Source organism: Rhinolophus hipposideros, assembly GCF_964194185.1.
Source record: "Rhinolophus hipposideros genome assembly, chromosome: 12".
NCBI lineage: Eukaryota > Metazoa > Chordata > Mammalia > Chiroptera > Rhinolophidae > Rhinolophus > Rhinolophus hipposideros.
The window spans coordinates 22,423,263-22,495,351 of NC_138058.1; the positions used below are offsets into that span (position 1 = coordinate 22,423,263).

General features: G+C 38.0%; 1 pseudogene across 1 annotated transcript; it reads right to left on the reverse strand.

Annotated features, from left to right (window-relative positions):
• Nucleotides 1–21,083: 21,083 nt before the first annotated feature.
• LOC308505988 (small ribosomal subunit protein eS1-like) lies at nt 21,084–48,055 on the reverse strand (annotated as a pseudogene). The gene is made up of 4 exons: nt 48,018–48,055; nt 40,023–40,254; nt 39,013–39,081; nt 21,084–21,712 (listed from the first exon to the last, which is right to left on the reverse strand). The product of its transcript is annotated as a small ribosomal subunit protein eS1-like (transcript).
• Between the last annotated feature and the right edge of the window lie 24,034 nt (nt 48,056–72,089).

The following is a 72,089-nucleotide window of genomic DNA, read 5'->3' on the forward strand; positions in this document are numbered from 1 at the left end:
ACATTCCTCCCTGTGGTCCTACCTTTGTGCGTATTTCCCAAAGGCAGGTAGATGTACTGTGGTCAGGAGAGTAAAATGATGTGGCCAATCCCTCGACATAAGTCTAAATAAAGTCTCAGGAAAATAGATGTGCTGTGGAACAAAGCTTTAAGAAACATTAAAAAGGTGTACTCTACAGTCTAAATAGAAATTCCATCTGAAATAATAGAGGAGAAGAGAGAAGAGTTTTGTGGAACCTTGGGGCAGCAAGGACTTGACTGTGCTTTCTGTCTGCCTTCTGGAAAGCTGGCAAGACTCCAAGAAAGAGCTGCCCACAGCAGTGAGGGAGACAAGAACCCCAGAGCCCACACAGTGCTTAGCTCCTTGGACGTGATCAATAGCTATTCACAGACATGTAAATGCAGAGAGTTATTTGTAGTTGGTGATGGATAAACTAGACACAGAACTGGACTCAGTCCTATAACAACTCATTTCTTAGGGAATCCTTTCTCTTAATTCTTGAATTAGAGATTTCACTCTTTATATCCATATCTTTCTCTCCAGTTCACAGACTTCATGGATATTAGAGCAATGAGGTAAACATTGCCACTCTGGAACAGGTGTTCCCATATTCTTAAATCACACTTACTTGGGATAAGATGAGTTACCAAAAAAAGATTGCTATTTTAATGACGCTCATCACAGTCATGACTGGCTCAGGGCTCTCAAATCTCCTCCCTCAACTGCAGCAAATTTAGAAAGCCTGCATTTTTTTCAACGCATTCTAAAAGATTCAACAGTTTTTTCCATGTAATCAGAGACACTAATTATCAAGCTTATTTGAGATAAAGTAGTAGTTAATGCCAATTTATCAAGATGGTAAATGAATCTGATTTTATTTCTATAGTGACTGCCCAAAGGCAGGTGGCTTAAGGCGAGTATATTTAGTTTAATGAGACTCTAGGGAATAAACAGTCTAAGTTTAAGCACCCTCATTATGCATCAGCAAATACAGTGACCCACCTGCTGCATGAATTCAATTTATATTTACACTAAACATGGCTGTAGCTAGCCCACGGATAAAAATGTAAGATATTAGAGCTTTCTCCTCCAGATGGAATTTGTGTATTTCTATCCCAATAATTGTATCTCAAGATTAATTTTGAAATAACTTCTCATCTAAATGCTTCTTCCTTCACCTCTTCAGGCATTTCACAAAGCTATTATTTTCTAATATTCAGATATCAAAAGGAGTCTAGACTGACTCGGTTTCTAATTATTTTATACTTTATTCATTAACATGTTCTTATCATAAAATTGTCAAGGATATACTATAGTGCATATTCATGGTTGCTCAAACCAGGGCCCAAAGTTTCATAGGAAGTACAGACGAATACAAAAACATATATATTAACCAACAATCCCGGGGCCCAGAGTAATCATTGGTAATATTTTGGTAGGTTGGTCATCTATAGTCATTGGATTTATACCACTAGCCTGAGGTTAATCAAGAAGAAAAGACCAGAATGAAATACATATGAAATGTTTGGATCACATTTTTTAAGGATTGTATATAAGAAGAAAGATATCACGGTTAATCCACTTGAGCTGAATTTGGGGGCCAAAGTCCTGCATGCTTGGTATTCCCTTTCTGCTATGATTTAGCAGGACACAGATGGGAAAGCAGTGCAATAAAATGTTCAATCAAATTATTATACATTAGTTAATGGTATACAGATTAAAGGCAGGAGTGCAGAGAGAGAAAAAGAAAAAGAGGCAGAGAAAGAAGGAGAGCGGATAAATTTGAGAATTCTAGTTCTATTCTCAGACATAATGGATTTATTTCAATTCATGACCTCCTTGAAATTAAATGCATTAATGTAATTTGCTTTGACCACTGGAATGATAGGTGGCTATTTTTCTTCGTGTTTGTCTGGGGTTAAGTTTAAGAGCCAGTGTAAATATGCCATGCTCTCTTTCTTCCCTCTTTCATGGCAATTAGAAACACTTCTGATGAGGTTGCCCAGCAACCTGGGTGAAGGAATAAGGACAACAAAGGAGAGCCCCTAGCTGACCTGTGGTGGACATGTGGTATAATCAAAAAATAAACCCTTTTCAGTTTAGACCACTGATGCTGTTTATTACCACAGCATAATCTAGTCTACCTTTCCTGGCATAAATGAGTAACAATAGTGGGGTACAGCTGTAACCAAAATCCCTTACCATTGTAGCATTGCATTAGGGCTCAGGGAACGGGAATTGAGGAAACCATATTGGAGACTGAGAAAATGGTGGCCCACATTATTCAGAGGCTGAACATTTGATAAACTGACACCTGTAGTTCTTGGAGCACTGAACCTATTCCTAACAAACTTGTGACTTTAGGAGGAAAAGACAGACAACAAAATGTTGATTGAATATGTGCTGGTTGCTGAAGGCTCTATTTGGAAAGTTAGCATAAGCAAAAATTAATTTCAGAAAATAATCAGTTTGTTAGCAGAAAATTTATGGGAACATAGAGTTCACAAACTCAGAGATTTACAGATTTCAAAGAGGCAAGTGCCTGTCAACCCAAAACTGGTGGTAATGGGGGGGTGAGGAACTGAGAATGTTCTAAGAGAGAAATCTTATTAAAAACCCCTGATTGAGTCAAGAGAATAGCTACTACACCCTGATTCAAATCTCTTAATCATTAAGTTCTCTCAATGTAAAAGTCTAACAAAGGATGAGTCACCAATAAGTCCTTTAATTTGACAAAGCAGTTGAGAAGCGACTAAAAGTAACTTTCTCTCTGAAGCTCAATGGACTTCAAGTACCCACAATGAAGTCACAAAAAAATATAGAGGGTTGAGAGTGAGAATATAAAGAAGCATCCCAAATTTATAAGTGTGGATTTCTACAAAAGAACTGTAACTATCAGTGGGGTCTCTGCATCCAAAGGAAGTAGCTCTAGACATGAGGAACTACTACGTATGATCTGAACATGTGCTACAAACATTCATGTGTTGAAGCCCTAATCTGCAATGGGATGGTAATTGGACGTGGGGCTTTGGGTAGGTAATGAGGTTTAAACGAGGTCATGAGATGGGGCTCTGATGATGGGATCAGTGTCCTTAAAAGAAGACATTAGGAAATGTGCCCTGCCTCTCCACTATGTGCTGATAGGGCAAAAGGCATCTGTCTGCAAACCAGGAGGAGGGCCCTCACCAGACCCCAAATCTGATGGTACATTAAGCTTGGTCTTCTCAGCCTCCAGACCTGGGTGAGAAGTAAATGTTTTGTGTGTGTGTTTTTTTTTATTTGTTTAAGCCCCCAGTCTATGGTTTTCTTGTTAGAGCAGCATGAACTGACTAAGACAGGCACACATTACCCAGACAAACTAAACTTTCAGCTCAACAATGTAAACAGATACTACTTTTGAGGGCTGCCCCTTAGGAGGGGATTAAGATATAGCAGAGCAGAGACCTCAGCCTATGTAAGATTGATAGGCAGTGATAGGATAAAATAAACCATTGTGATTTTAATACCCCAAGTTGTTATTTTTTGTGTTTTTTGTTGTTTTTTTTTGTTTGTTTTTAACCACAGAATAACCTAATTCATCCTAACCGATATAAAAATACACATAAATGTTTCTTAAAGTTGGAATACGAAAGATGCTTTTACCTCACATGCCTTATGTGCTTCTTTTAAAATGAACACATGTTATTTATGTAATAAAATAATACAAGATTTAAAAATCTGGTGAATTTTTCCTATTCTCATTCCTGTTTCATATGTAAGGAAACTGAGAGACAGAAAGGCTAAATAAATTACCAAACTTCACATACCTAAAAAGTGAAAGATGCAAAGTGGCTCTGGGATCTGTCACCTTAACCACTATGCTGTCTACAATGCCTCTCAAAATGATATTAGTTCATTATTCATTAGGATAATAGTAATTTGAAAAAGTTTTCTATGTTTAAAATTGTTGATAATTCCCTGTTGTAATATTTTGCTCTTATTTACTATTTTCATAAGCAAAATAGAAAAGTCAATATGCTGATAGTAGTGTAAAGAAGCATATGAATTTAATACAATTGAGGAAAACATGGAAACCATTAAGCAAATTGTTAAATCTGAATCCTCGACTGGAGGCTAATTGCGCCACTGAATTTAAGCCAACCATCTTGTGTGTTCAACAATGAACAAAAATGACAGAATGAAATAACATCTTGGAAATGCAAGAAATATTTTATTGTTGGTTGGATCTCAAAAGTTAGATGTAAAAACTTCTGAAAAGATGGCAGTGGCCAGATGAATTTGCATAACTCTTTTCCAAACATGCTAAAATTAATAAAAGGATTTAAAAAAGGGAAGGAGGAAACTGATAAAATTAAGGAATGATTACAACCTATTTTATAGCTTGAAAGAATCTGTGTGGGACGGGTCTTCATCTCTGTTATATTCAGCTTCTGAGTGGTGTCAGACCGGCTAGATGACCATCCTATGGCCAATTGTGTAACTGGCCCTTTTCTTGTTGTCTTTTATGTCTGTGAACACCAATTCCTCTATCCCTCTCTCCCACACACAGCTTTCTAGTTCTACCTGGTCTCCTCAGTGCTATATGCCCATTACAGAGGATATCTCATGTTTGAAAACTTCTTTCCAATTCAGCCACATTTGACCCCGGATTTATATAACTATCTTGCCCTGGCCCTGAGTCTTTCAGCACAATATCCACTCAATTCATCCTTCATCCTTTTCAGGTGTAGCTCTCTGCTGTGCTAGAAGAGATGCTTGTCAGTCTCAGTGCAGAGATTTCTCCAGAGACATCTGCCATCATTCCCCATGTCACCATTTTGTCTACTTGTCTACCATTGCACCCTGCAAACTAGTGTGTTCATATAATGCAAAATCTCTATTACACAATTCGCAGAGATCAAAGCCCTTTCTTGGGAGGTAAATTAATAATAACATTAAAAACAGAAACAACAGTGCTCATCAAGGTAACATTTGTCTTGGACTTCACTAATTAGTGAAAGATGCAGATTAGGACTCAGATCCTATGGTCTCTATTGATTGATTAGCGGGCTCCATTTGCACAGAGTCAGGCTGAAATTTCTGAGTGCTTTTTATTTATATAGCAGCCTCCTCAGATTCTAGAAATGATACAAACTCTTCCCTTTTCCAATGTTTCCTATATCAGAATTTGGGTAAGGAGATGGGTGGGGTATGAAAGACTGATACTCAGCTACTATCTTGTTTACTGGAAGATTTCATTGTACACTGCTGATTTTGATGCCAAAATATACCTTTCCCCCCCTCTGTCTGGATACAAATAAATCAAGAGCAACATAGATTCTAAATCTACAATTATTCAAATGGTATCTACTCTTCTCAGCCATCAGTCTTCTACTTGTAATGTTTCTAAAATTTGTCACTTTTGTAAAAAGGAATTGCTCCCCAGAGACCAAATAAAGAAGAAAAAGGATTTCTCAAAGCTGTTTTCCTTTCAAGATTAAATACGTCAAGTTTGAGGTCAATTGGAAGTGTTTATTTTTCAAATAATCTTACTGAAGTAAAACTATGCCCTTAGTGAGTTCATGTTCAGTATAGGAAACACAGGGTTGGAAACAATGCTGAGAGAAGGAACTGCGAAATACTCAAGGCCGTTTTCATACGGGGTCTCTGGTCCTGCTGCCCACATAAGAATGCAGGATATGGCGAGGCCAAAAAGAAACACCAACGGAGCCTTGGATGGGGGTTCATACCACTGTAGACTTGCTGGGGCTGGGTTGGAGACACAGGAAGCAGGAGCCATACGACACACAATCTACCGTCCGCTTCTCTGCCAACCAACCAACCTGCCGGCGTAGCCATGGCAGTTATATTAGTGGCTAATGGCTAACTGGTTACAGCTGATGGCCATCTACTACCTGAGCCAGCACCTTTCCATGTGAGGTCTAGAGCCTGGAAACTGCTCTCTGGGACTCTGTCCCCACAGCAGTGTTATAGTATGTGGATGTGACTGAATAATCTACAATACCTAAGGTTTTCAGGTCTCTCTGTAATTGGGACCATGTTAGGTAACAAACACAGCTCTTGGTTGGCTTTCCACAGTGATCAATTTTTCATTTTGTCCATGCCTTGTGAAGTAATTAACAAATTTTGATATGTCATGTTGAGATAATCATATTAAGAAAATGACAGTATGATTTTTCTTGTTAAATGTATATAGAATGTATACTGTACTTCCTATTTCTTCTTTGCTAGGTTTTTCTTTCTTCTAACGTTATGCTCAGCTGACTTACACCCCTCCCATTCACTATTGTTTAGCTACCATTCGGCACAGAGTTGTTAAAACATAAATACCTCCAAAAATCATATCTAAATGTGGTTCCTTAGTAAACGAATTGTCAAATATTTCTTCAGGATACCTGCCAAAAATAAACTGATAACCTGATAACTGGAAGCAAACGGGAGGGGGGGGGGGTCAGCTGTGGTTAGCACATGTGTAGGAAGGAGACTGGTTATTTCAGAGAATTCAATGGTGAAAAATGTTATGGCAGCCAATAAACAAATGGTCCCTCTTGTGACATTTACTATCAAGAATATCTATTCCAAATGTTTCCTTGGCATATTAAAATGCAGAAAGTTAGTGAGATGTAGGAGTTCTCTGTTTTGCTCACAGATTAGCAACTAATATTTTGTAGGGATATTGACATAGACCATCATGTTTTTCAGCCTTGTTCAAATATTAGGTTAGTGCAAAAGTAATTGTGGTTTAAAAGGTTAAAAATAATTGCAAAAACCGCAATTACTTTTGCACTAAGCTAATAATGTATTGGGAAGCGGTTTTGTTTTTATTTTTGTTTTTAATCCTCAACATATAAAGCAAAATATAAATTGAAGTTGTTATAATCAAAGGCATTCTTCTTTCATACCAGTTTGTCAAGGGACCATTGTTCTAATTTACATGTGGCCAAAAGCTGCATATCTATGAGGTGTTGTCTGGGGTGTTTAGTTTTACAGGTGAAGAATTTCCATGTTTGAATTTACCACTGAAAGTGAAAGGTTAATAGTATCGAGTGAATGAGATGAAAGTAATTTCATCTGATGGCATGGTAATATAAATGAGCTATTATTTCATCTAACACTTCAATTGTTAGAAATAAGGAACTTTCTTCTATAGTATTTTAAAAGAAGGAAGGAAGGAAGAAAAGAAGAAAGGAGAAAGATAAAAACTTGTCTGCAAGTTTCAGATATTTCCCTCTTTGTAGGATTACGATTTGCCTGCTAAACTTTATTAAAAAATAGAATGTTTATCCAAGGTGGCAGAGTAGATAAGCGCTGTGCTGTCTCATCCTGTGAACACATCAAAATTACAACTAAATTATAGAACAATCAACCTGGAGAACCATGTGAAGTCTGGCTGAATGCAAGTTTTATAACTAAGGATATAAAGGAGAAGCCAGGTGGAGCCTGGTAGGAGGGGCAGAGACAAGACACGGGCTGACTCCAAGCCTCTGTGTGGCTGATGAAAATCAGGAAGGATATCTCAGCTGTGGAGGTTCCCCATGGAGGAGCAAGAAACCCCAGCCCCACACCAAGCAACCTAGCCCAGAGTACTGATGCCGGGAACAAGCTGTGAAAAACAACGGGGATTCTGACCATCTGGGTGAGACGGAAGTCTGTGGGGAAACCCAGACTCCCTCTTAAATGGCCCATACACAGACTCACTCGCTGGCAAGCACTCACCTTGGACTCTGAAGGAGGGATGGTGACTCGGGGGCATCAGAGGCATATGGGGGGACAGACTGAGGAGTGTGTCCTCGAGGCGAGGGCTGAGGACAGTCAGCATTTTCCCTGTGTCAGGTCCTCATCCCATGCAGCCGGCAGGCGGACATGACCTTTCCTGTGTTGAGCCTGCCCCCTACGCTTACAGCCCAATATGAATCTGATTGGCCTGGTGAGCTCCGAAGCTCTGCCCTTGATTCACTGTGATCCAGCCCTACCAACTTGCTCATCTCCAGGGCTTTATTAGCAGCCGAATCTTACTGGAGCCGGAAACCAGCACCAGACAGCAGCAAGCCTTGGTGTGTCCTGGCTTTTTGTGGAACTACCCCAAGCTCGGTACTGGTGGCAGCCGTCCTCAGTTTGCAGCATGGCCTCTACCACACACCTCCAGGTCCAGCACAGGCAACAACCAGCTGTGGATTGCTTTGCAGCTCCTACCTGATAGCCCCTGGCCAATCACAGGCAGTGGCTGACCTGGGCCTGTACCAGAGCCCCTTCCAAGGGGCCCCAGAACCAACATACTTGGAGATTGGCTTCAGACCACAGCAGAGCACCATCCAATTAGCCCCACAAGTGGCACACCAGACGGCAGTCTCAAAAATCACCAGAGCCCACTGGGGTGAATCTGTATGTTAAGCCCCCTAGCAGAGCAGCCCGTAAGCTGTGGACATGGCCAAACCCCACAGCCAGTCAGCCTGAGGGTCAATTACACCTACTGACATGATAACAGCAATCAAGGCTCAAATATAACAGGAGGGCTCACGCAACCCATAGAAGGGATACTCCTGAAACACCCAGTGCGGTCGACCAGGGAGAATGTGTCATTGGGTCCTACAGGGCACCAAGTACATAAGGCCACCCAGCAAGAGACATAGCAGATCTACCTAATACATAGAAACAAACAGAGAGGCAGCCAAAATAAGGAAACAAAGAAATACATCCCAAATGAAAGAATAGGAGAAAACTCCAGAAAAAACTAAACAAAATGGAGGCAAGCAACCTACCAGAAACAGAGCTCAAAACAATAGTCATAAGGATGCTCAAGGAACTTAGTGAGAAATTCAACAGAGAGATGGCAAGCACAAAAAAAAGACATAATAACCATAAAAAAGAACCAGTCGGAAATGAAGAATACAATAACTGAAATAAAGAATGCCCTAGAAGGAATCACCAGCAGACCAAATGGAGCAGAGGATACGATCAGCAATTGGAAGACAAGGTAGCAGAAAACACCCATATGAACAGAAAAAAGAATTTTTAAAAAATGTGGATAGTTTGAGAGATCTCTAGGACAACACCAAGCCTAACAACATTCACATCATGGGGGTACCCGAAGGACAAGAGACAGAGCAAGAGATTGAGAACCTATTTGAAAAATAATTACTGAAAACTTTCCTAACCTGGCAGAGGAAATAGACATACAAGTCCAGGAAATGCAAAGAATCCCAAACAAGATGAACTCAAACAGGCCCACACCAAAACACATTACAACTAAAATGGAAAAGGTTAAAGACAAAGAAAGAATCCTAAAAGCAGCAAGAGAAAGATAACTTGTAACTTATAAGGCAGCTCCCATAAGATTGTCAGCTGATTTCTGAACAGAAACTTTGCAGGCCAGAAGGGATTGACAGAAAATATTCTAAGTGATGAAAAGCAAGGTTCTACCATCAAGATTACTCTGCTCAGCAAAGCTATTATTTAGAATCAAAGGATAAAGAGCTTCCCAGACTAGAAAAAGCTAAAGGAGTTCATCACTACCAAATTATTATTAAAAGGAATGTTGGAGAGACTTCTTTAAGGTTAAGTAAGTAAGTAAGTAAGTAAATAAATGAATGAATAAATAAATAAATAAATACTAAAGCAATAAATAAGAATAATAAAATGGCAATAATTACATATCTAACAGCAATTACTTTCAATGTAAATGAATCCTTTGATCAAAAACACAGGGTGGCTGAATGGATAAGAAAATAAAATTCTTATATATGCTGCCTACAAGAGACTCACTTTAGAATGACAGACACACAGACTAAAAGTAAAGGGGTGGGAAAAGATAATTCATGAAAATGGAAAACAAAAAAAGCTAGGGTAGCAATACTTATACCAGACAAAACAGACTTTAAAATGAAGGTTATAATGAGAGACAAAGAAGAACCCAGTATTCCCACTTCTGGGTATTTATCTGAAGAAACCCAAAAGAGAACTTTAAGGGGACATGTGCATCCATATGTTTATTGCAACATTATTTACAATAGCCAAGATGTGGAGGCAGCCTGGGTGTCTGTTGATGGAAAAATGGATAAAGAGGAGGTGGTACATATGCACAATGGAATATTGCTTGGCCATGGAAGGGAATGAGTTCTTGCCACTTGTGGAGGCATGGATGGACCTGGAGGGTACTGTGCTGTGTGGAGTATGTCAGACAGAGAGAGAGAGACAGATACAATGTGATTTCACTTATATGTGGATTCTAAAAAACAAAACAAACAAACAAAACACAAACACACTTGCAGATACAAAGAACGTTTTGATGGTTGCCAGATGGGAGAGAGGTTGAGGGGGTGGGTGAAATGGGGGAAGGGGTTAAGAAGTACAAATTGGTTGTAACAAACTAGTTATGGGGATGGAGGGTATGGCATAAGGAATATAGTCAATAATATTGTAGTGACTATGTGTGGTGTCAGATGGGTACTAGATTTATTGGGGTGATAGATGGGAGGAGGTTGTGGCACAGGGTGAAAAAGGTGAAAGGATTAAGAAGTATAAAATGGTAGTTACAAAATACTCATGGGGATGTAAAGCATAGAGAACAGAGTCGATAATATGGTAATAACTATGTATGGTGCCAGATGGGTACTAGATTAGACAGGGGGATCACTTCTTAAATTATACAAATGTTTAACTACTATTCTGTATAACTGAAATCGATATAAAATAATAATGGTAAAAAAAAAGAAGGATCACAAAATAAAATAAAATGTTTCAAAGTTTATCATAAAGGAATTATACCATATTAAAGCTATACTAAATAGTTCTATTTCAAAATTATAATAATTATTTCAATTGCTTCCAAAGATTTTATCTTACTAATTTATTAAGGGGACTGGTATGACCCTGACAGATTTAAGAACATTTTTAGAGAAGGTACAGAGAGGATTAAGAAATAAAATTTAATGTTTGTATTTTTATGCACTTGTTAGTGTTCTCTGAACTCATTCCTTCCAAATCTGTTTGCATGTAGTAAATATTCATATGAAGCCACTCTTCTGTGTAGACTTTTTCTCTCCTATGAGTGGTACATAAATTACTCCAGAAGGAACTGAAATAGGATGTGGAAATATAAAACAGATGCCTAACTGAGCAGAATAGAGCTACGAAAAGACAGAATGATTGGCAGACCCTCAAGGTGCTTCTGTAACCATATCCAATGAAAATATACAATCAGAATGTAGCGTAAACATGAACACATGGCTTACCCTTGGTATTCTGCTGTCTTCTGCTTTTTATATCTAGGTTTCCTTGTTCTTTATCTTTTCTCTGATTTTGTCTTTATTTTTTGCTCTAAATTTTGTTGTGCTTAAATACACAGACAAAAATTTGAAAAATTTAAAATAAAATAAATACCTCTTGTATAATGACAGATATGCACCAATTTATTCTATTAGGAGTAACCTATAATTTTTAAATATTAACAATTTTTATACCTTATTTATTTCTACTTCTAAATGCTGAAATGGTATATATATATGGCATACATATATATATGTATATGGTATATATATATATGGCATACATATATATATAAGTAAATGGTATATATATGGCATACATACACACACACACACACACACACACACACACACACATATATATATATATATATATATATAAGTTCTTCAGAGAGAAGAAAAATAACATAGGTCAAAAATGTGATCAACATAAAGAAAGACTTTTAGAAAAGGAATACATGAAGGTAAATTACAATCTTTTATTTTTCTTATTTTTAATTGATCTAATATAACAGTTTGTTAATAATAATAATAACAGCAACAAAACATTCAGCGATTATAGCTGAAATCAGTGACACAAATTTTTTAAGTGACAGGAGGGAGAATTGGGAATACTCTGTTATAAGGTACCTCACTACTCAAGAAAAGTCTAGTGCTATTTAAAAGTGGACTTAGGTGGTTTTAAGTGCAAACCCTAGGGCAACCACTAAAAAAAATTTTTTTAAGTATAATTGGTGTGCTAAGAGAGGAGAATAAATGGAATTGTATAAAATGCTCAAAACCAGAGAAGAAAATGAAAAAGTGGAAGACAAAATAAGAAACAAAACACAAGGACAATAAGTAGAGAAAAATTATAAATATATATATACATATATATATACATATATATATACACATACATACATACATACATATATATATATATATATATATATATATATGTATATATATATTCTGAGTCCAATTATTGGGAAAATCAGAAGAGCCTATCTGAGAGGCAGCCACATAGCAAAAAACTTACTATTATATGCGTGTATTCTCCCCCACACCAATTCTCTATAAGCACCTGGAATTCATCAGTGCAGTTTTTCCACATACTCGTATATTCTATTAAAATGACAGCTCCGAGTGAGTGTCACAGATGGCCACTTAGTGCAGGACAGGGAGGCAGATTTGGAAGTTGTTTCATCAATCAACTCACCTTGCCTCGCCGCACACTCACAATGAGGAGCTATAGCTCCTTCTTCTATTTAGAAATGAAAAATAAGTTCTTCAGCTTATCAAATATACAGTCAAATTTTCAAATTTCTCCATTTCTTTATAAGTGTGTTGCTTGTATTTAAAAAATTTAATATCAAATCTATGTAAGTTTAATATATCCCATTGCTTGCTATGGGATAAGTTTGTTTTAATCTATACCCTTCCTGTCATTTTTTTGTCCCCTTCCAATATATTTGCTGAGAAAACCAAATTCCTATATCCTATCAAGATTCCCATATGCTAGGTTTTTGTTACTCACATCTCCATGTTATTTTTAACATGTTCCTCTGTCTGCTTTATTTTCTGTAAAATTGTGGTTAGCCTGGAAACTGAATCAGACTCAGGTTCCATTTTTTAGCAAGTACCCTTCATAGGTTTCCATCAGAGGTATATCTTATACTGCATTACTGGCATAAAGCCACAAATCCACCTTCTTTTCCCCCTGTTCTCAAGTTGGGCACGGAGACGTTTTTACTCATTTATATTACCTTGGATTTGTATTGCCCTTTACCCTGAAGCTGACACTTTCTTCCTGGGCCTGAGAGAATCTGTTTAAAGCTAAGAGTGCTCATTCCCAGAAATGCCCATTCTCATTGCCTGTTTAGGACAGAGGATGACATTACATCATTACTCAAAACTGACGCAGTTAAGAGCGAAGGAGCTGTGTTCCCTCTGATATTAAGAGCCTGGAGTCCTAGGGGACAAGAGAGTCTGTAACATTGAGAACTAGACTTTGAGTGAGAATGATATTAAAATCTGGGTTAATTTGGGTTCCTCTCCATTATCACCTCTCTAGAGGCATCAGACGACACAGGTATGAAGCAGGAGCCCTCCTGGAAATTGAATGCGGCTATAATCTAACCAGGCCATGTTGAATCTCAATTCTTCTACTTTCTTACTGTCTGTATGACCTTGGAAAAGTCAATTAACCTTACTGAATCATATTTTCCTTACCTGTATAATGGGAGTGACATTGCATTCTCAGAGTTATTTTAATTGCATACTATGCTAATTAAAGCATAAAACATCCTTAAAACTGCAGCACAAAATACAAATATAATCTGTTGTTATTTTGTATCCCTGTAACTATATATCTGATACCAATAGTAGGTTATCAGAAAGGAGATTCAGCCTACATGAGCTATGAATATAGAAAATAAAAAGACATTCTTCACTATATATCAAGCATTTCAGATACAGGAAGAAAAAGAATATTTCGTGCAATGTGCATATTTGAGGTTTTTCACTAACTACTTCAACAAAAATCAGGTTTGACTAACTGTAAACACTTTTATAAGATACTCCAACATAGTATTTTATCTTGTTTAAGGCTCAGAAAAATCCTACAAGGAAAAAGGAAACTGAAGAAAAGGAAACTGAAATTCAGAGACTTGATGAAAGTTGTTTGATATCAGTTTATACTTCTCTCTTAGGACAGACTGCTGATTTGAGATTTTTTTTTTTTGGTCATAACTTTAAGAACAAAATTAAGTGGTACGCCAAGATTATATGAATAAACGGTGAAAGCAGGTGTCCCAATTATTAAAGAAAAAAAAAGCCATTTGAATAAGCTGGTCTCTAAAAATCACCAATTACCATATGTTGGAAAAAGATGTAGTGAGATTAGTCCGAGGTGATGGGGTGACATGGGAACAGTATTAAGTGCTTGGCTACCCACAGACAAGGTTAATAGAAAAGCAATTGCTAGATGTAAGCACTATGGGCAGTTGTCTACATGCAATTCAAATCAGTAAATAGTTATTAAACCTCTCTGAACTCCTTTAATACTTGCTGTCCCTGCTGCTTATATGGTACTTACCTTATGCTTCATCGCATTGTTAGTTAACTTCAAACATATGTCTCTCATTGCCCCAACAAGCAAGGACCTCCAAAATAGCCAGCCACTGTTCTCCCCACAGGACTATCTCCTCAGGTAAGACTTGGTATCTTTCTTCCCCATGTACATTGCCCATCAGAAACCCCAAAATCATCAATGAACTAGTTTCCTGAATCCAGTCTTGCCCTGGTCCTTTAAATTTATGTTAGCTTTATTGCAAAAGAAGGAGAAAGCTAAATATCAGATGCAGCCTACCATTAAGAGATCCTGATTCTCAACGTCAAAGAGCCTAAGAAGGACCCTAAAAGGCAGTTAGGAGTGGACTTCAATTGGGGACTGGACATTGTAAGCTCTCTTTAGAATTCTCTCTCTCTCTCTCTGTCTCTCTCTGTCTCTCTGTCTCTCTCTCTCTCTCTCTCTCTCTCTCTCTCTCTCTCTATATATATATATATATATATATATATGTATGTATGTGTATATATATATATATGTATGTGTATATGTGTATGTATGTGATACACAAAAAAGATATATATATATATATATATATATATATATATATATATATATATATATATATATATATATCTTTTCCTATCTCTCTCTCTGTAGTAAGCACAATATTCTCCCTAGCAAGCTTCCTGAGGAGTACTGAGCTCTTAAAAAACAGCAGCAGTACTGTGAGGCCCACCTGTGTCTGGAAGGGCCACCCAGTTCATCCAAACCACCTCTTCTGTATTAACATAGACCACAGATTGTTTACCACACTCCTGAGGATGAAGCTTTCCATAAAGTATACCATGGGGGTTTCACAACAATCTTTTGATGCTCCAGGACAAAAAGAAAACCAACCCTGAACAAATACTGACAAAAGCAAACCTGCGCCATAGATGTGATAAGAATGTTCTAGCCCCACTAGAAGAGCTTTTTATCCCAGTGTGGTTTATTAGTCTCCAGAGTACTGAGCCCTAAGAAATGATTGGGAATTAAATCTGGCTCCAGTATATGTAGCCCACATTGGACACAAAGTATTCAGTGATGCCTTAAGATATTGCCATCAGGTAATGTTTAGTGATATTCAGCAAAGCAAATAAACAGATACACATCTTTAGAAAGAAATCAACATAAAGTATTTAAAAATGTAGAAGTCATGTCTTAAAAGTGGTGACAGTTAACAATAAGTCTAGTAAACTTTACAGTTAATATCAGGCTATGAAAGTAAATTAAAATAAAAACCATAGAAATTTCAATATACCAGAAACAGTAAGGAGGAAATTTTTTAAAAATCATAATAAGTTCCTGCTGAAGGTTGGGCTTCTGATTCTGAGCTGGATAGTGTGTAGAGGAAGATCATGAAGGAAAGGGAAGGGAAAAAGTGAGATTAGGCGGAGAAAGAAGTGCAGCTCCAATGTCATCTTAATGAAGGCCCAAGATGACCCTATTTGATGTTTAAAAGCTCAGATGACCAATGAGATTTGTTGCTAGTTGGGGTGAGGGGGCTGGGCCCTTACACCCCCACACTGATCTGTATATGGTAGGATGCTTGCCTCCATTGCATTTAGATCATTTTCTCGAGTTTTCCCTTGTTCTTTCATTCCGGATGTATTTCTTAGTTTTCTTATTTGGGCTGCCTCTCTGCATTTGTTTCTGTCTCTATGTAATAGGTAGATCTGCTATGTCTCACAAACTTGGCTGGCTGGCCTTATGTAGGAGCTGCCCTTTGTGCCCAATGGCGGTCTCCCTAGTCATGTGTGCTGGGTGCTCCAGTTCCTCTTCTCTGGGTTGTGTGAGCCCTCCTGTTATATTTGAGCCTTGATAGCTCTTGGTAAGTCAGTGAGTGGGATTGACCCTTGGGCTGACTGACTGTTGGGTTTGACCACATCCACAGCTTATGAGCTGCTATGTGTGTGTGTGGGGGGGGAGGTGTCTTATACCACGGATCCCGATTTGCCCCAGCAGGTTTTAATGCCTATTGAGACTGCCCTTTGGTTGTGTAGCTTGTGGGGCTTATTGCATACTTCTCTGCTGTGGTCTGAAGCCAACCTCCAGGTATGCTTGTTCTGGGGCCTCTCGTGCAGACCTAGGTCAGCCACTGCCTGTGACTGTCTGGGGACTACCTGGTTGAAGCTACAAAGCAATCCATGGTTGCTCAGTGCTTGTGCTAGACCTAGAGACATGTGGAAGAGGCCATGCTGTGAACCAAGGATGTCTGCCAAAGGTACTCGGTTTGGAGCAGCTCCACAAAAATCCCAGGGCACCATGAGGCCTCCTGCCACTTACTGGTTCCTGTAATGCTCAGCCTCTGATAAAGCCTCATGTGGTATAGGAGTTGGGTGAGGCGAGGTCAGGTTAATGCAGATTCTGGTCTGGAGCCAGTGCTGAGCCTAGAGCTACTCAGTAAAAGTCTCAGAGTACTCAGAGATCCCTTGGGGCCTATGAACCCCCAAGAATTGTCTAGGAAAGAGTGCAATGCAGACAGAATTGATTGCTGTGAAAGTGCCTCTGGCATTGGGCAAATTGGGTGGGCAGAGTCCCAGGGAGTCACTAGGGTGGAGCAAGGAAAGATAACCAGGCTAATTCAGATTCATATTTGGCCATGTAGAGGAAGGCTCAACACAGGAAAGAAGGCACCAGCCTGATGGCTGCATGGGAGAAGGACCTCTCACAGGGAAATTGACAACTATCCATCAAGTAGATGCCCCGAAGCCAGACAACTCAGTCTCTCCTCATATGTCCCCAATGCCCTCCAAGTCACTGTTCCTCCACCAGATCCCAGGGTGAGTGCGTGTGAGCTAGTGAGTCTGTGTGCAGGCCCTTCAAGTGAACATCTAGGTTACCTGCAGCCTTTCATCCCACCTGGAAAGTCAGAATCCCCACTGATCTTCACAGCCAAATGTGGGGGTTCCTCTTCCCAGCACCAGTACTTTGGGATGGGGACCCCAGTGTGGAACTAGGTTCCCTTACTTCTTAGAGGAGGACCTCCATGACTGAGATATCCCTCCCAATTTTCAACTGCTGCACAGAGGTTTGGAGCCCACTTGTTCCAAGTCCCCACTCTTACGACCATTCTTAACATGACTTCTTTATATCTTTAGTTATAAAACTTCTATTCAGCTGGAACTCAGATGGTTCTCAAGGTTGATTATTCTATAATTTAGTTGTAATTTTAATGTGATCACTGGAGGAGACAAGCACAGCATTTATCTACTCTGCTTGGATCCTTTCTGAAAAGCTCTTGTTTTTAAGTCTTGCAGTTAGGCCCTAGTACATCATTAAAAATCTAATGTGTGATGTTATTCAAGATGCTCTTCCCCCTTCCTGCTTGAGATGTTTCTCATTTGTAAAATAAGGGTGCTATTCTCGGTGTGATTATGCTCTTTGCATGCTCTGACGTTTAGTTATTCTATAACCCTATAAACTGAAGCTCTCTTTTCCAGTACTCCTCAGCCACAGCAATATCCTGGAATGTCTAGCCTGGTTAATACAAATATGAGATATATATTGAGATGTATGAGGTGATTCTGGCCACTGTTGATGAGACATACGCTGATTCAGTCTGGCCCATGGCATCTTCTGCCAGGCAGAGAAGTTATCAAAGGCCTCTGTTGGACAAATAATGCTTGGATAGAATTGACCTTGACTCGAAAGTGCCTCAGATATGTCCCTCATATGGAGTCAGACGACGTCCTAGCTACTTAAACATTTATTCTGTTGACTAGGAAAAATAGGACTCAGGGACCACTTGGAGACAAAGACATGAATCCTATCCACAACTGGAGGTCCAGGTCTAATAGATGTGAGCAAGAGGGCATGGTGGAGGCCAGAATGCAAGGAGGGACAATAGATAGGGCCTGTGAGAGAAACAGCAATAAAGGGCCTGTGGAAGAAATCTAGAATTAAAAAAAAAAAAAAAGAAAAAAAGAAAAATGAAAAAACAGACACGGAAATTAGGACCAAGGATTGTAGGGACATGGCACTTCTGAATGTGGTATTTGGTGTGATCTTGGAACACATTCCAACCCAGGCCCACAGATGGTGTATTTGTCTCCAGGGAGAAAAATAACTGCTTTTATGAGAGAGCTCTAAATTCTCAAAGTATTAGAGTTCAAGTTATGTGACCCTGGGGCTTCTCCCATGCCTCTAATTTAGAAAAAATATAAAAAAGGGGAATTTTCCTTCCAGTTTTGTAAGTAACTGGGTGTGTAAGCCATGGTGTCTGTACACCAGTCTGCTGGTTAGTCAGGAGTCACCAACCTAAAGAAGGTTGTTAAAAAATATGAATTTCTGGTTTCTTAGCCCCAGAAATACTAATTCTGGAGCCCAGAATTCTTAAAAATAAATAAATAAATAAATAAATAAATAAATAAATAAATAAATAAATAAATAAATAAATAAAAATAAAAAAATTCTGTGGTGGTTGCCAGTCAAGTAGTGTGAGTATAAGATGCACATTTTGAGAAACAGTGCTCTGATACCTTGCCATTCACAGCATGGTCCAGTGACCAGTCACATCAGCAATACCTGGGATCTTACTAAAAGGCAGAATCTCAAACTCTACCCCAGATCAGATGAATCAGAATCTGCATTTAACAGAATCCCTTGATGACATATACGCAAGTTAAAGTTTGAAACTCATTCTAAAACTTCAGAGATTGTAGTTAATTTCAGGAAGCAGGGACTCTCAGGTGGAAACTATAGATTGTGTCTCCTAAACGACGAGCACTTAGCCTCCAGTAATGGTAGCAAATGTCTCTAGCAACTATGGTGGAAGGGGAGGCTGAATAGGTGGCTATGGGCCAGGACATTCCAGCCCAAATTACACAGGGAGGGATGGTAGGACTGATTTGTGGATATATTTGAGACAACTTTTGGGATACTAAAAATACTTGGAGATAGGTTACTTTTCAAGGAACAGGACTCCATCTCCTAAAAATGGGGACTTTAGTGATGTAATTGAATATATATTCACAATTTGTTGAAGACTAGAACATTTAAATCATGGTACACAGAGATTAACATTCGGCATTAAGGGTTTAGTGTTTTCTACATGTGAAGTATTTTCCCTCTCTATTATTTCATATGAAAATGAATAATGACATAAATTTTTTTAAGCTCAGAAACAAACAAAAACAAAATCAATGTTTTTTTTTTTCTGAATACTAAAGATGATTGTCCTCTGTATGCATGACTTCAGATGAGAAGTACTGGAATGCTCACTGATGTGGGCCCTTATTACAAACAAATCATGACCAGCTGTCTTCCATTTACTTATTTAAACACTGTCGCTTGTTTGTAGCTACTGAGGTTATTTACAGAGTCTGTCACTTTCTGTGACTTTTCATTATCTGCCTAATTCTTTTTTAAAAAAACAAACAAAAAAAGGCTGCCAGGAATCGAGGCACACCAGATGCATCTATTTATCTCTCATATTTCAGAGTCGCCAAGGCACTGGGCAACACTTAATGCAACCATGATCCGTCTATGCAACAAGCTTCCCCCTTTTCTCCCTTAGTTATTTCGCTTTCCTATTTCCCCTCTCCATCCTATTTCACTTCATTTATATCTTTCTTCCACTATTATTTTTTATTCATGCATCAGTTATGTATTTAAGTAAAGCACACAAATCAATTCCATAAGAAGTGAGTGTTATCGTCTTCTGTGCAAAGTGACTAGAATAGCACTTGGCAAATATTGGCATTTCATAAATGCTGGGTATTCGCCAGATACTTTTGATAGTTATGTAAATGGTATGTTGCTATGGAAAGTGTAGGATATAAAATATAATGCAGATTTCCTGTCATTTCTCTCCAGAATTGACTACCTAGTTTGCTGGACTCTATGCAAGTTTAAAATGTGGACCCCTTGTTTAAAACTTATTAAGAATTCCAACATGGTGATAGCAGAGTGGGACCCTTCTGAGTGTGGACACAAGCCACATACCAATAAAGCTGTGACTATTACTGTAACTTCAGTCAGAAAAATATTTTTTGGATTATCAGGTTTCATTGCAAGTTTGGGGTAAAAAGCTATTAGAAAACATTTCATTTCCTTTTTCTTAAAATATAAGCATTTGTTAGAGCATGTTCAATTATTCACTGCTAGTAGAACAAAGGTAACACATGAAAAGAACAAGAGTATGATGTAAGGCTTGTGGCTAGATAAGGAGTCTAGTCAGGTGAGTTGAGAAAAGTGAATGCTTTATTCTGCACTCCTGGGCGAGGTTCACCAGTCCCGCAGACGGGGGGGGGGGGGGGGGGGGGGGGGGGGCGGGCAGCGAGGTCCCGCCCAGGGTAGAGGGAGGGAGGCATATATGCGATTTTGGGGGTGGGGGGTGGGGGGTTGGCTGAGTGAGGTGGAAGATGAACAGGCCCCCCTAGCAGCAGATCGGGCGCCAGCAGCTGTGTCCAAAGTTGCTTATCGCACCAGCGGTCTGCTGCCTTTTCTGGGAAACGCCAGGGGCCCCAGCCTCTGTCAGGCGAGGAAAGGTCTAATTTAGCAAAGGGGAATGACTTGGCTCCTGGGGAGGGGTCTAATTTGGCAGAGGGGTATGACTTGGCTGCCAGCCGCTTTGACCATACCCGCAGCTGACCTAACATATAATAGCAGAATTTAAATATCACAAATTATCCTGAACACTAAATAATATTCTTAAAAATATTTGATATTATTATATTTTTAAAACATCATGAACAAGTTTTATTTGTCATCATGAAAATTGAATTTTAAACAGATTCTTGGATTGGGGTCTCATATCCATCAGCTCATTGAACTTTAGCACCTGTCTCATCCCCAGTAGCTTTTCCAGAACTACTACCTTCACCATGAAGCTCCATGAGTTTTCCCAATTCAGACTTGGGCTTCTTCAGTATTTTGCCTTTTCTAACAAAGACATCATGGAGTGAATAAATAGATTGGCAAGCCTTTTCTATGTCTTTTCCAATGCTACCTGGAATCAATTTATTGCCCACTTCTTTCAAGTCATTTTTCTGCACCTCTTGGGTCAGTATTACTATCATCTTCCTTCAGATTTGGTGGACCTCTCATGCTGAGAGTAAGAGGTCTTCTGAATCTGATTTTTTTTAAAACCAACATAGAATAGACAAAGCAAATACTCATCAGTAGTCTTGACATCAACATGAGCTTCAATCATGGTCTGCCATTTTTTGACCATGGAGCACATTTTGTCATGGGTAAGATCCATGTTGTGGAAATTAGTCAAGTAGTTTTTGCCCTGAATATCCTCAGTAATAAGTTTGAACTTTCTAAATGCAACTTCATCATTCTGCAGATTAGCTAGGCTCACTTCAAAAACATGACTCTTGAGACCATCACCCTTTTCGTATCTCCTCCCCTAATTCAGAGGATGCATTTTTTGACTGAGAAAATGTCAATAATGAGCAATTGGTAGACTGAAATGCCATAACTTTTTGGCATGTCAGGGTAGGAAAATAAGTTGAAAGCTGTTATGTTAACTTGTGTTCCATGGCTATGGAAAATCCTCTCATGATTCTTGTTCATATGTATGTAGACATATATTTATAAAGAATTCCAGTTGTTTGCATATGTCTTTATTACTAGACTGTAGGGTCCTTCAGAGCATGCCTGTTGGCTTTTTATATGGCTTAGAAACTAAAAATGTTTTGTTTTGTTTTGTTTATTTTTTAAAAGGTTGAAAAAATCAAAAGAAGAATAATATTTCAAGAGAAGAATACTATTACATAAAATTATATACAATTCAAATGTCAGAGTTCATAAATATTTATTAGGACACAGTCACACCTGTTCCTTTATACATTTTCTGTGGCTGCTTTGCCCCTACCACAACAGAGTTGAGTAGTTGTGACAGAGACCACATGCCCACAAAGCCTAAAATATTTGCTATCTGGATCTTTATAGAAAAAGTTTGCTGACCTCTACTTCTGTGTAAGGATGTTTCTTTTTCACTGAATTGCCTGAGTCTAGCAGAATAAGTGACTTGCATTATATGTTTGTTTGTGTTTTATGTTGAAAACAGTAGGATTAAGAAGGGAAAACGGGGAGGGTGAGTTCCTCTTTTTTGTGACATTGTTCTTAACATTGCTCTTTTGATTTTGTTTTTGTTGTTGGTGGTGATGGTAGTGGTGAAAACATTTAAATTTTACTCTCGTGGCAAATTTCAATTATACAATACAGTGTTATCAACTATAGTCACCATGTCATATATTATATCCTCACAACCTATTCATGTTATAACTGAACATTTGTGCCCTTTTAATAACATCTCCCTATTTTCTCCACCCCTCAGCCCCTGGTAACCACTTTTCTACTCTCTGTTTCTGTGTTTGACTTTTTTTTCTTTTTTAGATTCTACATATAAGTCAGATAATGCAGTATTTGTCTTTATTGGTCTGGCTAATTTCACTTAGTATAATGCCCTCCAGGTTCATCAATGTTTTTACAATTGAAAGAATTTCCTTTAATTTTATGGCTGAATGGTATTCTACTGTGTGTGTATGTGTGTATATGTGCATGCATGCACATGTACCATGTTTCCCCAAAAAAATAAGGTCTACCCCGAAAATAAGCCCCAGTTAAGATCGTCAGCCAGATGGACACATTTAGCATGTTATGACAATGTTCCGGAAGATGACATGACTGTATTTGAATAAATGTAGATTGTTGTACATGAAAAAATTAGACATCCCCTGAAAATACACCCTAATGGTCTTTTGGAGCAAAAATTAAAATAAGATCCGGTCTTATTTTGGGGGAAACACGGTATATCTCTCACATTTTCTTTATTTATCCACTGACAGACACCCAGGTTGCTACAATGTACTTAAATTATGAAAACTGTCAGAGAAACAAGGAAGAAAACACCTTTTTTCCAGACTGTATTACATTTAATTACTTAAGCCTTAGAGAATATTGTGATATTGATGACCACAACACATTTGTTGACTATTGCTGACTAAAATCCTTAATGAAATTTAATATCAGCTACTAATATCCTAGTCATCCCATGCAGTAAGTGTATAGAAAACAAAAATTGCAGTAATTTGCTCCTACTCACCTACATGAACTCCTGTTACAATATTTTTAAAATATATATATATATATTTTTTACAGTTGAGATACAATATTATACTAGTTTCAGGTATACAGCATAGTGATTAGACTTTTATATACCTTACAGAGCAATAACCCTGATAAACTAGTATTCGTCTGACACCATACACAGTTATTACAATGTTATTGACTATATTCCTTGTGCTATGCTTTACATCCCCATGACTATTTGGTAACTACAAATTTAAATCTTTTATTTTCTAATCTAAGTTGTTTTATTATCTTTATTTCATCAGGCCTACTCACTTCCATGATATCATGTCCTTTTGTTTCTTAGAGAAAGAAAGTACCATAAAACGCCCTTTTACCCTTTTAGTTGAAACATAAGCAGTATTATATAATACAATATGTTTGGAGCTCTAGAGAAATAGCGTGTCTTTTATAAATGTAATTGTTTTAAATGCAGAGGCAAATTTGACTGAGTACAGAGTCGTAGTCAAAGCGTTTAATGGTAAATAGGAGATAAACTTGTACCTAAATTAACCAGAAATGTAAATCAATGGAAAAACTAGAGAACCAAGGACATAAAATAAGCAGAAATCAAGGGAGGCTGGGAGTCACAAGAGCAGCCAAGGTCATGCCATCAGAACAGTCTGACAAGGGCGCCACTCCTGTGTAGTCTTTTGGAAACACCCCGTGTTTTGGTATGAATTACATCCCCCGCATTCATATAGTCCTAACCCACAGTGCCTCAGAAAGTAAACTTACTTGGATGAAGAGTTGTTACAGATGTAATTAGTTGAGTTCTTCAGGGTAGGTCATAATCCAGTATGACTATTGTCCTTATAAAACGGAAATTTGGACACAAAATGTGCACACAGAGAAAATGGCATACAAGGATGAAGGCAGAGATTAGGATGACGCTTCTACAAGCAAAGACTGTCAAAGATTCTCGGGAAACCAGCAGAAGTTAGGGGAGAGGCATGGAACAATTTGTCCCTTGCAGCCCTCAGAAGGAACAAACCCTGCCAACATCCTGATCTTAGACTTCCATCCTCCAGGACTATAAGACAATAACATTTTGTTGCTTAAGTCACCAAATTTGTGGTCTTCTGTATGGCAACCCTAGGAAACTATACTGCTGCTGACTCTCCCATATCACAGCCAAAACACACACTCTCTCATAACACACAGTCTCTAATAGCCCCAATATCTTTGCTTATTCTCAAAATTCAAAGTCCCAGGAAGACGCAGCTAATCCAACTAGTCCAGGTAACATGAACAAGCTCTGTTTACAAGAATCTGGGGAAGGAAGATCTAACCCCTTTCAACTCATGAAAATGGAGGCAAGGCCCTCTCTTCTCTCGAGAGCTCACAAGGGACTCCACAAATAAAAAGGTGCTGTGTGAACTAATGGCTGCTGTGTGGGGCTAGTATCATAAAATCTCCAAGTTCACCAAGACATTGAAGGCCGCAAAAAGCTACCACATTTTCCAAGGGTGTGGAATTATTTTGGCTAACAATAATTCCTTTCTCATATTAAAAATAATTGTGAAAGCCCTATACATAACCAGCCCGTGATTGAGATTATATATAATAAAAATGTACTAAGAGCCTGGTAACTCTTTTGTAAATAAATTTGTACTTAACAACCAAAACTGAATAAATATACAGTGACAAAGGATTTTTACCTATCTATGTGAGACATTATTTACTGCATCAAAAGACCATGTTTATTTGATGTATTGCTTTACAGACCCCTTGCAATAATTTGCAGTAACCTGGAGTCTCCCCTGCTTCCCTCCAGGTCTGTAATCCGCAGACTTGGAACTATTGTTTTCCATGTAACTCCATGTATTTATTGGATAGGCTCCAATATGGGAGAATAAATATGAAATGGTTTTCTTTTTCTCCAGTCCTTACTTTCCACCATGTTTTCTTGAACCATCCTTTTCCATCCTTAAATAGTTTGGGAAAATCCTATAATTTCATAGTCTTAGATGCAACAAGTTTAGTTTAATTTCCAACTTGAATTACAAATTAATTTCAATCTCATCTTCTCCCCAAAAAGGCTGATAGTCTAGCTGTGAGAAGCCTCCTCCTATGCAACAGTAGCTCCTCTGGTGCTAAGAGACAGGAAAGTCAGAAAAGAAAGGGACAAACAGCTCAGTTCTCAGCTGGCCTTTCTGTACTAGCTGTCCCTGTGTCTGGTCAACCCTGGCGGAACATCAATGCTGTCTGTGTGCATCAGTTCAAATGCTGTCTCATTCATAGGGTTGCGTTTGGGTCTTTCAGAAGACCCTGCAGGCCCTCCCTTCTGTACAATTCCCTGATCTGAAACGCCCAACTGCATCCTGACCTCTTCATCCCCTCCATTCCTCTTCCACCACTGGTGATCTCCCCATAGCCTCCTGCTGCTAAGGTTCCTTTGACGAGAGGAGAGCTCCCTTGAGTGAGGCTCAGGAAGACTGTTCCATTGTAGGCACTAGTCATTACTTAGTATCAGTATTCTTGCATATGAAACGATGACGTGCATATCTCCACTCCGTCATCTCTTTCAAATTGTCTCCTACTTAGGCAAAGTCAGCAAGCTGGCTGTCTAACAACTGTATATTAATAGAGGTGTGGGTTACACAGTTATACACATTTGTTAAAGCATACTGACCTACAGAAGCATAACTCAAAGATATTGCAGGTTCCGTTTCAGACCACTGCAATAAAGTGAATATCTCAATAGCTGTGTCACACAATTTGTTTGGTTTCCCAGTGCATATAAAAGTTATTTTATACTGTTACACTATACTTTAATCTGTTGAGTGTGCAATAATGCATATGTGCATATCTTAGTCAACAATACTTTATTACAAAAAAGAATGTTAACCATAATCTGAGCCTTTAGCAAGTCGTAATTTTTTGCTGATGGAGGATTTTGCCTCGCTGTTGATGGCCGCTGACTGATCAGAATGGTAGTTGCTGAAGGTTGGGGTGGCTGTGGTAATTTCTTAAAAGAAGACAACAGTGAAGTTTGCCCCATCAATTGATTCTTCCTTTCACAAATGATTTCTCTGTAGTATATGATGCTGGTTGATAGCATTTTATCCACAGAAGAACTTCTTTCAAAATTGGAGTCAATCCTCCCAAATCCTGCACTGCTGTATCAACTAAGTTTATGTAATATTCTAAGTCTCTTGTCATTTCAAAAATCCTCATAGCATCTCACCAGTGGCAGATTCCATCTCAAGAAACCACCTTCTTTGCTCATCGATAAGAAGCAACTCCTCATTTGTTAAAATGTTATGATGAGATGGCAGCAATTCAGTCACATCTTCGGGCTCCACTTCTAATTCTAGTTCTCTTGCTATTTCTACATCTTCAATTATTCCCTCCACTGAAATCCCAAACCCCTCAAAGTCACCCGTGAGAGTTGGCAATGACTTCTTCCAAACTCCTGCTAATGTCAATACTTTGACCTCTTCCCATGAGTCATAAATGTTCCTAATGCCATCTAGAGTGGTGAATCCTTTCCAGAAGGTATTCAATTTACTTTGCCCAGGTCCATCAGAGGGATCACTAAGTATGGCAGCTATAGCCTAACAAAATGTATTTCTTAAATAGTAAGATTTAAAAGTTAAAAGTACTCCTTGATCTATGGGCTGCAGAATGGGTGATGTGTTACGTTAGCAAGCATGAAAAGAACATTAACCTCATTGCACATCTCCATTAGCTCTCTTGGGTGACCAGGTGCCTAGTCAATAGGCAGCAATATTTTGAAAGGAATCTTTTTTTTTTTTTTTTTTTTTTAGCAGTATGTCTCAACAGTGGGCTTGAAATATTCAGTGAACTATATTGTAAGCAGATGTGCTGTCATCCAAGCTTTGTTTCCTCATTTAGAGCGCATAGGCAGCATATATTCAACATAATTCTTAAGGCCCCTAGGACTTTCAGAATAGTGAATGAGCACTGGCTTCAACTTAAAGTCAGCAGCTGCATTAACTCCTAACAAGAGAGTCACCCTGTTCTTTGAAGCTTTGAAACCAGGCTTTGACTTCTCCTCTAGTCTAGCTATGAAAGTCCTAGGTGGCATCTTCTTCTAATATAATGCTGTTTCGTATAAATTAAAATGTTATTTGATGTAGTCTCCTTCATTAGTTATCTTAGCTAGATTTTCTGGATAACTTCTGCAGCTTCTATATCAGTACTTGCTGTTTCACCTTGCACTTTTTTGGACCTGGCTTTTATCGTTAAACCTCATGAATCAACCTCTCTACGAGATTCACATTTTTCTTCTACAGCCTCCTTACCTCTCTCAGCCTTCAGAGAATTGAAGAGAGTTAGGGTGTTGCCTGGACCAGATTTTGGCTTAAGGGAACACTGTGTCTGGTTGGATCTTCCATCCAGACTATTAAAACTTTCTCCATATCAGCAATAAGGCTGTTTTGTTTTCTCATCATTCATGTGTTCACTGGAGTAGCACTTTTAATTTTCTTCAAGAACTTTTCCTTTGCAATTACAACATGGCTAATTGTTTGGCCCAAGAGTCCTCGCTTTTGGCATATCTTGGTTTTTGACATGCCTTCCTCCCTAAGCTTACTTATATAGCTTTTGATTTAAAGTGAGAGACATGTGACTCTTTCACTTGAACACTTGGAGGCCATTATAGGGTTATTAGTTGGCCTAATTCAATATTGTTGTGTCTCAGGGAATAGGGAGACCCTATGAGAGGTTTAAAGACAAGGGGATAGCAAGACAGTAGAGCAGTCTGAATACACACAACATTTACCAATAAAGTTTGCAGTCTTATGGGGGCACAATTATTAGATTAGGTTATTAGATTCGATTGTTAAATAGTGTCAGGTCTTGCTTCATAGATTATGTTCTTTCTGCAGCCTCTGGAGAAATGAGCTGCAGAAAGAACTTTCTGATGAATGTTTCACAGAAACTTCTTTGATAAATACTCTCTGCTGCTGTGGAGTATTCCACTGAGCAAGAATAGGAGAGTTCATTCTAGAACTTACTAAACAGTGTTTTCTTCCTGGGAGAAAATCATGATAGCAATGACTATTGATCCTACTTGTGTAGATAGGCCAGAATCATGCCCATCAATATTACCTTAAAGTGGTCTTCAAATTTTTCTTATACACGAACATTCCCTTTTCTGTTTTATTCATTTTAGGAAAGATTGTGTTCACTCTGTCAACTAGACTCTCTGTTAAAAGTTAAAAGTATATACCCCAAATGACATCAAGGGCAAGCAATGAAGTATTTTTAAGATATTATTAAGAATATTCAGAAAAAATCATAATTTGACCAAATCAGCTCTAGCCATTGTATTCTACCCTCATACCTCTTGTCTCGGGAAGGCAAAACAAATATGAATATCTGGCACTTTTATTAGAGCACCCAGCAATAATCTTAAGCCATGCAGCATCATTAGGCTAAATCCGAATAGAGCAAGTCTGAGAAGAAGAATTATTTCTTAGAAACACCATTAAAAAAGAAAAACTAATTTCATGTAATATTCTCTTCCAAAGTAGCATGCAAGCTCATTCTGGCACTTTGGAAATGAATCACTCCTTCTGATAGTCTCGTCCAAGAAAAGTAAATCATCGAACCTCAGAGAAGTTGTTAAAATACAGGGAAGAAAATGAACTTCTCAACATATTTACTCAAATGCCTCTACCTGCTCTAGATTAGATTAGGGATTTCTTTTCCTTGGGCAAACTTTGAGATTTTATTCCATTGTTGATGATAGCGAAGCACAAAGTGTCACAAGCCCATCTCAGGGTCTTGCACAACATATTTTACTTTGGATATGTCATACTCATTTATTCATCAAGTAATGGCTTTTAAATATATGATAGTTCTTAAAGTTAAATTTTCCATCACCCGACACAAAAATGCATATTTGAAGATGATTTATCACAGTGTTGGTCTAAATGTCTGTCTTCCTCTCACCCCAATATTACAAAAATGATAGAGTATTTCCAGTAGGCCCGACCTGGCAAAGAAGAAAGTCTTTGATATTAACATTCCCTTATATATTGTACCATCACATTGGATAAAATGCCAAGGACCTGTGATCTTGAAGTAATCTAAAAATAGTTTCATTAAAATGACATATAAACTGTGCCTAAGTGGGGAAAAATGTAATTTAACTAAATAAATTTATGCAGAAAACTTACACTTAAGAATCTACTGGAGAAAGAACCAATTTTAAATGAATTGGCCACGTTAAAAGTGAACTAGTTGAAAAGAACAATTTAGTTTTATGTTACAGAGATAACATTCCAGTAAAGTAAGAAAGTACATATATGTGTCTATTTTAAATGAATACTAATGTCTATAGTTAAAAGAAAAGTGTCAATAAAATCTGGGAATACCTTTTCCTTGCAAGAGAATGGGGGTGTAGTAATCCTCACCTCTGCAGGCTTGGTTAATTAATGTTTGCAGAGAGCTCTGAGTTCTTGCAATAATAACCTCCATAGAAAGATGAAACAGACTGTTATAACACCTGAGTAAGCCACTTGGAAAGGCTGTCATAAAAACCAGGGTTTCAACCACTAAGAAGAAAATGATACATTTGTGCGGGTTACCATCAAAGGAGACTTCCAATCCATCACTCTCAAAGAAAAAAGAAATGTTAAAAAAAGAAATGAGATAAAGGAAATATTCACTTCAGCACTATCTCATGCCCTCCTAAAATGGCAAGTCCCTACCCCAGGCTTTTGGTCTTGAATTCAGAGAGGTGTCATAGGATTGGTTACTATTAGCTGGTTAACATTCAAGCATGGTCTTTTCCCCAAAGTGTCCGAGTCTAATAAGAGAGCTATTTCAGATGCATATAGAATATTCTTCAATGTTCCTTTTGCATAAAGAAAGGTACTGCTCTCTAATGCTATCATTCTAGGCATATAGACAGTTCTGCCTTAATATTATTGTTGCCTGATTATTCTGAATGTGGGATAAAATAATTCCTGATCTAAATGACAGGTTATAAAGAGAGAGGTTTTGCTGATCTTTGACACTTATCTAACCAAAAGGTGCATCTTTTCCAAGCCAAGTTCTCCTACCCAATGTCATTACATTAATTTCGACTTCTTTCTTAAATCTGATTCTTTCTACATAAAGAGAATATTTTGATAGAAAGCCCATAGTGTATGGGACTTAATAACAGGCAACTGCTTCAAGAAGCCCTCCCTGACTGTCTCAGATCTAGCTGAAGTCACCAATTACTGGGTTCTCCAGAGACCAGAACTTACACTGAGTTTTCTGACCCCAAGAAGATTTAGATAAGCTCTGGATAAGTTCTGTTCTGTGACATGAGCACCGAGTTGCTTAGCTGAAAAAAATGTTTCTCCTCTCTAACACCTCAACCAACACCATTTCCCCAGGATTTCTGAGGATGCAACAGGACAAGCATGCTGAGTGTCTAAGCGTGAGAGCAGTTTTGGCTAATTTGCAATTAGATTTAAGACCCTAAGACCATTTACAGAGTCTTCTGAGTCTTTCCTTTCCTCAGTTTTATGATGAGATGGCAGCAATTCAGTTCAAGTGTGGAAGGAACCCTGTGGGTGGTTCTGCTCTTTCCTTCCCCAGTGTATGGGCAGCACCAGCCACGTAGGGCTTAGGAAAGGTAAAAGGTCTGTTCCCAGAAGGGTTTTTCTGCTTAATCTCATGACAGGAGTATAGCATCTGTAGGAAGAAGGCAGTATAACGTCTGTGAGTGCCCATGATTCACCAACTGTCTGAGGAGAGGCATTATGGTTGTCAAAACCATGCTCTCTGAAGTGGGACTGCCTGGTTCAGATCCCAGCTCTACTTAATCCTGGTAACCCTCCTGAGCCTCTGATCGGAGATGATATTAAAGAAGGTATCTAATCAGACGCCGTGATGAGTAAATAGGAGAAAGTTTAAGAAACTTAAAAGGGACCAGATGCATTGGAAGCTCTCAATAAATCTTAGCAAGTATGCAAGAAAAAAATAAAAAATCGTAGGTACTGTTATTCCCGTTTTACATTTGAAGAAATTGGATAACAGACATGTTAGAACTTCTGGTAACCAGGATCATACAACTAGTTAATAAATGGAAGAGTTGGGATGTGAGTCTAGGACTGGTCCTTTGCAGAGCTCCATTCCCCCCATTCCCTTAGCACCAGGCCATGCTCATATCGTCAGTAGACTGTATTATCCAGCACAGGGTGCGATCTGAAGGGCCAGAGATGGTCATGCTGCCCTGGAATCCATAAATAGAGATCAGTGTTCCTGAGGAAAGATTGAGTTTCCTCCCAACCCTCTTTTACAAAGTGGTTTCTCCTGGAAAGAATATCACAGTCAAGGAAAAATAAAGAAATTGGCATCAGGCTGGGCAGATGCTACGTGCTGGATGGTGGGCCGTCAATTATTATGCTTCATCTCATCTACCTTGCGTTCTGTATTGGTGTCATTATAGGTAAAGAAATGGAAGCTCAGAGAGACAAAGCATTGGTCTCAAGTTTAAGGGTTAATTGGTGAAGCTAAGGCTCTCCCACAGCCACTCCAGTCTGCTTTCCACTCCCACACTGCTTTCTGTGCTGTATACCACCTAAATGGACTAATTTCCTCATGAAACTTAGATCAAATTGCTTTAGCAACAATCTGGCAGTTACAGTTCTAGCCAGACCTTGGGCTATGGGCACCTGAAAATGAGACAGGAGCTATGGGCTGTGGAAACGCAGAGAAGGGGGTGGAGAGGTTTGCGGGGCAGGAAGCCACCAGATTTCATTGTTAGTTGGTGGGCAATCAGAATATGACAGGCCACTTGCCATGCTGGGTGCCAGAGAGGATTTAGAGGAACAAGCAGTTAAAAATGGATTTTGCCATTATTGCTTTTCTGATTAATGCCTTCCTCTCCATTCAGAAATAAAGTAAGTTCATTTTCTTTTCAGAAGATCCACACCTTGGAGATTCTATAAATACAGCTCTTAATTTAACCCCTGTGAATGAAGAATGGCAACATCTCTTTGAGTAAAATTACCACCTTTTAGAGGTACTATCTCTCCCCTGGTTGTTGCTGCTTCCCTGAGCACTCATTAGCCTTCCCTGGGAGAGGAAATAGTTTTGTACAAGACCCCAAAATGCTAAACATCCTTAGGATGAAGGGCATTTGTTCCCTGAGCCCGTCTGACTCAGCAGTGATGTGTGTGTGGAGGAAATTTATCTTTGTCTGTCTTAGCTTTGCTCTCATTCCTCTTTCAATTGGAGGAGTGTGATTTTTTTCTTCTCTACTCTATTCCGAAAGCAAAGGAAGTATATAATTATTTGGCTGTCCCCTGCATCTTTCTGCTGCACATTTCACAGGAAATAGTATTAAAAGAAGAATATTATTCGTAATATATTAAAATAGATTTAGGTTGACCACAAGCCACTGGGGAAGGGAGAGAGGGTGAAATTAAAACTGCATCCTACTGCAAAAAGGTCAATTTGTTGAGCTACATCCCAGAACACATTGTCAATTGAATGATGACCAGAGCAATACATTCTGGGGATACTTGGGAGGAGGTATTTCTTATTGCTCTTGGTTTGAAAGGCTCATAGTGTTCCTGGGTTTTCTCTATTTGCCTTGAACAATTAAAATGTCAAAGAATGTTGGGGAGCAGGTGCCAGATCCTACCATTAAGGCCTTCCCAGCATATGCCTGATGAGCCCTGTCACAGGGGCAGTGACACAAGGAAGGTGTCCGCCACCATGCAACTTCTTTTTCTCAGCCCTTGCAGAAGAAGGAGAAATGAGGACTCCATTAGCATCCCATCACATATAGTATGACCTGGAAAGATCAAACAGAACATGGGCTCAGAAAGTCTCTGGACTTCTTTTCAGATCTTGCACCAAAATAATTAAACCTGTCATCAATCTCCATCTGCCCGGGCTCTGACTTAAAAGTGAGAGTTGAATAGCACACAAAGCCAGTTGCTCAATTACTCAGTGTCACAGCATCACAAAATAATTGTGATTACAAAGATTTTGATTTTCCACAGTGAGGAAGAAAACAATCCAAGAACCTAACAGCTACCACTGTGGAAGCCAGACGCAATCGCTCACAGATGAGATAGAGTTTTGTCTGCAGATCCCACTGAAAGAGATTTGCCTGATTTAAAACAAAATAGAACCAACTAAACTAAGTATTTCCCCAACATAAGAGAGAGCTCACTGTTTACTAGCTGTATGACTATAGGTAAATTGTTCAACTTTACTGTATCTTGCTTCTTTTATTGTAAAGTGGGATTAGGAATCTACCTACATTATAGGACCATTTTGATAGTTAAATGAGTACCAAGAAGAGTACCTGGCTTTAGCTACTTAAGTGTTACTTGTTACCATTAATTTTTCATATCGAGGCAAATCAGCGGGCAACTACAGATACACCCATGCGTGATAGCCTGAGTCTGTATTCATTCCTGACTCACCCAACCCCTCACCAACATTGCCATATGGATAAATAGTGGAGCTTGACTTTCCCCACTTCTAATAAACTGACCACACATGTCTCTACCATAAGGGATGTAATATAAACCACCTCATTGACAGTTCCCACATGACTCTGAGGCTCCCTAGTGTGACGTATATGAAAATGAATTTGCTAAATTCAAAACCCAACGTGACATATATGCTGACTACGGCTCTTCCTGAAAATATGAAAGTTGAAGCATGAAGAGACTAATGTTTCAATATCATATTTTCATTGAGCTAACGCTCTATGACTAAAAAATTCGGTAAAAACACTTGACCACAACAGGTCAGATTTTTTTGTTGTTGTTTACCACTTTTGTTATTTAAATTTTTTCTGAGGATATTTTTGTGCTTCAGGCTAAATAAACATTAGCTTAGCTACATGTACAGCTGCCTATCAGGGAATTCTCTGGATGACTTAGTGCCTTAGGCAGAATGAAAATGGATTTATGAGTTTTCCCGGAATCTACTATAGCCAAATAGGGCTGTGCATCAGAGGGTCCTAGTCAAAGCTAAGTTAGCCAGCCAAAGAATAGTGCTAGAAGGAAAGGAAGACAAAGGACAGAGATGGGGAAGGTCTGCACCTGGGTGGGCAAGCAGCAGGTCAACACTGGTGGGCCAGGCGGAGGAAAAAATGCTCACCCTAAAAATACACTTCTTTGTATTAAATCACACCACTGAGGATGGAATGAAAGGTGAGCCACAGGAAGGTAATCCATCATAAGGCAGCATTCCACAGTTCCCATAGCTACATAGTCAACAGCACTCATACTAGGGGCCAGAAGAGCTTAACATCAGTTCAGAAAGGGTGCCCTCCAGACATTCTCTGTATCTGGGGTCCTAAAGTCTAATGTTATTGGATATTTCTAGCGAGTGCATTGATCAGTTTCTAAATACTATCTTGCTTTTTGAAATGCCTGGAGAGTTGTTCTCTTCTATTTTAAAATTAGGTAATAGCATATAATACACTATTGAAATACATGTGTATGTTATTTATGTTACCCATATAACCTTACTAATCGCCATGCCCTTTACCTTTAATAGTTATGGATCGGATCTTGGTGTGTGAGACGTAAGCCTCATGCAATGTCTAACCTCATGCACATACTCAAGTTATAGGAGTACAGATAACAGTCCGATGCTTTTAAAACAAAGGACTTTACAGTCAAGCACTGCAATGAATGCAATATTTCATGAAGCAATTATGACATGTAATTGTTCTTTCTTTCCTATTTTTCCTTATTTTTATTTCATGAGAAGTGCTTTAACCTGGGCATGTAATGGCAGTTTCGTTTGTGCAGTGGGACTGAGGAAGGTTGATTGAGTAAGGCCAAGCCTGGAGAAAACCGGGATGTTCACTGATTGTGTTTATCATTTCTCATCTGTGCCATCCTCTGTCTCCTTCTCCTCTGTAGTTCTTTGCTTCCCACTTCACTGCTACCCAGTGCCCTTGTCCTTTCACCTTTTTTTCCTTATAAAAACTTACTCTCAAAAAAAATTATGCCCACCCACATCAAGAAATACAAAAAAATAAAAGCTCCACTTGTTAGCTATTCTTTGAGAATCAGCATTTTGACAGACATCAAAGCTTTAATATAGAGAAGAAAGGTCTAAGGAAAGGATATACTTTGTGGAGCTTATTATTTCAACAGCTAAATGCTTTCATTATGTTTGAATCTATTGTATATATTATAAGAAATAGAACAACATGGAGTTTGCCTTCACAGTATTCACAGCTTAACAACGGAGACATAAATATGGATACAGTGTGGCACTAAGATATGAAAAATGACACTGGACAGGTACAGAAAAGGCTCTGAAGAGAAAGGAACTCACTCTCCCTAGGGAAGTGGGAGAACATCAGATTCTTGGTCTTAAAGGAAATGCAGGCACTTTGCCAGGGGAGGGGAGGAAAAGGGCCAACCCTGTAAAGGAAAGAGAATGTGAAAAGTGATTGTTGGGGAAGGGGCCATGGAAAACATGCTGTGTTTGAGAACTGGCCAGAAGACTTTCCCATGACCTTAAAAATCACACTGTAGGTGACTCTGGATGAATAAGACCAGGCCTGTGAATATGAACATCATTTGCAAGTAACAGTCATATTTATAAAAGAAACTGCAGTGGACTGTCTTATTCATCACTCCATCTCTTCACATTACCTCACTGCTGCACTCAGACTAACTGGTGCATTTGTCTTGAAGATTTTCAAGGGAAAGATTTTCTATTTTGCTGGCCAGAGGATCCAGCATCTAACAAACCTTATTCTTGAGTGCTGGAAAGCCTTAATAAGAAAACACAGACGTGAGAATTAAGCAAGGAGTAAGCAAATGTCCATGGCTAAAATATAAGGCTGCCTCTTCAGTCTAACTGATATTCTAGATGGTTTCTGCTATTACTTTTGTTTCATGCATTTTCCACTATTTATTACTTAGGTCGTACTAATAATATTTTCTGCAAACATTGTGTTTTCACTTGGATACCGTTGGAATTCTCCTGGGATGATTGAGGGAAGTTTCAATTACCAGCCCATTTTCTCAGCAGCCTGGAGGGATGGGAAGTGATCCCTGCCAAAAGAAGTTCCATTTTCTTTCCTCTGAATTTGTGAGGAGACTTCTTCAAAGAACAATGTTTTTCTCCATTCTGTCTCCTCTTCCCTCCCTCCACTCCCTACTCCCCCCACTGTTGCCTTCTTCTCCTCTTCCTCCTTCTCCCCTTCCTCCTTCTTATTCTTCTTACCTAGTTTTTAGTTTGGCCTCTTCTATAAAGAGATGGAAGTTTACTTCTCCAGGGATGCACTGACCACTTATTTAATATGGTTTCATGTTTGCTTTTTGTTCTCCTAGTACAGCATTTCTGAATGCTACTCATTTGCAGTTTCAAAGGGGGTGCTAAGTATAATGCTCCTTGCATTATTTCCAGACCACCAGCACCACCCATTCCTCTCTGGTCATTTTAGTTACCACCACATGTGCAGGCAGCAACACCCATGCAAGTGCACAGTGAAAAGTTTGCGAACTTAATTGTCTGACCTCTTAGGTGTGCTTGATCATTGTCCCCAGAACTCTGTCCTGCTCTTCAGTATTGCCTTAATTTGCTCTTTAGTGATTGGCATATTGTCACCATGTTTAGAATATGTTTGTCATCTTCATTTTGCCTGTCACAAAAGTAGGGACTGGAGCAAAGAGGATGCAGTCATCCAAGGATTAGAGGGCTGCTTTGCTGCCGCCATGTAGGATGTTGGCTGTCTCACCCACTGTTACAGGGTCAAAGGGAAAACAAAGGCAGAAATTCAGGGAATGTTTAGGTGTGGATGCAAAGGATAAGGGAGTCCCAGTTTACTCTTCTAGATCAAAGACAGAGCCAGTGAGTGCCTGTGTGCCACAGTCAAAAGTGACATCAGGGTGCAGGCACACTGCTAAGTCTGAGTGGTTAACAGGCTTGAGATGGTGAGCCTTTCCCATGTACTGAAGGCACAGAAAAGTGTTCGCTTCAGACATCCTTTCCATTCTCATTCACAGGAAGATGACATGAGAATCACTGTGACACCTGGGAACAGGGGTGGGGGGTGGGAAGGATCATTTAGGCCAGAGAGCAGTTGCACACTGGGCAGACCACTGCAGACCGCTTGGGGAATGTTGGCATGAGACCATCAGCATCTGCTGTGGAAGCCCAGAATAGGTGCCAGACGTTGTTTATGAGATAACCACTCTTAACGCACCTGGCATTCGTTTCCTGCTCTGTGCGACTGCACCACGCACATCCAGTCAGAAGCGCAGAGCCCATTACTGAGAAGGATGTATGAGGGAAGAAGGAGAGATGCCCCAAAAAGCATTTTGTTAATTGTAATTTAAGCCTGTTTGGGGGAATAATTCTTTTTTCTTTTCATAGGCCAAGATGGGCACTAAAGGTTTCATTAGAGCAGCATTTTATTTATTTAATTCATGAGATGTTCTAGAGGATGGCAGTTAGGTATGATCATAAAGATTCATTCTAGTAATAATTGACTTAGAGTCTACATCGTATTTTGAATTCCAGAGTCATTTGTATTTATTAATTTACTTAATCTAATAAATATCCCTTTATAGGTGAGATGTGTGAAGATTTTGACTCATAGGATCAAGGGAGTAGGGTCAAGAGCAGTGACCAGGCCATGCCTCAAGCCTCTTATGTGAGTTGATATCCTGCGGGTAATGTAGTAGCGGTAGTTCTTGGTCCTCATTCAGCCTCTTCCTAACTTCAAAAGCGGGGAAGTTACCTAATGTATAATGCCAAACTCCAAGATAAGATTTCCTTTCCATTTACTATGTGGCCACAGGAAATGACAAATCGTTTTCCAATTAAAAAGAAGAATGCTAACCCAACAAATCATATACACATCATAAAATGTGGTGCAAGCATATAATACTGGCTCAGAAAAGCTCTGTCTGGCTCCTTTGTGTATTTGACATCCCACATGCTTGATCACAAAAATAATTATTTTGGAAACTCGCAGTCTGTGGTCACTCTTAGCTCCTGCGGCATTCCAGGGATCAACCTGCCAGTTAGCCAATAAATTTTGGAAAGGTCCTACTGAGTGCTCAGCAGTATGTTCACTTCCAAGATAAATACAGTATAAATCTAAAACTCTAACAGCTTAGAGTTTAGTGTTGTGCAAAGATTAACCTTGGTGAAAAGGGGAAATATTAAAATGGCATTTAATGAGAAGACCCAGGAACGCTTAAATCCTGCCCTCAGGTTATATTTATTGACTTCCGTGTAACCAACCATCCGGAAATCAAATGGAAGGAAAACAACAAGCATTTTGGAATTCTCACACATTCTGTTAGGAATTTAAAGAGCGTACTGGATAGATGGCTTGTTTATGCTCCATAATGTCTGGTGTTTTAGCAATGAATGCTGGGGTAACTCAAATTATTGGAGACTGAAGGTTTCTTCATTCACACATCTCATATATGTAATGTTATGTTGGCTCAAAGGCTGACTTAACTGGGCTGTTGACCAGGAACACATACACACACACACACACACACACACACACACACACACACACACACACACATCGAGCCCTATTGCACTCCATGCCTGCTTCTAGTCACAATAACGCCTGTTCCAGCTTACACTCTTCCTGGATGAAATGAAGCCCAAAGCATAGAAGAACCAAGTAAGGTAATCTTCCAGGTTCTCTTCCTAAAAAAGGAACAAATATATTTGAAACAGAGAGAATACAGAAGATACTTGCATCAGCCAAAGTTCAGTCGAGGGAGCAGAAACTCCTTCAGAGCAAGACAATGCAGAGAACTAAGAATCTAAGGCAGCCATTGGAAAGGCTGAGGGATACAAATATTGGGGAGGGTGCTGTTGGCTTTCAGGAAATCAAAAGCATAGGAATGTCGAGGATGCCATCATCAATGATGGGGTGGGATATAACCTGGTTCCCTCCAAAGGGTTTTAGAACAACAGATGTGACGTATTTCTAGCAAAAGGAGAAAGTCATTTTCCAGCTCCTTTCTTGCTTCCTGGAGTCTGCAGCTAGGATGCGTGGGGCTGTGACAGCCATCTCATACATAGCCTAGAGAGGAGATGCCATCCCTATGTGAGGATGGAGAAGCAGAGGGCTGGTGCATTCACCCTCCAATCTTCCACTTTTGTATGTATTGTTATATTTATTGTTATGTTGTTATAGTTTGTGTTTATTGTTATCCACTCCTACTCTTACTAAAGTAACTTCTCATTTATAGTGGAGCCTATCTAAACTGAAACATACACAGCACACAAACAAACATTGACAGATTTCTGTGACGGTAACAAGTAATCTGTGAGTGGATTCATACATTGAGAGCTGTGTGTACAGAGGAAAGTAACCTCCTGTGACTTCAGGAAGCTTAGTACCTCCATTTGTGGCAGAGCCATTGTGTTTCCTATTCCCATCAACACACGTGGCAATATCCACAAGAACGTGAGAAATCCAAGCTCTAGATGACAAAGTCTGAAACTTTAGGTAGATGCATCCCATTCTGCCCTTGAACCTACAAAAAAGCCAATGAAAAATAAAAACTGGTTTTCTTTATTCTCCAGGCTATGTGGTAAAAACTGTGAATACCCTGGATTTTGCCAGTCCAGCCACTCACAGAAACACAGGCTTCTCGGATTTCTTGACCTCTTTCAATCTTCAGTTCAAATTCCTGGGGAAGGGACACTGTTTGGTCTGACCTTCTCTGTAACAGTGTGACTGAGAGGGGGCAGCAGGTCAGTGGCAAGTGGCAGAAAATGAGGACAGGAGGCTGAGCAACCAACCACTCAGGGCCTCCATGAAGGGAGCTGTCTGGGTTAGGCCAAAGATCATCTGGAAATGCAGTGCAACTGCCATTCAGCACAGGTAATGAGAAGAAGCAAAGATAAGCAAAACACGCGCCTTACGATGTGGGATCCCAGAACAAGATAAGGTACAAAACGATCAAGAAGAATGAGGACAGTGAAAGTGCTCCTGAAATACTGAGGACAAACTAGGAGACTCTGTTTTCTGCTCTCTCACAGCATTTAACACCTTGAACACATCTACTTGGAGGATGAATACTTCAATTATGATAATATAGTGTGATTTAGGTCCCCGATGTTCTCTAACAAAGTGCCCCTCTGCCCTCTGGCAGACATTGTATTTCTTCAGCTTAAAACTTTATTCCCAGGTGTAAATTCACTGGAGAAAGCAAGTACTTTATATCACTATAAAAACATGCATACAGTTATATGACTTGGTTTTAAAAATTCAAATATCTGGGCCTTATCTCTTGACTCAGTAAGTGATAGTGAGTGTAGGACCAGGAAGCCAACTGATTCTGGATAGAAATGGTCCGAGGACCATGGCTTTGTGTTCTTCAGCGAGAATGCAAGTCCCAAGGGTAAATCTGCTTAAGAAAGAAAGTCCTCTTAAGTGGCACAGTTCTGAAGAGCGAGAGAGATGGAAGGTGGGGGTGCAAGGGGTGGTAAATAATGTAAAATGAAATTGAGTTGCCCAGTAAAGTTCAGATGGCTAAATCCCCCACACAGATTTCCCAAGGGGAGTCACAAAAGCTAGGCTATAACTTCCGGATAAATTTTCTATTGCAAGTGGATTTGAAAATTGGGAGCTAAATAGAGACTCGTGTTTATTATGTATCTAATATCTGACCTTCTCAGTCACCTCTGCTATGAATCACAAGATTGGCAGAAACTCCAGTGTAGTCCTGTGCCCTGTGCCCAGCCCCGAGGAATGCTTTCAAGTAAAAACTGGAGAACAAACACTCAAAGAGGAGATGGGGACCAGCTGGGATTTATTTCAGTGTATCAGCTTGACACAAACATGGGTGAAGTCCAGATATGGATTGGTGACTCACCCACATTTAGATGCAGTCTGTGTAAAATGTTTTCATTTCCTCATCATTGAAGCAAATCTGAAAGCTTTCACTCAAACCATGGAATTTAATTTCTTGCAACAAAAAATGACCTACCCTCAAGCACAGTTTTAAAAGATCCCACTTTGACTCCTGCTTAGTTTCCAAATCTAGTTTAACTAGTTTATATTTAATCTAGCAGAGAAACAACCAAAATGATGACATTTTTTGCCTCTTGGTAATCTTCTGCCCCTGCATGCATTGTTTTTAAATAAGAATGAATTCAAGTTTAGTTAATCTTTAGTACTACATAATCCTTTGAAAATAGACTTTAGATATTACATATTTTTGAAAGACACTAATATTATAGCCTGAATGTCTATACTTTGTGGGTGGGGGGGGGGGAGAAAAAGGAGAGGGATCAAAAGAGATCAGGTGTGTGTTGCCGTTCGCTCCTTGAATATCCATTTTGTAGAGGAGTCTTACCATTTTTTGCTTTCAGAAGAGGCAAGAATTAAAATATTAAGGACTTATACATTGCCTGCAGACATTTTGCCCAACATCACTTTTTAATGTTCATGATAAAATCAGTCTATATGAAATTTCTCCCTGAGCTCAAATATAATGTAGACTGCCTTATGCATCTCATCATACATACAAAAAGGATATGAAAATCAAAGGATTCCTGACCATATCATAGCATCTGAAAGACAGGAGCTCTTTTGTGGCAAATAGTTCAAAATCATTTAACAGCTTTATTGAGATATCATTTATATAAAAAATTGTATATATTTAAGGTATACAATTCTATGTGTTGATATACATATACATTGTGAAATGATCACAATCAAGCTAATAAACATACACTTCTACAGTTATGTGTGTGTGTGTGTGTGTGTATCACATTCTTAATCCATTTATCTTGCAAAATTGAAACTTTCTACCCTTTGATCAACATCACTCCATTTCTCAGTTCCCCAGGCCCTCGCAACCACCATCCTACTCTGTGCTCTATGACTATTGTAGATTCTACACATAAATGAGATCATACAGTATTTTTCTTTCTGTGTCTGGATTATTTCTCATAGCATAATGTCCTCCAGCTTTATCCATGTTGTCACAAATGGGAGGATTTCCTTTTTTTTTTAAAGTTGAATAATATTCCTCTGTGTGTGTGTGTGTGTGTGTGTGTGTGTGTGTGTCCGTGCGCGCGTGCTCGCGTGCGCTACTTTTCTTTATCCATTTATCTGAAGGACATTTAGATTGTTTCCATATCTTGGCTCTTGTGGACAATGCTGCAATAATTATGGGAGTGCAGATATCTCTTAGATTCTGATTTCCATTTTTGGAAATATCCAGAAGTGGAATTGCTGAATCATACAGTAGTTTTATTTTTACTTTTTTGAGGAACCTCGATACCATAAACTAGTATAGTCATTATGGAAGTCAGTATGAATGTTCAAAAATATTTATTGAGCAATTACTATATGTCAGGCTTGAGATATATGAATGAGACCAACATGTATTCTGTGACTTTTAGTAACTAAATTCCTTTTAATTCTGTTTTCCCATTAAGAAAATCTGAGAGAACTGAACTAGATCTCACAGCTGACTCCAACATGCAATAGAATTAAAGTTCCTGTGAAATTGGCAACAATGACACGTTAGTGGGTGTTGGTTATAAGAAGGAATTTGACTAGAGAAAGACTTTGAAGAATGGAAATGGTCCTTATATCAGGATTTTCAGCACTTTTATTATGATGTGTAATCACAGATGATTAACCATCATTTTTTTTAATCTGGTTTATTAAAAAGAGCACTCAGCCAACCCTAGCTGCAAATGCTTTTGCATTTTGCTGCTCATGTTTTCAGTCAGGAATAAATGAAGATATTACTGTCATTAAAAATAAATAAATTTCTCTGGAAAACAGATAAAGGCTTTTTTTGTAGGCAAACAGGATAACATTTATGCCCCCAAACCAGGAAGTGGTGTGCCATGGTCCCTGGGAAATAATTGTTTTAATTTCTTAAGAATACCAGTGTGCTAAAATTTTAAGCTTCAGTTACTAATAAGCAATCTGAGTACAGCCCCCACAAATTTAGAAAAACAATCAAGAGAGGCTTTAACACTTTGACGGCAGTTTTAAGAAGAAAGGAGAGAATCTGATAGTGTTTTACCATTCTTCAATGTCAAAATATCTTCACAAATTTCACTAATTGATTATAGGCAGTTACTTTCCACTACATTTTTCAAATTTACAAAATTGCTTCTAGCTTGTTAAAATATAAATAGGTATATGGATGGATGATAGATAGACAGATGATAGATAGAAAACTTAGATAAAATCCTGGAAATATTTAATTATAAAAGTGAAAGTGAAGAATACCACTTTAGATTACAGGGTATAGTATAAAACTAAGAATATTTCCCGAATAGTCATTATATTTCCTCTAAACTTAAAAGGAAGTTTGTTTCTAAAAGCAGTATAAATTCAATCAAATTCAAAAAAACAAAAACAGGAAGCAAAACAAACACATAAAATGGCTCCCTGGAGAGATCTGAATTCCCGAATGTTTTGGAAACAATGGTATCTACCATTCTCTACTTTCATCAACTTTCCAATCCTCTTCCCTCCTACTGTGTAAGCATATTACCTTACCTCATTCTTTATAACATAGAATGACGTCACACATGGAAGGTCCTCCAATTTCCCTCCACCAAATCTAAAAAGCTGCATCCATCCTCTCTTCCACACCTTCTTGTGCCCAAGGAGGAGTTGCCTCCTCCCATCAAGGGCAGTACTTTGTGCAGCAATCTACCACCCTCTCAGGGACCTCATTTTGCTGTTATTCCTTCTGTCTCCTGACACTCTCTCTTCAATCATTCCAATTAGATATCAAATATATTCTGCTTCTTCCATGTTTAAAAATGTTTTTCACAAATCCTACAATATCCTCAAGCTACCTACCCAATATCTTGAATCTATTTAAAGGTGAAACATCTCTCAAAGAATATCTATGCACGCTGGTTCCGCTCCTCACCAACCACAAACTCTTCCATCTGTTTTGAACCTTCTGCGACTGAACTTAGTAGAAGCATCAACAACTTCTATTCTGGACTCTTCAAATCTGGATAATGGACTCTAATTAATCTCTATCTTAGGTTTTGTCTCTCCTCAGAAGTCTACTTGGTTGACCACAGCATGCTTCAGAAGTTTGTTCTCTTTGAACCCATAATCACACACTCTCCTGATTTCCTCTTGCTTCTGATCATGCCTGTCTTGAGACTCTCTGTTTAATCTTAGGTTGTTCTCATTCTAGCCCAGTTCCAATTCTACACTTGTTCTGCACATAGTTATACATATTCCTCCTATTTACCACATGTATTTTATGCAGCTCATCTCTAATGCCTAACCATTGTAATCAACATGTATTTAATATCTTAATATCTCCACTCAAAGGTCCCTAAAGCTTCTCAAATTTCATATTCAAAACTAAATCATTATCTTCTCCTCTTCAAATGGTCTTCTCCCCATTATTTCTCCCACATTAGAAGTTGCTGCCATTATCTATTTGCTCATACCAGAACCACAGGCAGGTACTCTTGACGTGCCACTTTATCTCCCAAATCCAATCATCTATCACCAAGTGTTTTGATTCTACCTCCAAAATATATTTAAAATCTATCAACTTCTCTCCATCTCTATTTCCACCACCCTACTACAAGCCATCATATTCTCATTTCTGATCCATCAACTCAGCTCCTACCAACCAGTCTTATCGCTTCTCCATGTAATCCATTCTCCTCACAGCTGTCACATTCATGTTTTTAAAAATCAGGTATCGCAACAAAATGCTTCTGCTGACAGTGTCTCTGTGGCTACTTTTACCCAGAAAAGTCTGAAATGTTTAGCCTGAGACATAAAATACTGTGTGATCTGGTCCCCGCATGCTTCTGTGGTCTTGGTGCGTACCCATCTCTCCTCACTTTATTTACTGCATCCTCATGGAAACTCTTTCATGTCCTTCTCGCCCATGACCTCTTCGTTCAGTGTTCTGTTTGCCTAGAATGCATTCTCCTCCTGTTCACCAGTCCATCCCCTACCAATCCTTCAGTTTGCCTCAGCTAAATTGTCTGTCATTCCTTCATGGGAAACTTGCTTGTCTTTCTTCCACAAATTTGGGCCCCTATTCTGTGCCTTTATTCTGTAAATCATACTTATCACGATTTTATTCCAGCATGTAGCATGGTGCCAGAAGCTTAATAGGCACTCTAAAAATATTTACCGAACAAGTACTATTTAGATATTCTAAAAGATCTACATCTACACCTTCGAATTGAGGTTTAGCAATGTTTAGTCAACAAGTGATTATGTCAACTGGTGCCCTCCATCCCAGAAACAATGTAGGTAAGTCAGTTCAATTGTCCCTTGCAGCACATAAGTGGTTTGGCCATAAAACACTTTTGAAGCAATGCCAGGAACCTAGAGAGAATTGACCCAACAGAGCCCAGCAACTGAGAGCCCAGGCTTTGAAGTCAGGCACAGCTTGTATTCCTAACCTTTCCAGTTAATAAGTGATAGCATGTGAAATCTTATTGTATCTCCTGCAGGGTACATTTGAAAAAGAAACTAATTATATGTTGTTTCCTTCATGGGGGCCCAGTGTTTTTTGAAGAAAAGGACCCAGAGAATTCTCATTTTAGGAATATCTCTGTGGCTCCTGAATAACCGATTTGTTTATGAACCTTACAAATGCAATCATTTATTATAGCTCCCACTTCATGATAAACTCTAGAAAGTTAAAATCAAATTATTCACCTACTTCTAGGACATGTGTATGAATTTTCAGCTTGTGATTTGATACTGAAATGCCTTATCGTTTCACCCTTCTTCATACTGTCATTTTCTATGGGACTCACTTCTTTTCATTATCTTAAGTCTACTTATATAATACACATAGTACCTATATGTATTGTATATATATATAATTTTGTATATACAATACATATAGGTACTATATGTATATTATATGTATATATGTATATTATATAATACATATAGTACCTGTATGTATTGTATAATCCCATACAATAATACCTATATGTATTATATACATCCTCAGTGAAAATTCCAAAGTTATTTTTTTAATAATTAAGCATGACTGAAACACATGACTGTGAAATATCAAGAATGTAGATTTTTGTATGTTGAAGATAAATAATTCAGCAATAAAAGAGAAGCTGCAAATTTAAAATGAAGTCTCAACAGGCAACAAAAAATAATCAATAGAATTTATCTTAATAAAGCCAGAGGATGAAATAAAGAAGTGATATCAGAGACAGCAAGTGTACAGACTTCTAATTTTTTAAAAATGCAAACAAAATAAGCAAAGAGTCTTTCACCTCACAAACTGGCAGTGATGCCTTTAAATTCTAAGACACAGTACTTGAGATACATGAAGCAAGGCACTGTCATAGGCTATTAACAGGTGAGAGAGGGGTGCAAAAATTTCAGGGAACAATTTATAAGGCATATGAATAGCTTTAAAAAAAATCCCATACATATTTACCAAGAGTTTTCTTTCTGGGAATTTATCCAAAAGAAATATTCATGAAGGATTAAAAAATTTAGCTTCAAAATTCTTTGAATAATTGGTCATAATATCAAAGATACATATGAATATCTTACATATCCAAGTAATTTTAAAAAGTTATCTTACCTAAGTACATTGGAATCCCATACAACCTTTACAAATAATATTTTAAAAAATAATGTTAATGCCATCAAATGAAAATTGTTAATAAATATTAACTAAAAGTCAAGTTACAAAATAATAAATACTAGACAATGTATGTTAAATATATTACTAAATATGCATTTTACATACATTTATGTATAAATTATATATAAATATATATGAAAAGTATTAAAATTGTCTTTAGATAACATGAAATTTTTGTTTTCTTCTTTCTGTATCTATATTAAAGACACGTATTTTTGACCAGTTGAAGAAGCTATATGAAAAAGATTTTTGGAATATGTTCAAGGATAACTAATCCAATAGCTATATCATGGAATACCCAGGTACTATTTTAGACATTGCAAACAGAGCAGTGAATAAAACACAGTCTCTACCTCAATAGCCTAAATTCTAGTATAAGTTCATTCCATTTAAAATCTTATATAATCTACCTTCTACTTAAAACTTCTATTCACTGAGGTCAACCTCAGCTGAATTAATAAAGAATTAAAATGTTTGGGGGCTTGATGTGGGAAAACACAGATGGAAACAGTGGAGGAAACTTGGTGGCAGCTAACACCATCCTGACTACTAGCCTCCCCTACTACCTCAATAGAGATAGATCCAGCCTGTGGGGCCCCATGCTCAGACTTCTGAGCCCCACCTGGGCCAGACCTGAGTGGGAGTTAGTATACGCTTGACCATATGTCTGCACCCAGGAGCACCCCTCCCCCACCCTGGGCTGAACCTCACTTTCAACTTCTGCCTTCCCAGCTGGGTTCTCCCATTAACAATTCAAGAACTAGAGTCAGATAAGGGAGAAAGACCTGGCCTCAATCCCTGACTAACTTCCAACCCATCTGTGGCTCTACCTCTGTCTATTTGAACAAGCCTAGCCCAGTCATACTCTGAAAGCAGTGGGCAGTTGAACCCAATGGGTGCAGCCTGGGGATGCCATGGTACCAAGGAGCTGGAGGCTTCATTGAATCACCTATGAAGCACCTATCTTCCAACCTTGTAGGCTTCTCTGGGCTCCCCACCCTGCTGAGCATGCTTGCGAAGTCCCCTAGTTCCCAAATGATTCTTCCTTAGGGTGCTTGCCAAGCCTTCTGAGCCCATCTAGCCCATGAAAAGATGACACACTACACTCTGCTTTATGTGATTCTGAAATAACAAAGTGTGGGAATAACATAAAGGGTGGGAAAGGGAGCTCCCTGAATCCATGCCACCGGGTCTGTATCTATCAGTTAGTGGCCAATCAGGAGACAGACCTATCTAATTATTTAACAAAGAGTATTTAGTATAATAGCTGTAAGATACAGTTTCCATATGTACAGACAGTAGGAAAAGAGGAAAAGGTTGGAATTATTAAAATTTAGATGCCTAAACATGGATCTGGCACCCAGACCTCTGAGAAGGGAGTGCTTCTTGATAGGTGATGGTGTCTCTGAAGTGGGCACAGTGCAGGTGGTTCGCAGGTTGATGGAGAATTGCAAACTGAAATCACTGGTATTATAGGGAAAAACCTCTGCTGCAGGGCTGAAGAAGCATAGTTAAATGATCTCAAAGAAACAGGAAGCAGACAGGAAGGATCAACACTGTCCTCTAGGCATTCCAGTCTCTCTGTACTGCCTGCTATTAGCAGAGCCTAACAGGGAACAGCTAGAAAAGCAGAAACGTAGTTGCAGGAAACCTATCCCAGCATCTCAAATGAGAGTGTAAAAGAATGAGTTGGGAAATGAAAGAAAATATCTTACTAACTGGCACAGATTAAGCAGACCTCAACCTCTTCTGGATGTCTTGTCAGCAGGAGGGACCTGGAAAGTCAGAATCTGAAGGGCTCGATCCACCTTTTTGATCATAGTCTTTGTAGCACTCTGACTCCTGGAAGGCTGTGAAATCTGCCTATTTCCAAGCTGGCTCCCAGGAATCCATCCCTTCTTCTCTGCAAAGAGCCATCAGGATGCCTAAATTTTCAAAGGTCTACCTGGAAAGATACATCTGGAAATCAAACAATGAGAGTGGACTACAGGGTTCCCAAAATCCTGGCCAAGAGTGCAGCCCAATCCCCAGGCACCAAACAGAGACTTAGTCCTGATAATTTGAGTGAACATCAATCTGGAATGAGAGGACATCAAGAGTGTGAACCTGTTTGCTCAATCTTTGCAAAGCTGTGTCTATGGCCAAGCCTATTGGTATCTCTCCTCAACCTTTGAGGGGTTTGTAGCTTTTCCCAGCACGTCTCCAGGAAAGGATTTGCTTGAGGAAGGTGTCTCTGCAGGATTGTTTCATCTTTTTCACCAAAGAAAAAAGAGGTAGAGGTAGAGGCAGAGGATACCCTAAGGTGTGACTGCTGTTGGCAGAAGACACGAAGCTCCAAAAAGTTAACATGACAAAGATTGCTCAAATTCCTCATGCTCCAGTGAATCAGTCTTCTGTCTCCCCCAGCACCACTGAGGAAACTTGAGCAGAATAGACATCTGCTGCACCAAATAAACCTAGAGGACATGGCCAATAAGGAGGCTGAAGCCTAATGAGTAGACTGTATGTTCTTTACAACCATAAGGCAGTCTGCTACCACAACCATCGCATAGTTCTGTGCTGGTACTAGACAGGTGGACATACCTACAGTTCTTATGTCTCCCTTATCAGGGAAAACCAAGTGACATCCACTGAGGAACAGGTGCTGTTTTAACAGATGATTTAGGAACCACCCACATGACTTGTAACACCTCCATTAAGTCCTGGCACCTATGAAACTCTTGGAATGTCCTTAAGCCCCCGGCTTCCCAAATCGTTGTCTATGTTTATGCCTTTTTAACTAATGGGAGAAAGGGGCTGTGTATTTTAAAAGCATCTTCCACCTGGACAATCCTTGTTTTCCAGCCCACTCAGTATCTTGTTCCAGTAAAAGCCAACAAATAGCTATATTTCTCTCCCTTTCTAAATCTGCACTTGCCTACATGTATTTAAGTAAACAATATTAAAAATAAAAAGACTGACCATGGTGATTGTTAGTGGTGGTTGTATTTATTTAGATAAGTTAGACTATTTGCTCTAACTTTTTTGCTACCTTCTTTTGTATTACATTTAAGAGTGAAAAATATGTTGTGTTGCTAAATGCAATAATATCATCGATAATCCAGTATGAAAAAGTCCAATTACTGATTTTTCTAGTTTATCAACATGGTCTCTTTATAAAAGGCTTAGTTGTTAGAGTTCAGTATGTTGAATTACTGTATTCTTTTTTAAATGATGGATTAGAGCTCTTAACTTTATTTTTTCCCCAAACTTCATTACAGAGCACCTTTTAAAAATACTTGAATAGGAAAAATTACTTTCCTATCATGTCCTAGAGCAGGATGGTTCTTTTTCAATACTCACATAAACAATTTTACTCATGTAGACAGTATCTCCCCAAAAGATACCATTGCCACATCTTCTTACAACCCCAAAATGCACACACACGTACACACACATGCACACACACACATTAGAAAGGACAAATTATTTTCTAATACTATAAACTCCTAATTAGATCAAATTTGAGTGGAGGAGCAAAACATGATGAGAATGAGAGTTGAAGGAGATGAAACTGTACCATAGCCATCTAAAACCTGAGTGGTATCATTCAGAAAATCACTGAGACAAAGTTTTAATACTCATATCGTCAATTCCATCAAGCCTCCTCCTTCTTTTCATAAGGTGTCTATTTCTTGACTCAAAGTCAGAGAATATCATATGCTGAGCCTTTAAAGATATTTCCTTACTACTGTTCCATCTACCTTATAATTAGTGACAATTCTTCCGAGATTCTGGCATCAGACTGTCACTCTTTGTTCCCCATGTTGCTATGAGTTATTGCCTTTTTCTGATACTTCAGGCATATTTTAATGAGAATTTCAGAACAAGCATATCAGTGGCTCATATCAAAGCCTATCAAATTTGGCTTAGCAATTTAATGAAAACCAACCCAATCAAGAGAGCATTGATCCCTTTTAAATCCAGGTTAAAACATAATTATAAGTAGCAAAATAAGAAATAATAAAAAGAAGCTAAAGCAAAACAAAATGTTACTAAGGGGGTTTGAATAAATGGAGAGATAAACTATGCTACTTGACAAACTTTATAATATATAATATGTTATAATATACACAATAAAATATAGTCTATTTTTCTCCAAATAATTGATCAATTGTTTCCAACAAGATTTTCACAAGAATTATCTTTTGGAATTTGACATAATGAGTCTAAAGTTATCTGGATATGTGAATGGAAAGAAAATTCAAAAAAGAAAAACAGGTAAAACTTACACTAAAATATTAAGAGTTATGTAGTTACAAAATTCCCAAAGAGTGATAAAAGTGCTATAAAAAGGCAGAAAATGCTACAGAACACACAGTTCAGAAAGAATCTATCATTTGATAAAGATAAATTCAAGCCAATAGGGAAATGTTACATCATTTCAAAAATTTTATAGAACTACCAGCTACCACAGGAAATTAAATAACACTATATTCCTTCATTAAGCCATACAGTTAGAAAATTTTTAAATGAATTAAAAGCTCAATGATTTACAGATACAGTAACACTAAATGTACTAAAATAAAATATAGGTAAATATATAGTTTTCAAGGGGAAAGTTCTTTCTAAACATACAAAGAAAAACAAGTGCAATGAAATAGTTGAGTATATGAAAATAACATTGTTTTGCAGTATGAAATACTGTGAACAAATGAAGTGCCAAGAGAAAACTAAGGGAATTTTTGTAAAATATGACAGGCAAATCGTTCATAACCTTTTTTTATAATTTCTCATTTTTTTAAAAAAGTTTAAAACTGTAAGGGAGGAAAAAATAATTTTACTTCTACCTTTCTAAATTCTTGGATGAAACCTGCACCTGAAGTAAAAAACAGATTAATGGAAGAAAAACAGACAGACATTTAACAGCATAACAGCATGTATACTTCCTGTATGCATGGGAGATACCCAGGAAAACTGGGTAACTCCCTGATACTTCACAGGGCACCACCTTAAATATCATCATCAAGTAAAGACAAAGAAAGATATTGGAGTAGACGGAGCCAGTTAAGGGAGATTATCAGGCAATGCATAGTAAACAAGGGTAAGGTTATCATGCAGATTTAAGTTTTTTGTCATCTTCTCTGCTGATAAGAATTTCTAGAGATTTGGTCATCCCCTTCTTCCTGATACAGAGAGAGACACTCTTATAAATGGAGATTTCCCTTATAATTGTAAGTGTCTCTTACAAAAAGTTAATTTCTACTTGGTTTTCAGAGTTTCTCTCTCATGTCTGCTTTAAAAAAAATAATAATAAGCCTGAAATAATTTTTATGCCAAAGAGACATATTTTGGGATGGCAACTTTTACTTCTCTTCCACATTTATATTTCTCCCCTACAAGATTAACACTCCATTGACAAAAAGGGTAAAAGACAAAAGGAAAAAAATCACTATAAAATAAAAAAGTGTAAAAAAAATCAGATGAAAATTATTCAATCCTATTTATGAAAAAGGTATTGAAAACTAATAAGGGAAATTATTTTTAATAAAATATGAAAATACAAGTAATGTTAATCATTTCAGAATGCTTGTAAAAATGTGTACCCCTTTAGTCCTCTTATATATTATAAACTGATTAAATATATTTAGAGTTGAAAACATGCATTAAAATCCTTTGAACCAGACATACTCTTTGAATGAGCAATTCATCTTTTCATAATGTGTTCCAAGGAATTATGGTAAGGGTGTTTATAAATAAGGGTATTCATCATTATAATGTTATAAGAATGAAAAATGTAAAATTTGTAAGTCCAACAGTAAAAGTGTTTAAATAATTCTGGCACATTTAATGTGTGGCTTTGAAACTATTGTAAGAGTAGGTTAGCATAAGAAAGGAAGCCATTTTCTGGATGGCCTTAACAGGGTGTGGACCAGATGTCCTGTTTGAAAAGAGCTATCTTGTTAACTGCCTACTGGGTGGGGTACAAGCCAGCTTATCTTGTCAAACCATCAGAATGTGGTACAAGCCCATGATATTTATACTCTTTGAAGCTATGGAAAATTGCTGGATGCTTTAAAAATGCTATATAAACGCTTGGCTTTGAGTGCTCAGGGTCCTTGTTGAAACCCGCTGCGTCGGGCAGATACTCGGACCCCAGCTAGCTGGAAATAAACCTCGCTGTGTGACTTGCATTATCGCGTGTGTCCTCTGTCCAATTGAGGGGTGGTCGATTCTAGACCTTAACACTATTATGGCTAACAGCTACCAAGGAAGTATGTTAAAATGCACTTTCCTTCTACTCTAGTCACCTTTCCTTCTACTCCAGTCAAGACTCAGATTCCAATTCATCCATACAAATGACCATAATTTTTAGCAAAAAACATCACTTTACTAAAAATACATAATTCTGTGTAGTTCTCATTCTACAGTTTAAGAATAACTGATTTATTTAAGTAATGATTCTCAATTACTAAATTGGTGCTGCAGGTGAATGCTTATTGACCTGAAATGATGATCATGAGATTTTCCAACTTCTAGCAAGACAATCGACTAATTCGATATGAGATCTTTCCTACCTCCAACAGTTAAAAACACTATTAACACAAAAACTTTAAGTTTATAACCAACTTCAAAGTTAAAAAGAAAAATCTCTCAGGGCTGGAGAAATACCAGTTTAAAACCAAACACAGCGAGAACAGAGCAGATGACACTCTGCCCTGAGGGGACCTGATCCAGGTAGACCTTGCTTGTGAAGAAGGACTGACGCTATCACACCCACACGGAGAGGAAGGGATAGAGGAGATTTGGCCTTGGATCCACTTGTGACAGGGCACTAAAACTGACATCCTACCTACATTAAGCCAGGACTCTCAAAAATATGCTTCCTGTATGTAGAGTGGACTAGACAAGTTTCACCCACAGCTCAGAAAAATAGTAATTAACTACCTCAGCTCAGAACTTTGGTAGAGAGGGATACAGTAGGGTATCTCTCATGAGAAGTCAGAACCCCAAGCTTGAGTTGAACTTGAGCTCAGGCTTGGAAATTATACCCTGTGAATGGCATAAATCCTGTGACAGAAAATTAACAATTAAACACTAGCCTAGAGATAAGCAAAATGACTTAACCTAATCAGAAATAAATGCAAAATTATCCTGGAGAAATACTTCCAAAACCCTGGGTGCAGAGTACAACCATAAAAAAATAAAAATAAAAATGAAAACAAAAACCCACTAAATTTACAATAAAAATACAAACTACACAAATAAATGATCCATTATGAAACTTCATTGTGACACCAATACAAAAGAGAATTAGCACATCTAGAACAGATAATATGAAAATCTAGATCTACAATATAATAGATTTCAATAATTTAATGAATAAGAAATGAATAATAATAAAGTAATAGGTCATTAAAAACAAACTTAAAAATAGACAAAAAACTTTCCAGAAATAAAAAAATATTGTCATTAATCTTAAATGTTTAGTGAGGTAGTTTATACCATATATTAGACACAAATAGTGTAGTATAGTGTTCTGGAAAATAAATCTGAAGAAATTACCAGGAAACACTGCAAAGAGATAATGATATTGAAAGTACAAAAACAACTTTGAGAGATATTGATATTAAAAACAAGTATTTAACATATATTTAATAATATTTTCAGAAAACAACATAAAGAAAGTGAAAAAAGCAATATTTAAAAGATAATGTCAAATGTTTCTGGAATTTATGAAAGACAGAAGTCCTCACATTATTAAAGTAGGATAATAAAAATAACCCACATCTAGATATATCATACCAAAATTTCTGAACATCAAATCTAAAGAGAACATCTGTAAAACATTTATTTAAAAGTCAGATTTCCCACAGATGACGAATAATTAGACTGCAGTCAGACTTCTTTTAAACATCTATGGAGGACAAAGAGATATTAGGAAATAGAGATATTAGGAAAAATTAGAGATATTAGGAAAAATTAAATGATAACCAATAGAGATATTAGGAAAAATTAAATGCCAACCAAGGCAGTTTAAAGAAACTTGAAGGAAAAATAAAATGTATTTTTCAAAGTCTAATTTATAGCGAAAGAAATACAAAAATATTTTAATAAGAAGGAGATAGAACTCAGAAACCAAGCATGGGACAGGGGGAGAAAAGTGAGCAATGTAATTTATGTTCAACCTAAATAAGCATAACTTAAAAACAATATTTATTAAATTGCAGAAGGTAAATACACAAGTTCAAACTAAAATATTAGACCAATAGTATGGACTATTGGAGAGGGCAACAAAAATCAAACTTTCTATATTCTTGGAGTTGTGCAAAACAAAGGAATTCGTTCACTTTGAATTTAGTTAAGTCAAAGTGCATATTAACTTCTAAAATAGAACTTTAATGTATAAATTCTAAATTAGCAGAGAGTAAAAGGAGTACAAAGAAAGCTTGACTTAAGCAACAAATACATAAACACATGGATGGGAAGGATATGCAGGGCATTCAATGTTGTAAAAACATAAAACCACTGATCAGAAAACTTCATGCCAAGTAGGAGAGTTTCTACCTGTGTTGATTGAGAGAAAGGAGTGGGGTCTGAAGTGGAGGGGGAGAGTTTTAAGTCTCCATGAAGCATTCTTTGTCCTAAAATTATAAAGTCCACTTCATAATACAAAAGGGTAATATTTTTAAAATCTGGGTGATAAGTAAATGGCATGTCATCATTTTATTTTCTGGACTATTTTATTTATTTTATATTTCATAATAAAAATAAGAGCAAAGAGATGTTTCTGAAATATTGTTAATTTCAAAAAACGTTACATATAACACATTATGATCTTATCAGCGAAAATAATGCATTTATATTTATGCATATTGATAAGTATGCAATCTATTATTCTGTAGCTGTTATTAAGGATATCTTTATCTTAAAGACAAGATAAAGAAACAATAGCTGCTTGCTTCCCTGAATAACAAAATCAGGTGATTTCTCTTTAACAGTTCTTTGAACAGTTTCTACTGATACAATTCATGAGCCTAGCAAAGAAGGCACACAATAAACCCAACAAAATAAAATGCATTGAATACAGAAGTAAATTCCTTATAGTAAAAGGTTTTGTGGCGTTACTGAGGCCTTGAACAAGCAATCCATTATTGTCTACATTATTTTTTTTAAGAATGCCATTTATAGGTTTTGCCATCTGCCCAAGGCCATACACCTAGTTAGTTGCAGAATGGAGATTATTAACTATATCACAAAATTCAACCACCTTTCTTTCCATTATATCATATGTTCATAGAGAAACGTCATTTCAATATGATCAAGGGCAAAAATTAGACAAGTAAGGAGACTAATTTTATTCAGGCTATTGGCAATAGAGAGAATCCTAGATCCAAAGATCAAAGTATCTGGCAGTGTGGTTTTGCCTTAGATTTTTATAGGGAGTGATTTTATAGGAAGTATACAGGTGGAATGATTCACAGTTAAAATTGTTTTGCAATTAGGGAAAGTATCAGTCAGTTAGCTGAACAAGAAACCTTTATATCTGAGTCTAGCTAGTTTTAGGGAAAATCAGTTCTAATCTTAGCTATTCACTCCTGAGACTGAGAATGGGAAGTTGGGTAAGGATGAAATTGGAAGTGTCTTTGTCTGGCCTTGTCAGCTGGGTCAGCCAAAAGGGAGAAAGGGTTGTACTTGGCCATGTCAATATGAAGGTGTAAATCACATACACACTTAACTTGTACTGTAGCAAAAAGAACTGTAATGTCATTGTTAACCATGAATACTTGAATACAGACTGCTTGGGATAAATTCTCAGTTCTGCTAACTGGTTATAGTATGACCTTAGGCCAGTTACTTAGCCTCCATAGGCCTTACATTGCCCACCTGTAAAAGCAGAATAATCATATTACTTATTTCTTCTTTTAAGAATTAAAAGCACAGAGTAAGAATTCACTATTATTAAAAATAAGTATAAATACACAGATTTATATCTCATGATGAAAGACAAATTGAGTGAGCAAAGTATTTGTCCCGACCGGCAGGACAATGCAACGTGGGACGAGGGGAAGAAACCTGTTGAGGATGAAAAAAAAGGGGAGACAGGAGACGCGAAGAATGGAGGCAAGACAGGGATCTGATCAAGCCTCAAAATTTTATTACGATGGCGGGTTATATATATAGCTATGTCAGATGGGGGTGGGATATGCTATGTCATAGGGTGGCGAGGTACTTGTCGCGGGCTGATAGGCTAGGACAGGGCGATGCCATATGAGGTACAAGGAAATGGGCAGGCTCTGGGTTTGGCGCGCGCGGGCTCTGGGTTTGGCGCGCGCGGGCTTTGGGTTTTGTGACCAGGAAGTTCTGCCTAGGCAAGGCCTGGGGATTTCTATGGCTTCCGACATCTCCTCCCTTTTTGTTTGTTTTAAGGAGGTGGGCCTTGACCGAGTGAGGGAACAGAGGCCTGGTTCCTCCAACGAGCAGAGCTCGTTATTGGATGGTTTTGGGTATCTTTTGTGGAGGAGAGGTAGAGATTTTTTGATACCAACCTCTATGCAAACCAGGTATGTTCTCAGGAAAGTTAAAGGGAGCCGACCGTTGTGAGTCGAGCCCTTTCCTTGCAAATGCTTTGCTTTGCACTCACCTCGGTGCCCATACCCCTCCCCAACTCGTGGGGGGAGTAGACATACCCTTAGTATTATGTCGTCCCCGTGGGGAGGAAGCCAAGATAGCCTTCTTCGAGGCCGTCCCCTGTTGCTAGCCGCTGATAATGGATTTGGATTGGTTTGGCCAAAACAGCATCGATTTGGTTTTTAATGAGGTCAGTAATGCGCCTAAAAGCCCATGGCCCGAAGGCTATTAAGAGAAGGATGCATAGGAGGGGGCCAAGGGTGGGGAGCAGGTAGGGGAGAAGTCCGTTGAGACCCGTCCAGAGTGGGTTTTCGAAGAGTTCTTTGCGTCTTTTTACTAGGTCCTCTTGTAGTTTTTTGATCTTGTCTCGGACGATCCCAGACTTGATAGCATAGAAGCAGCAGCGTTCCTGTAAAGCTAAGCAGATACCTCCCTGTTCTGCAGTGAGAAGATCTAGGCCTCGACGGTTTTGTAAGACTACTTCAGCTAAAGAGTCAATCTGATCTTGGAGATCATTGATGGTCCCAGAAAGTGTTTGGACATCATCTATCAGCTGGCGTGATAGTTTATTGTAGGACTGGACTGCAACACCTACTCCCGCGGTACCCGAGGCTATTCCAGCAGTAATTCCTAGCCCTACGAGTAAGGGAATGGCTGTAATAGCACGCTTGTGGCGCCCGGTGGCAAATTCTAGGCTGGGGAGAGGGACAGGTGTGTCTCCTGGGATAATAGAGATATCAGGGAGGAGACTAGCTGAGACACAAAGTCCAGTCCAGTTGGTGGGTAACGTGGTGTAAGCGAGGCTGTTCCCACATATGAAAACTTGTCCAGGGCTAGAACACAAGGTTCCGTTAACTTGAATGATGTTAGAACAGTTAGTAAAAGTGACAAACCCTAGATCTACATCAAAAGTGTTGTTTTGAAATCGTCCCTGATAGCAGGGGGAGGTATTAAATCCTACAGGTTGAACTCTAAGAGGAAGGGAGAGACGGGAACAGTTAGAGATTTGTGTGTTTACTGTGATATTGGAGGGGATTGCAGTAGGTATGGGAGTTCCCATAGTCATGCAAAGCAACATAATCTAGATTGTTGATTAGGAGGCTTGTTTGAGGCAAAGTCTCGGAGGGCGGCTCCGATAGCGAGTCCCAAGGTATGGGAGGCTCCAACCCCTGAGCATAGTTTAATGTAGTCAGCAAGGTTGCCTCCACGGTGGGGGCGAATGGTTGCCTGGCAAGTGGGGTTAGCATTTTCATAGGCTAAATGTTTAACAAAGGCGCTGTCGTTCTCGCCTTCTCCGACCAACCGTTCGGCGGCGTCGGTGAGTCTGCTGATAAACTCACAATATGGCTCCTCGGGGCCCTGACGAATCTTTGCCAGGGAGGTGGTAGCGGAGCCTCTTGGAGGTAGGCGGCGCCACGCCTTGAGACCAGCGTTCTGAATTTGAGCTAACAGCCCCGGGGGAAAAGTTGCCTGGATTTCATTGGTATGATAGGGTTTTTCTCCTAGTAATTTATCCCGAGTCCATGATCTTGTTGTTCTATTTTCACTATTGCGCTGTGCTATCTCTCGGCAGTTTTCTTTAAACTCTGTGTGCCAGAGGACGTGGTCCCCCCCAGAAAGGGTGGCACGAGCTAATTTAAACCAATCATTGGGTGTGAGCCAACGGTCACTGAGACCTTCAAGAATTGCCAAGGTGTAGGGCGCTGTCGGGCCATAAGAGCTTACTGCACCTTTTAAATCTTTAATATGTTTGATGCCTAGCCGGTGATATTTTTGGCCAGTGGGATCATTGGAGTTGGGAGTGTTATCTTCTGGGTCTTCTGTGTCAGAGGCCTCATCGGCCGAGGGGGGATTATGAGAGTCGGGGGGTTCATTGTCAGTCTCTTCCATTGTATCCTCTTGAGAGGGTGGGCCACGGTTTTGGCTGCGGGTAACTGGAAAGGTCATTAGGGTCTTTTTATTAAGTATTGGGCCTTTTTGAGGTTTTTCAGGGTTTTGGTTAGGCATTAAGGTTTTAAGTTCTTTTTCAAGGGCATGCAGCTCCTTTAGGAGTTGCATATGTTCGCGTTTTTGTTGGAGTGTCTCTCTAAGAGAAGAAATTTCTTGGGTTAAAGATATTTTTGCCTGCCTAATGGGATCGGTTAAGGATGGGGTGTTTTGAACTAGGGTGTCTTGAGGGAATAGGGGTGGGTTTGGGTTTAAGACTGGGTTATAGAATGTTGGGAGTTCCTGAGGGGGGACATAAGGGGGAGGGGTATGTATTTTTTGTGAAGGGGCGCGCAAGGTTGGCGCGGCGAGGCCCCAGGGATCTTCTTTTTTATTATAGCGGGCAGCTTGTTCCTCTAAATCTATCTGGTCTCTTGGGGAGAGCTGGTCCTGATTATTAAAGGCCAAAAGGGAAGGGTAGATTTTAGGGGGGTCTTTTAATGGGTGATTCTCTAAGGCAGAGGCTTCCTGATTATCAGCTTGTTTTTTAGGTTCCTCTGGCATGTCTATTGAAACAGATTGGCAGACAGAAGGAGGGCGGGAACTCTCTTTTAGGACTGTTTCCCCTGTCTGTAAGATCTCTCTAACATCTGGGTCTGAGGAATGTATTTTTAGGATATCATTAATCAGATTCCAATATGAGAATGCCGATACAGGGACCTTGTTGGGTCCAAAAACCCGATAGTAATCATTAAAACAGTCTCCAACTCTCTTCCAATATTTTTGATCAATCGTTCCTTCTTGGGGGAACCAGGGGCAGATATCAGAGACAAAACTGAAAAACTCACGTAAATCTTTTTTTCTAGCCTTAACTCTCCGCATCTTGAGAGATTCCTTAATACCCTTAAGGAAGAGTTCATGTGAACTCAACTCCTGTCCCATGTCAATCACCTACTCACCAATCTCTCGTCCTTCGCTGGGCGGCTACTCCAACGTCGGGCAAACTTGGAGTCTTTTCTTACGGGTGAATACCTCGTGAACTCCAAACGAGCCTTTTTACTGCCGAGGGGGCTGTCGAGTCTTGTCCCTTACGGGCTCGAAACAAGCCACACTCGCGCCGGGGAGGCCCTCGAGTCTTGTCCCACGAGTGAAAACTGCGTGGGCTCGAAAGAAGCCAGCCCGTGGAGGCTCAGGGAGGGGGGGGGGGCCGCGGCGGTTTCCAGAGTAGGTGTCCTCATAGAATCTTCGTACCTCGGGCCCCACGTTGGGCGCCAAAATGTCCCGACCGGCAGGACAATGCAACGTGGGACGAGGGGAAGAAACCTGTTGAGGATGAAAAAAAAGGGGAGACAGGAGACGCGAAGAATGGAGGCAAGACAGGGATCTGATCAAGCCTCAAAATTTTATTACGATGGCGGGTTATATATATAGCTATGTCAGATGGGGGTGGGATATGCTATGTCATAGGGTGGCGAGGTACTTGTCGCGGGCTGATAGGCTAGGACAGGGCGATGCCATATGAGGTACAAGGAAATGGGCAGGCTCTGGGTTTGGCGCGCGCGGGCTCTGGGTTTGGCGCGCGCGGGCTTTGGGTTTTGTGACCAGGAAGTTCTGCCTAGGCAAGGCCTGGGGATTTCTATGGCTTCCGACAAGTATTTCCATGTGAGTAATATTGTAGTGTAATTTTCATCCAGATTCTCCTTGTCAGTCAACAAATATGTATTAAATTTTAAGGGTGTCTATTCTACCTTGTAATTTTTCCAATATTTTATTTTTTTCAAACTTACAGGTAAAAATATGATACAATTATACAACGGACACCTACATGCCCTACCCTAGATTCTACAATTAATATACCATTATATATAATTTATCACATGTCTACATGGCTACATGTGAATCAGTGTATATTATTTATTAAATACATTTCCAAGTGTTTCAGTATATTTGACCCTTAAACACTTCTACATGAACATCATTAAATAAAATTCAATATTTGTTTATAGTTCTTTTCCTAGCTTCTACTTTGAACACATAATACCTTCCTTGATTTTTTGGTAAGATTTATCAGTGTTGAACCCTCACAAATTTGTGTTTGTTTTAATTTCCATGTATTGGGTAATGTTTAAATTTCCTGCCAGCATCAACATTCTATTACATTCTAAAATGACAATAACTTACACATGTAAACCACTACTGTCTGCCTGCCAGCTCTGTCAGAAAGAGAGAGAACATAATTTTTCATCAAAAATATCATCCAGAGAATTGAGTAGCACACCTCTAGCTAATTCATCCCTAAATCCCAGCTTGACTATACTCAAATTAGATTTAGTTTAGGTTGGGGTTGATTGAGAATTTTTTCCTAGGGGCATCTTAAAAACTGTCAGGTCCCAGAGTTTTTCAGCTGGTGAAGTATAAGATGACATAGTTGTATTATAATTGGATTTTCTGCATCTAGGTTAAACCATTCATTCTTAACAATTTAGTGTCATTGAATTTGCTAATTTAATTTTAACATTTTGTTTTTCTTGCTTAAGTAATGGATACTCACTATATATTGAATTGAAAATACACAAATGTACCCATAATCAAACTGCCCAGACATAGCTAATATTAACATTTTGATATTCTTCCCAACTTTATGTATACATGCAGTGAAGTTTATTTTTGTTTTTACCAGATGCCACATCAAGTAAAAATCACTACATGGATTGTCATTCAATTTGAAGAATATGTTAGAGATGGTCAGACTTAATATATAGACTGTGTACACTAGACTGTGTAGGCACGGATTTGACTTTGAAGTACCTTCAGAACTAACTACTTGAAAGGCATGGTAAACTGTTGCCATGCAGCAGCCTACCCATCTCTCCTTGTACCTGCCCCCAAAGAAAGTAGGGTCTGTGAGACAGATCCTTTCAGGGACTTTGCTTCGTCTTTGTGCTTACACATTATGTCTCCCTGTTTGGCCCCAGAAAGATGGCTGGCTAGTCAAAGATGGGTACGACTCCCCATCTTTGGGGAGTGGGCTTGGGTGGGGGCAACCCAAGCCAGACACAGCCATGTGGGGACCATCTGGGGAACTCGCAGGGTCCATAGAGGTGGGCACAGCTCCCCACCTTCTCCTGGCTAAGGAGAATCTCTGTCTTTGTGGCTGCATTCCTTCCTACAACCCGCAGGGGAAGTGATTCAATGATGTGCTCTCCATCTATTCATATGCATAAAGGTTCTGTCCCTTGGGGAAATACTTATCCTGAGGCAAGGGTGATTGGCTTAAATCAGTTGCCTATTGTAATGTATGAGATTCACAGATCTTGAGATTGACAAGCTTGACTTCTTTTACTTCCACACCTAACTAATAAAAGCCATGCTTTGGCCTGATTCAGGGCTCAGTCCTTGAGGCTGCAGTCCCTTGGCTCCGCTTGCACTCTATTCTTGTCTACTGTCTTTCTTAACCTTGTGCCGCCCTTCTCTCTTCCCACTGCTCTCGTAATGCTGGACGCGACTGTAAACTATTTTCAAAGCCTATGAAATAGAAACACATCAAGCACTTCCTGGAGACTACAGCATAGACAACTCTTGCTATGCATGTTAAACTACTGTGGACAGAGGAAACAGTATTGTTTTACATTTGAGCTCCAACTAGAAAAACAGAAGGTAGGCAATTTATTTGAAATTGAACTATTCTTCACAAAGACTACCCTATGTACCTGTCCCAGGGTAAGCAGTAGCAAGGAGTTACTTTAACTATGCTTGATAATGAATAGGAGTGTTTCCTAGAAAGCCTAGTAATGTGCGCATGTATGTTTAAATTTGTTTATTATAAAAATGTTTTATAGGGGATGGCCAGTTAGCTCAGTTGTTTAGAGCATGGTACTGATAACACCAAGGTTGCCAGTTTAATCTACGCATGGACCACTGTGAGCTGCGTATTCCTTAAAAAAAAAAGTTTTATAGACAAAAAGATATCGGTAATGTTTCCATGAAAGTTAAGATTAATTGTAGCTGCATGCTAGAGAAATAGCAAAGTAACATCAGTAGAGTTAACAAGATTTCATTCTCTCAAGTAAATAACCTCAAGGTCAACAGTCTACAGTCTACAGTCTACTGGTATACAGAAGCTGCAGGAGCTCCGACTACTACATCATTATTTTAGCGAATAGAAAAAAGGAAAGGGATAAGAGAGTAGCCCCTTCATTTAAAGACAAGACATAAAAGTTGCACACTACTACTTCTCACCTCATATCTCACTATCCACAAATGTTGAAAACAAGTCTGAATAATGTGGTATTTATTCTATCTCTTCCTGAGAAGAAGAGATTAGATATTGGAGAACAGTAAAAATTTGCCACAGTTCACTTGAATCATCATACCTGCTTCTGCATTCAATCTGCTGCCTTGTGTTGTTTTGGTTGAGGAATGTGAAAGAACCACGGCTTCTCACATATACGTAAGTGGAAAATAAAAAAGAACATTTTAATAGCCTTTTCAGACAATTGTCAGTATTCTTTGATACTTAACAAGAGAGTTTCTTAAAGAGTAGTTGCAAAGTGGAATCTGAAGTCATGTCAATGTACTTTTTGTACACCACACACTTGAAAGACAATGAGAGTGAGAAAGGCAAATAATGTCTACCTATTATTATGAAAATAGTTTTTACTTTGCACATCCCCCAAAAGGGTTTCAGGAATCCATCAGGGTGCTCAGATCCATTCATGTAAAGATAATCTTAACTTTGTCTTTTTCTCAAGTCTGAATTTTAATCAGTTTTTATCACACAAAGGTTTCATCAATTCTATTTCTTACTGTTTAGAATATATAATCAGTTGACATTTGTGACATTGAAAGTTTTCAACTTTCTGGAATACCTTCAATCCATCTCATATCTATTTGTAAAACTGTCAGTTTCCTACTGTGCTCAGATATTTCTTGGAACATTTTGCCAAAAACATAACACCAATACTGACCAGCACCTGCTACTGTTTTACAACCTCTTCCTTTACAGACACAAATGTAATAAGCATACAATATGTCTCTCAAACTACCACAGTTGAAAGTTTTAGAAAATGTCTTGCCACAGAAAAACATAAAATACCAATTTTTCCTCCCGCCTCAATATAATTTTTCTTGCCACAGTTTCCTAACGACTAAGGAAAAGCCATATCTTTCAGGCCCTGCCCTCCCTAAATCCAATAGCTTTATCAATCAAGACAGGATGAATTATGCTGCAAAGACAAAGAAAAACAATAGTTCACTTGCCTAAATAGACAACAGATCATTTCTTCCTCACAGTGTAAGTGAAACTTAAATCACCAAGAGGCTTCTATTCTATATAGTCACTCAAAGACCCAGGCTGGCGGAATCTCCATTTTTGTTGCTGCCATCTCAGAGAGAGCTTTTGACTATGGTACAGTGAAGGAGAAGAGCACTAGAATGCCTCACATAGCGTGGAAATGACACCCATTGGCCAGAACTGATCAGATGGTCCCAGGAACCACTAGAAGGTTCAAAAGTATAAGCATACCTTGTGTCTGGAATGAGAAAAAATTGGCTGTAAAGGAGACTACAGGGCATTATCTAATATTTGTTCCAACCTACACAGTTAGTTTAAACACTTTAAAATGTAATCTGTGTTCATAAATTTAATATATTCAAGCTCCTTTTTCATTCCTTCAATTATCTATTTCACAAACAAACTTTACAGAATACATAAATAAGTTATGTAAATATAATGAATTAAATTTTTATCATACAATAATTCTTAAAATCTATCAGGTATTCTAACACTGTATATAAAATAGTAATATTTTATTTTAAAATCAGAAATCTAAATCAATTGTCTAATCAAATAATTGGCAATTGTAATTATAAGGTTAATCTATTACTCTAATAGGTCTAATTCTGTTAAACAAAATTAAAAATGTTTCTCTTATTGTAATGCAATAATATTAGAAAACAATTAAAAATAATTCCAAATCTTTTCGGGATTAAAACATGTTAATTCTTTAAGGAAATAATTATCTCAAAATGTTTGAAACTACCTTTCAAACATTTTTTTTGTTTGCCTTCTCAGCTTGAAGGAGTGTTTTAATTATCTGAAATATCTGTTGAGTAACCAACCAGATTCTCATCTATGATACAAATAAAAAGCACCGAGTCCTAGTTGAATATCTATAACAGTGACTCCAGAACAAAAACCTGGCAGTGATTGCCTAGCTCATATTTTAGGATTTGAGTCATCAGTTAATTTTCATAGCAGATTAAAATCTCTCCCATCTGATCAGCCACAATCCTTGATTGGATTTGAGGTAGCTCTATACTGTTTCAGTCTATTTTGAAATTTTCTTACAATCTTCCTAATCAGTTATGATTAAAGGTGAATGTCATCTTATTGGATAATGTGAATCACAGGGTTATATGTGATATAACCCCCCCCCATATGAGGCTATATTGCCCTAAGATTTAACAGTATGTACCTAATAGTGTAACTTCAAAATACATGAAACAAAATTAACACAACTGCAAGGAGAATTTTGCAAGCCACCATTATATAGAGAGATATTAACAACCCTTTTATAGATAATAGTTAAGGCAAAACATACATAAAACTATTCTAGATTTGGAATTTACAATTACTAATTGATCTAATGACTGTATTTAGAACCAAGAATCAAAATTTAGAAAATACACATTTCTCTCAAGTCTATTTAAAATGCAGAGAAAACTGACCATGGACTATGCCTAAAAGAATGAATAATGTAAAAGATTTAATATCATCATGAATATCTATTCTCTAATCATATTTTAATTGAGTTTGAAATTGAAACAAAAATGTCTAAAAGGAAACATATATTTGAAAATAAGTACACAAACAAGCACACATAAATTTACTGACAAACCTCTTAATAACTTATTGGTTAAAAAATATACCATGAAAAAAAGTAGAAAATGATTAGAACTGAATGATAATTTGTTTGTTGCAGCTAAAGTAGTATTTGTAGGGGAATTTATATACTTAAAAGCTCATATCAGAAAGGAAAGTCTAAAAATTAATAAGCTAATCATTGAGTTAAGAATTTAGAAGAGAACAAATAAACCCAGTAAAATAAAACAGCTGGAGAAAAAACAGAAGAAGAACAAAGAAAAATAGAATTAACAATGGCAAAGTGTGTTTGTTTTTTTAAAAAGATTGATGAAATTGACAAGTATCTGGGCAAAACAAGCCAGAAAAAGAAGAGAGCCACAAATAAATAGTATTAGAAATATAAACAGGATAAAACTATTGATAAAGCACAGTAAAGGTTAAAGAGAGTATAAGAAAAAACAGTACGCCAAATTTGGAAAAATTAAAGGAAATAAACATTTTCCTAGAAAAATAATTATCATACTTGCTCAAAGAGAAATAGAAGTTTTTAATAGCCCTACAACCATTAAAAAACTTAACTAGTAAATAAAATTTATTACCCATTTTACAAAAACAGGCTCTCTAGTTTTATAGATGGATTATACCAAATATTCAAGGAATAAATGATTCCAATATTTTTAAAAAATCTATTAAGAGAATAGAAAACATGGAACATTGTTGTGTCCAGCACGACAGGAGCTGTGGGAAGCGAGAAGGGCGGCACAGAGCTAAGAAAAGACAGTAGTCAGGAATAAGGTGCAAGCAGGGCCAAGGGACTCAAGCCTCAAGGACTGAGCCCTGAATCGGGGCAACGCATAGTTTTTATTGGTTAACTCCTAAGGAGGTAAAAGATTATTAATCTCAAGATCTGTGTGTTACGTAGCCTGCTGGATTAAATATCTTTCTATTCCACTTATATTAAAATAAGACCGGGTCTTATATATTAATTTTTGCTCCAAAAGATGCATTAGAGCTGATGGTCCAGCTAGGTCTTATTTTCGGAGAAATAGGGTATCATTCTCTGAATGATGTTGATAATGGGTAAGGTTATGCATGTGTGGAGATAGGGAATTATGGCAAATATCTGTACCTTCCTTGCAATTTGACTGTGAACCTAAAACACCTCTTACAAAATATCTTTTGGGCAGCCAGATGGCTCAGTTGGTTAGAGCGCAAGCTGAACAACAGGGTTGACGGTTCAATTTCCATATGGGCCAGTTGGCTGCGCTCTCCACAACTAGACTGAAGACAATGAGCTGCCACTGAGCTTCTGGAGGGGCAGCTGGATGGCTCAATTGGTTAGAGTGCAGGCTCTCAACAACAAGATTGCTGGATCAAATGGCAACTGGACTTGGAGCTGAGCTGTGCCCTCCACAACTGGATTGAAGGACTTGGAGCAGATGGGCCCTGGAGAAACATACTGTTGCCCAATATTCCCCCATAAAATTAAAATAATAATGATAATGTATTTTTAAATCATAATTAAATATGTAATACTCTTTACTATAAATTCCATAGAGCCAATTGATTCTTGTAAATGCTTTCATCAATTTGTTGTTGTTGTTGCCAAACTCTTGTATCAATAGTCAATCTATGTCTGATTTCAACTGATGGATAAGAGTAGTTCCAACATGAATACTGGTTATTTTTGTTTACTTAAAGGGTAAAACAAAATGAAATTCTGCAGATACCTGTAGGCACTTCACTCATTTGTCAATGACATGACTTCTTTGATTAGATCATCATTTTTAAGTACTAAAAGAATATTTCTTCACTTTTTGTGCTCTTAACAACGTAACAGCTACCGCACTAAACACTTTTTAGTTTAATGTACCTTATCAATATTTTTTGCTTCACTTTATTAAGTCTAGACAATAAAAAACAATAAAGCAAGCCCTGATTTATAGGGTTTGCTGATTTATGTGCTGTAAATACTATTTCCACAGCTGATTTAAAGCTATCAACATGATGATACTGAACAGGGAAAGAAGTGCAGGACCACATTTGTAATATTTCCACCCTACAGATACAATAGTAGTAAATTACCTCAAGCGAATAGATAATTGAAAATCTAGAGAAATAATTAGAAAGAAGTGAGTTTTGAATTTTTATTACCTTTGTTCTTTATATAATTTAATTGTATGCTTATGTAACGTAGCTCTTAAAAGGCTGTGTTTAACAACTGGCTTGCAGACTTCCTAAAATGATAACATTTGGCTCTCATGTGCCAGTTCAAGCCAGTTCCAACACGTCACTGAATTAAATGAACAATTCTTACCAGACTCAAGACCTTCTAGGAAGCCCTTGACCCCTTGGCTCACACAGGGCAAGTAGCCAGTTCTTCACTGATCAAACTAGATTGGAGAAGTTTTCTTTGCAAAATATGACCAGTCTTAGGAAAAAGACCTAAAAATACCGATTCTCTTACTAAACAGCCTATCTAGATCATTCCATTTGAAGCTCACAGCCAAAAAAGAACACCAAAAAACCAAAAAAAGCCTTTTACAAGTTCGAGCTTCTGATCAGCTTAGTTCTCTTAAATACAAGCAGACAACCAAGAAGGAGCAGACCATGAGAAGTACAGCTCAAATGAAAGAACAATCAAAACATGAGAAGAAAGAAAGTGGGAGGAAATGCAACTCTTAAGGATTATGAAAATGTCCAAAAAAACCCCCTCAAACCTTACACTATCATTTGTAATGAGAAATAAGAGATAACATGACAACTATGAAGTAAGAATAGGATATTATTTAATGTACATCATGGTGACTATACTTAACAGTACTGATTACCTATTTGAGAGTATCTAAGAGCGTAGATCTTAAAAGTTCTCATCACAAGGAAAAAGATTTTGTAACTGTGTCGTGATGGACATTCACTAGACTTATTGTGATAATCATTTCACAATATACACAAATATCACATCATTATGTTGTACACTTGAAACTAATGTTATATGTCAATTATATCTCAATATTAAAATGAGAGACTATTATAAGAAAGGGACATTCAGAAAAGAACATTAAACTCAGAAATTCAACACTGATAGGAATATGAACAAAAGTTAGAAGGAATTTACTAGAAAGAGAAAATAGAACAAATGGCAAAGAAAGACAAAAGGTAATGAATGTGTTTATGGCCTTGATGGTGGCAATGGTTTCATAGAAGTATATGTATCTCCAAATACATCAAATTATATCCGTTAGTATATATAGCATTTACATGTAAATCATACCACAAATAAAGTGTTGTTGTTTTTTAAAGTGAAGATATGAAAATTAGAAGATCAGTCCAAAAGTTTCAATATCCAAATAATCCAGAAGAAGTCATTAGAGAAAACAGAAGAGATAAAATATATTTAGGAAATTTTCCTGAAAATAAAATACAGTGTATTTTAAATACAAAGAGCTCTAAGTGTTCCCAGCACAATTTACACATTTATAAGGTTTTAGAACAATAGGGAAATTAGAAATACATTTTCAGAAAGAAAAATAAAGTACATAATTTGACAGGGTCAATTATCATACCAGCTATAGACCTAACAAAAACACTTGAAACTATAAGACAATAGAAAAGTAGCTTTAAAAATCTGAAGGAATACTATATAACCCCCCGCCCTCAATTTTCTATCCAACCAAGTCTATCCAGCCAACCTATCAATCAAGTGTTATTGTCTTGTGTTTGAATGTTTAAAATTTTTCCTTCCCATATTTTCCCCTCCCCTCAGGAAGCTAATGTTTGATTTACATCACCAACATGAGGGAACAAGAAGCAAAATAAGAGGCCATACTAGAAACAGACTATCTATTACAGGGGGAAAGCAAAAGGATTCCCCAGGTTAAAGGAAAAGATTACTTCCAGGATGATAGACGTGTGCTAGCATAGGAAGCAACTACAGCCAGATTAAAGCAGGTTAGATGCCTGTGGGTGGGGAGGGGTGGTATTTTTTTAAGTACCGTGTTTCCCTGAAAATAAGACCTAGCCAGACTATCAGATTTAATGCGTCTTTTGGAGCAAAAATTAATATAAGACCCAGTATTATATCATATTATATTATGTTATGTTACGATACGTTACGTTGCGTTGCGTTACATTACATTACATTACATTATATAGATCAGGTCTTATATTAATTTTTGCTCCAAAAGACCCTTTAGAGCTGATTGTCCAGCAAGGTTTTATTTTCAGGGAAACATGGTAGATGAAATGCATAGCATAACTAATCTGTCTGAATATTTCAGGGGAAATTTAGGCAATTTTCTAAGGGTTTAAGTTTGAATTAATGATACTTACATAGAAAACCAAGCAAGCAAATTTTTATTGTTTTAAATGGTGCAAAAGTAAACAATACTTAAGTCTCAACTATGATAGCATTGACATACTCATAAGAATGTAAATATTATCGTTATATTAGGAGAACGGAAAAGGAAAGGATGAAAGAATGTGGTGGAGTGGAATCACAGAGAAAAATTATTTCCTCTAATGTGAAGTGAATAGATGACATTTAAAACTAAACAACCAAAAAGTAGCAGTGTTATTTAACACATTATTTAGAGCCATGGAAGGAAATAACAAGAATAACAAACTGAAAGAAATGAGAGTGGATTTTCTTAATACAAATTTTACTGCAATGGTAATTAAAATTGCAACAATTTTTGTTAGATGATAGGAAGAGAAGGCTGACAAGATGATTTAAAGCTGTAAAATAATGCTTAGAGTCATAAAAATATTTGGATATAAGGGGTATTAAATGCATTTGCACACCAGAGAGTAAAATATTTGCTCATTTTTCAGTAACTTATACGTTATGATGCTCTCACCAAATTTTTTCTGAACAGTGACAGTGAATAAAAAGATCAATATTATACTGTAGACCTTAACAGTTAATTGAGGTATGCTGTGAAGAAATACAACAGAGTCACTGTAGTCAAGCTGCCAAATTACTAAAATTAAGTACGTTGAGGTATGAGGAAACAATTTTATTCTTGTTTTTACTAACCTAGGAACTTAAATTTTTTTAACTTTCCAGTCTTGTGTCAATATCTAGATATATACCAGACCCTCAGCTAACCCTTTGATTATTCCCTGAAGGACTAAGAAAAGAACGTTCCTGTATCCAGACCAAGTGACATCCATTATTCAGAGCATCAGTCCTCTAGAGAATTACAGTCTCAGACCAATTCAGAGGCTAAAAGTGCAAAAATGACTCTTCTCAAGAATGTACTTTTTACTTTAAGAACCCTCAGATTCTTTTCCTTCTTCAGAATACTCTAGGTATTGCCTAGTTGAGTTTCTGGTTTGCAAACCTCAGACCTTTAAATAAATCTTTATCATTTATTTGTAACCAAAGCCTCCTGATTCATTACACTCAGTTAACACAATAATATAGGATGAAGATAGTTTGTATTAGTGGTGAAATGTAAACTCACACAATAAATGTATCTGGGATAGTTATTTGAAGGGGAAAATAATAAGTGCAATATGTAACTGATACAACATATTAAGAGAAAAACTATAAAAAATAAAACCATAAAATATTTAGCATAAAATGTAATTCAATATTTATTCATCGGTTGGGAAAGAAATTTCTAGGTATAATATAA